General features: G+C 38.5%; 1 protein-coding gene across 1 annotated transcript; it reads left to right on the top strand.

Annotated features, from left to right (window-relative positions):
* The first annotated feature begins 34543 nt into the window (after positions 1–34543).
* Positions 34544–71576, top strand: syndig1l (synapse differentiation inducing 1-like). Its single transcript, XM_040017479.1, has 4 exons — positions 34544–35371; positions 42242–42882; positions 62137–62274; positions 70755–71576. The coding sequence occupies exons 2-4, from the start codon at positions 42373–42375 to the stop codon at positions 70911–70913; spliced, it is 807 nt and encodes a 268-aa protein (XP_039873413.1). The 5' UTR covers positions 34544–35371; positions 42242–42372; the 3' UTR covers positions 70914–71576.
* The last annotated feature ends 513 nt before the right edge of the window (positions 71577–72089 follow it).

Here is a 72089-nt window from a genome sequence, read left to right as displayed (position 1 = left end):
ATAGGTGATAATTAGAATCCAGTTACTTTTTTTAAATAAATGGACTCCATGACGACCTGTTTCATATGTTAGGCTATCCCCTCTCTATCCCCTCTCTAATTTTGGTAATTCCACGCATTGCCAGAAACCCAAACAATAAGAGGCTCTAATGTAAGCATCCTGTTAATGTTGATGGATGAGTGCATGAGCAGAAATGCATTACTTACTTAGAAATCCAGACACCACTTCACTTTTAAAGAAGAAGGGATGGGTGAAATCTGACTGTGCAATGCAAACCCTCGTTGCCAGCAACCAAGCTGCTCTCAGCTTCAAAAGACTCCACCTCCAACCTAAAGAAACATCTGGAAGTAAGTTGTTTAAAAAAAACTAAAGTTAGCCTACTGCAACTACCTTGTTTTATTTGTGGTAGCTACCTGGATTATGTGCCACTTCAGTATCTTCAATGTACTATTGCTGTGTGATTTATTACTATTACTGAATGCTGCATTAAAACCTGCTAGCTGCGAATAATCATGTACAGTTCTGAAAGCAGACAGAAAGAAAACATATTTCTGCTGCAGAAATAGTTTCCAATACGAGATCACTGCAAAAAGTGCAGCCTTACCTAATGTCCACCCACCTGTTACTCATTTTAGATTAAGATTTAAAAATCTAGTTTATATTGCTTTCAGAACTGCACATGATTATTTGCAGCTAGCAGGTTGTTAATGCTATCGATCAAGTCTAACAGTGTGCAGTCTATGAACTAACCTCAGCTAACGCCAGCTAACAATGTTAGCTCGGTGGCGAGTAGCCTTCAGTAATAGTAACACACAGCACATATAGTTGTAAAAAGCATGACAATATATCAAGTAATCCAAAGTTTTCAGAATACGTTACTCATATTGAGTAACTTAATGGAATACCTTACGAACTACATTTTGAAAACTACTCAAAGACAACTGAAGGTATGCAAGAGATTCCAATGTTTGGTCTGACTGCGGCAGCCATAACATAAATGTGAATGTGAATTATGCTGGACCTCGACCTAGATTTAAGAAAACCTAAATAAGAAAACACTCTTGTTTTAGTTTATCTTTAGTTTTCTTTTTTTGAATGACATGAAAATGTGATGCATTTCCCCTAGCATCTTTATATTGTATCTCTCAATTTCTTTCCCTGATTGCATCATTAGTTTAGGATGGAAGCATTTTTCCATTTAATTGCGCCCATCCCCCCCAACTCACTTTTTATATGATATTGTGTATCTATCAAGGATATCATTAAGCTCCTTTAAAGTGTGTGTGTTTCTGTGTGTGTCACTGGCTACCTGGCTGTGTTTGATAAACCTGCATAGCAACAACTGTAACTAATCTGAGCTATTCAGGGTCAGGTGCTCAGACCTCTGTGAATGTTCTTTTCCCACCATGCTGCAGCAAAATATTTCTATGGAGCCCATGAAAATAACATGACACCTAATAATTTGTCGTTTCAGGATAGTTGGATATGGTAATTTAACATATAAGGCTGATAAAAGCATCTAAATGTAGTCACTTGTAAAGTCTGCTCTTCTTAAATAGACTGATTTTTGTGACGTGTGCCTCAATTATAACTACCACAAGAACTTAACAGCAGTATCATAGAGATGAACAAAGTTGGAAAAGCTTGTCATGAAAGTGTTCACCAGTCCCAAATAAAAGAAATAAAACACAATAAGATGTTGCTTTTTCTTGTCTCCCCAGGAGTAGGTGCCCTGCAATGATCATCCCAAAAGCACAATTTTCAGTGTCTTGAAAGTGGTGAAAAAAATTCAAAGGTAACATAAAAGACTTGCCAACTGTCTACAACTTGATGAAATCTTTGGTTATGCCCACACTTCATGAAATACACTGAATAGGAATTGTGTGATGGTATGATATAAGTAAGGTAGTATGCACCAAGAGCAACCCTCATACCATCTGTTCATGGTTTCCGCATCCTGACTATGTTTATTGTGGTTTGGGGCTGCTTTGCTATCTCTGGGCTTGTATTCATTGAGGGAAGAACAAATTTAATAATAAAACAGGAGCATTGGGAAAATATTATGACTGCAGTCCATGACCTGGAGATGTCTGGGTGCAGTAAGGCAATTGCCCAAAGCACATAAGTCAATCACAGCAGAGTGATTGAAATAGAAAAAAATGCATGTGTTGGAATGGCCAAGTCACAATCCTGACCTTATATCAACTGATATGCTTTGGCATGATTTGAAGAGGGCTTTTCGGTCAAGACATGAGAAATACTAATGCTGAAATACTGATAAACGGATAGTTTTACATGGAGCAATGGTCTAAATTCACTCCCCATCATCTCATAAACAGCTGTAAGAAATGTCTGATTAAAGCTGGTGAGGCAAAAGTGACTGTTCAGTTTGGTCATTAAAGAAATGAGAAATACCAGGTCTGTGTGTGTGTGTGTGCAATTATTTTAATTCAGATTGTGTTTGTCTATTTTGACTTAAAATAAGTTTAATGAAGAAAAACATGCAGGAATCAGTGAAGAAATTATTGCAATAAAAGATTTCACAAGTGATTTCTCATAAATTTGTTACACTAGCAGTTTCACATACTGTTAATAGTTTCAAATTTGAGTGTAAAATTTTATGAAAATGGCAGTCCTTCTTCCACTTATGAAAGCAAAATGCAAGTAGGTTTAAGTTTATGTCGAGAAGAATCATAAAGTCTTCTTTTTTGGATTATGTTTTTTGCAGTCACAGCAGGTAGGAACTCATGGGAAGTTGTGTGTTACACGACAAGTGTAACATACAATACTACATAAACTTGTGCTCGTGCTACAATCACCTGATTTCAGTTTGTGTACCAAAGAAGGAAAATGGTGATATGGACATAACTTTTGTTTTTATTACGCAAAAAGACAAGAGCATGATGGTAAAGTGTAAACTACATTCAGAACAGAAACAACTGCATTTGCACTTTTGGTCTTTGCAGGCACCTGCACAGGCAGAATGCTAACGCTAAGCTAGCCAAGAACCCAGAGTGATGTTAAAGCTGAGTGAACGCAGACCCCAGCCCAACAGCCAGACCCAAAGACAATTTAAGCCTTACTTACTTAATGTGCTTAAACCTGTTCTTATTTTAAGATAGAAACTTAAAGTAATAGTAGAACTATTTGTGATGGTTTTCACCTTTTCTTTGTGCTGTTTGCAAATCACTTTTTACTGGGAGTAATTAAGTGTTCTGTGTAATGTGCGTAGGGCTGTGCGATATGACCAAATTCTCATATCCCGATATTAAGACATCTATCGTCCGATAACGATATAAATCACAAAAATTTAACATTTTCTATAAATTCTGTTAATCTCGGGCAGCTCGACTTGCGTGAAGTGTTTCCAGCTGGGCGTCGCGTACCTGGAGTCGAGTGTTTTAACTGATGCATGAAACTATACATTTTTAGACATAAGTTGTAACGCCTGCCGTTTTCTTTGTGAGTATTTATTACACAGCGTGCTGCAGGGAAAAGCCTGTTCTAACGTTTGAGTCTAAGGTTGTTGTTTTTTTAGCACCTGATGGCTCTTTTTTGCTTCTCATCCGTAAACACTCTGCATCTTTCACGTGATTCAGTTTATTTTGAAAAGTCTCAACAGGATCTCGAGCTATTTTGTGAAAGGTTTATGTGGAACAAGCGGACACGCGGTGGTTTTACTGTCGTTGTTGCTAACGACAACGCATAAAAACAAACGCTTGTCCTCTGTAGTGTGGTTATATAAAATATAAGAGAAAGAGAGAACTTTAAGAAATTAATATAACCACTACAGTGACCATCAAAATAATGAAAAAATATGGGCCATGAACAGGGTATGTTGAAAGCACACGAAACAAACGATAGCGTAAAATGAAACGATAGATGTTTTTATATTGTCATTCGATATATATGTTATATCGAACAGCCCTACATGTGTGTATAAATTGGTGCACTTCCTGTCATCTGAGAACAGGAAAGTGAGACACTGTTTCACTAGAATTGGACAATAGAAGAATGTAAAAACATTTGTTTGTTTTTATTGTCTCAATGAGTCTCCGAAGCAAGACGCAGATGGTAGAGTCATTTGAAAACCTAAAAGCTGTGTTACCGGAACCAGCCTAGGGATCTGACCGCACAAGCCACCAGCTACACTGCGTAGCCAAGTATGAGCAACGGGATAATAGGGAGGAACCGAAGTAGCGTCTGCTCGGCAATCTCATATTTGCATATACAATACAAATCACACTAGAGTTTTCACAGATTCACAAACAAAAATAAAGTTACAAAAAGCATTCTCTCAAAAGCAAAATAAATGCAAACTAATTCAAAATACATACACATGGGTCCAGGCTGCTAGCCATGGTGTAAAGTAGGGGTGGGTTTTCATAATCGATTTATCGATTAAAATCGATTCTGGCTTGGATAACGTGATATTGATTCATTAAAATCCTGAATCGATTTTTTTTTTTTTTTTTTTTTTGGCCTGTCCCGTTTGGCTCTTTTGCCATCAGAATTGTTGTCTAAAGGCAAAGAAAGATGCCCAACGGATTTACTTTACCAAACTGACCATCCCAGCCTTGCCGTAATGGTCCATTTGATTCACCTTTTATTGTTTATTTTATTTTCACTTACTGAATACGGGACAGACTTGACTGGGGGAAAGAAGGGGAGAAAGAAAGAGGGAAGAGAGAAACAGCTGAGAAGAGGGACGGGGGAGAAGGGCAAAAGACAAAAACCAACAGAATGGGCAGCAAAAAAATAAAAAAATAAAATAAAAATGCATATATCGATCACCTGGATCACCTGCTGAGAAAGAAAAAAGAAAGCAAGCAGAAGAGAACAAGAGTAATAGAATAAACAACATCACAATGATATATGGGAATATGACAGTACATACTAAATGTTAAACATTATTGTGCAGCACATAAGATCAACAGAACACAGTGTGCTTTGAGGTAGGAGCCAAAAAGGGTGTAGTTTGTGGGTGTGATCACCCGTGTGTACACCTGTGAGCATGGACGCGCTTGTTTTTTGTTTTTTTAAAAGGTTCCTTCATGTAATAATCTGCTAGAGGGTGTGGGGGGGCCACAGCCCTGTCCTCCAGGGCGTGAAGCAGGTGTGGAGGAGATCAAGACTCCAGACATCCAGAGGCCCCCAGAACACAAGAGACCAAGGAAGACCAACAGAGGGGCAGCTGCGCCACTGTCCCGGAAAGAGCTGAGGAGAGTCCCAGATGAGGGCTCACTCAGCAGCCGCGGAGCAGAAGCCAGGGGGAGTTGCAGTGACGCGCCCGTGAGCTCCGCCGGCAGCCAGCTGCGCCTGAGTGACCGAGCCCCAGGCCGAGAGGCCGGGGGCACCCCACCTCCGAAGTGGCCCGAGCGAGCCCCAGGCTCCAGGCCCCGATAAGCGGCCGCCAAGGAGTGAGCCACTGAATCGATTTTTTAATATAAATTTATTTTGCCCGAAATGCCAGAATCTCAGGTGAAACCTCACGAAATTTCAACAACCACCAAACAGCTAAAACAGTAAATGAGAGCAGGAACACGGCTTCTGCACAAAGACGTAAACACAAAGCGCGGACCCGCCGACGGATCAGAATCAGTGAGATGTCGCCTTTCTCACCCGACGGCACGGACACGGTCGGGGCTGAAAGCTGACAGCTCGCTGATTCTGATGTTTCGGCGGCTCCGCGCTTTGTGTTTACGTCGTTTTTTCACTGATTCTAAAGCTGTTAGTTTTATCTCTCTCCAAACAATATTGACCGAACCAGCAGCAAAAGAAGATCCAAACTACGCTTCACATAAACATCGTCATGAATTCACTCTGACTTTTGCTGTTTTGCTTCCACCACAATAAAATCACACTTCATGCACAGCTCTCTCTCTCTCTCTCTCTGTACTTCAAGAACAGTTTCCCGTCTATCCCCGAAATCTGTTTTCTGCATTATTTGCTTGCTTGTTACGCACAAGTCTACCGTTGTTTACAGCGCTGTCGGCCGATGTTTTTTTTTCCTTTTATTACTTCCGAAAAGAAAACCTAATTTCTGCCATTCAATAGGCTTTCTTTGAGCACTTTCATCTCCTTAAAACCAACTGAACAACATTCAGAAACCAAAGCCTACCCGAGTGTTGTTGCTGACCATGTTCATATCTTTATTACCACAGTGTATTTGTTAGTAGTTCATGATAATCTGGGGAAACAGAGGATGAAAACAATGGCACATTGTGTGAGGTAATAAAAAGATAATAGCAGGTTATTTCCAGGTTATCAGGTAAAAAGCATGTTAAGACAATAACATAAGCTGTCACATAAAGAATCAGTGCTTTATAGAGTAAGAATGGCAAGATAAAGGGTTAGAAAAGGCGATTTTGGAATAGGTAGCAGCAGGAATTGAAAGAACCTAAAATGGAAAAAAAGAAAAAGGAAAAAAAGAAAAACATGGTCACTTGCAATATCTTTTCAAAAAAAGAACAACCTGCTCAGAATCATTAAGCGAAAACTGATTACAAAAACTTTTTTCAAAGAAGTGAATTTCCTTCATACGCACCAAAAATGAATCAGTATTAGAGCTGAACAAAATGTCAGCCCTGAGGCTTTCATTTGCCTGAATTCAGTGTGGAAAAAAAACAAGGTAGTGTTGCAGGATTAGTCTTTTGAAAGCTGCAGACATTTCTTTTCACTCTTTTTCAAACAGATATAAGCTGTCTGAGGCAGCTCATTGAAATGCTTTATACTACTGGTATGGGCCACAGAGCCATGTGTGAAACTGACTTGTGGTCTTTGCTAACTCCTACACTATCACTAATAGACACAGACTGTAATAACGTAGCTCAAAAGCTTCCATTAAAAAAAGTACAATAACAGCAAGAGAATGGAAAATAAATTGTTGTTAATAATGAAGACTATCAGTATGAAAAAGAATACAAACATGCCAGTGGTGCTATTTTAATTTGAAATATCATTTGACGAGGCATAGAAGACATGGGAAGGTTTAAAAAGAGAATATTAACTTATAAACACAGCAAACTGTCAAATAAAATAAAGGAAATCAATGGGCTGTAATAGACACAATGGCTTTCAAGTTATTAATTACAGCATCTTCAGTTTTATTTAATAATGTGGAGAATTGTCATTAAGTGGAGAAAAATACACTTTGAGGTTCTGTGGACAATAGTATTCACTTAGCTTTTGCAGAAATATGATGATATTTAGAACTGAAAATGTCGACTGTGTGTAGGAAACTCAGTCCTGCACTATCATTCTGTATGCATTGCATATAAAAACCAGCAGTGGAGTGAAATTGCCATTTGACCTCCAATTTAATACTTCTAAGCAACTGGCTTTTAAACCCATCAAATACCTTGCTGAATAAAAATGCTGTCTGCTAATGAAAGTTCTAGTCTAAAGTTTAGTCTTATTGTAGCTATCCTCTGATCCTCAGAGAATTTAAACGTCAGCTGGTTTTTGTGAACTCCATTTTCTCCTCTAAAAGGACCAGCTCAGACCTCCTTCATTCCCTGAGGCATCAGCTTAAATTTGCACAGTGAGACAGCACAGAGAGGAAACAAATAATAGGGCTGACGAGGCTTCATCTAAACTGAGGGGAAGCAGCGAGACAGAAACGTGTTGACAGAAATCTGAACATTTTAAGTTTCTTGAAAAGATATATAAAGATACATCAGCATAGTTTGACAATTACAGTTATTATGTGACTGTTTTAATACTTAATTGATAGTAGGAAAGATGTAGCAACCCCACATTTTGTGAGGCTTTCTTTTCCAACTTAATTTAAAAAAAGAAAGATTGTGCAAAAGTCTTCAACTAACCCTGATTTCTTTATATTTTGCTTGGAAAATGGAAAAATATATTTGGTGTATATAAGACAAGAACAGAGTTTGTAGAATTCTAACAAGCTTGAAAGTCAATATTTGGTATGGCCACCTTTATTCAACACATCTGTCATCATGATCTCACACTGTTTCAGTTGAGGTCTGGGCTATGGGGAGGCCAAACTATGATTGATAGCGCTCTATTGTGTGTGTCTTTCTATCCAGATATCCTTTTACGGTGTCATGCTAAATTAAGTGGTGGATCAAAATCTGATCCACCACTTTTCTGCATTCATAAGTCCATCAATATTTGAGAAAATACCAAATACTACTGTCTGAAATCCAACCTGAAACCACGACTCCTCTGCTGTGTTTTACAGATGACTGCTGACACTCACTGTTGTAACTCTGATCTCCTCATAACAACCTTTACATACTAAAAATGTCAAATTTTGATTTATTACTCCATAAGATCTACTGGCACTGATTTTGAGGGCAGTTCTTGTGCAATTTGGCATATGTCATCCCTTTTTTCCTGTTTCCCTTCATTAAGAATTGGATTTCTTTACAGCCACCCTTCCTCTGAGACCATTTCTGATGAGGCTTCAATGAACAGTAGATGAATCAGCCAGACGCATCTCTCAGGTCCTGTGTCAGGCATTTGCTGGATTTTTTTTTTTTTTTTTTAAGGACAGGACTTTCTGATACTCTTCATCGGCTGTAGATGGCTTTTTATGCCTGCTACTTCTTCTTTTGTACTCCACTTTTCCAATTTCCTTTGATTTTTTGAAGAGAGACTGCAGACCATGCTGAGAAATGACAAGTTTATGGCTAATAGCTCTTTGGTAATTGCCTTGTTGATACAAAAATACTGTTTTATGTCTTTCAAGTTATGTTATCTTTGGCATTTTTCATAGATTTAACTTAAGAAATGGGAGCAAAGTATGTGTTGCTGTGACAGGCTGCTAGTAACAAAGTGACTAATGATACAGTTCAAGATTGGTTCTTTCTTAAATTGCTAAGTTGTAGGCAAAACACTGGTTCATCCCTGGAGTAACGTGTCTTTTTTATGCTTGAATGATTAATGGGTCAGAATTAGGTGATTTAAAAGAAAAATAGCAATAGCAATTTTTTAAAAACCTTTGCACATTACTGTATGTAGTTTGAGAAATTCAAAGGCACAGCGTGTTCATCAAGGTACGAGGTGATGAATAAAGCTCAAAACCGAGGCCACTGAAATCATTCAAATCGGTCTTTATAGTGCAGTAATAAAGACAGTTAAATGCATGACAGGACAGAATACACAATAGTAAACTTTATCAAAGGTTGAATGATGTGATAACAAACACAAGCAGGGAGGAAAATCATAATAAAATGGTGACGGCAAAGCCCAAGCCAGTAACACCATGGCTAACAGCCAGGAAACAACAATACACTGAAAATAGTCAAAATATGTTGTTTCAAAAAATGTCATGAAACTGGAACACACTTGTAAACAAAGGCACTGAAATTGGTCATACTTGACAAAAACAATAAGAAAACCATGAGAGAGAAACAGAATTAAACTGAGACTGGAAAGACATGAAAGTGACTATAACAGCTTTTTATTGACTAATATATCAGTGACCACATCCATTGTAAAATATGTGTAATAAATAGTAAACATTCTATAAATGTCCATGGACCGCTAAGGACAGCATAAAGCTGAGGGATATGATCAAAAGCAGAAAATGCATGTCCTTCATCAGAGCTACTGGTCTTTAAAATACAAACCAGGCTCTGTGTCTCTAATGAAGCTCAGCAAGCCCACAAAGAAAGCACAGACTATCAGCAGAAGACAAAAGACAGAGAGATCAGCTTTCTTTCCTCTGCATCAGCTCTTCTTTTTTTGCCCATGGGAGCAGATGATTTGGTGGCAGGGAGCTTTGGAGATGTTCTCTTGGTCTCTCTGTACCAAGAAGTGAAAGAAGACTTTAAAGACAGTGCGGTAGATGAGACATCAGGATATTTAAGCGCTGGCTCTCAAGGGAACGTTGAAAATAAAAATAAACATCATTTCTTAATTGCATCTTAATTTCTTAATTGAGCAGCACTGGTCACTGTGAAGTGGCTGTTATTAATTTAAAATACATCAACACCCTTCTGCTGCATACTGTTGATTTGTTTTCTTTGACTTTCACAAATTTTAGTTTTTAACTTGCAGCTTGTTTGACTTAATCGGTCTACAATTGTGAGACTGATTTGAAGTTCGTTTCTTTGTTTTGGATTTTAATCTTGTGTTTACCTTGATTAGGACATTAAAAACAGCAGATGCATTTGATATTTTACTGAATGTGTACAGCATAGAAATAGTCATCAAAAGATTGAACTTTTCTTCATTAATGGGTACATGATAATTAATGAACGTTTGTTCACTGCACAGACACTGTTGTCAAATTTGGCGTAATGTTTTCCTACTTTTCAATTATATTTCTTGCACAGTGTCATGTTTGCTCATTATAAGATAATAGCAACATTAATAGCTTATATTCACAGTTTTAATTGCAGAGGTTTTGTCACTGTTTTAAACTCTTCATGCATTTATCTTTCAAGGTTATTGAAACACGCTGAAAAGCAACTGAATGCCACTTACAACGTCAGCCAGATAAAAGTAAAGAGCCCCAGTGGCTCAATTTAGAGGCCCCTGTGAAAAGGAAAAAGTCCAAGTCAAAGGGAAAGAAAAACTTTTGATTTGCTGAGTGTTGCTTTGTATATCTTGATTCAAAATGTCACAATGCCCCTGGGTGCCGACATCATATTTCCCTCTCTGCACTGCATGTGGTCGCCAGAGAGGCTTTAGGACAACAATACAGCTACAATAGTGTGGATGTTTTTCAGGTCAGTCAAAGAACTAATAAATTGTGTTATACATTCATCAGTAGTGATGCTTTTTAGCCTCTGTTAGGATTTTCCGAGGTAAATAGAGCCAGCCAGAAATCCAGCTCTGAATGATGGTTATAGCTTCTTCCAGCTCTTAAAAGGAGATAATGACATTAGAGGGGGCTATTATTGTGCAATTACATTTACAATGCTTTCCTTACTTATTTTTTGTGATGTCTTGACAAAAAAGTTTTAATTGTATCTCGACCGAGAAGGAAATCTTTTCAGTTCTTTTTTTTTCTGTTTGCTGAAGTCGTCATATGGACACAGGTGTGGTGGAAAGTTAGACTTTTAATTCATTTTAAGACTGCATATATAAAAAACAGCAGAGTCTTTCCACTGAGACTATTAAACACCTATGGCTTCATATATGGGCTACCTATATCAGCAAGAATCCATATGGGCACCACCCAAAGTGACAGTGTTGCGCACATTTAGGCTAATTGATATTTAATTATGACGACTGGGTATACATTTTAAATTGCAGACTGCACACGATGAGCTGTCACACAGAGTCGGTGTTTTACAGTTTTACACAGCAGCTGTCCTCAAACTGAGTTTGTGTTTTACTGTTGGTAAAAATCTGATCTGTTCTTACTAGAACTGCATAAATCAGTTTAATACCACTCCATCTCCTGAAAATCAGATTTATTTTTTTTTTTGTGCATGTTATATTTCTATATTTCTTTTTCTTCTTTTTGTTGTTGGGTCCTGCTGGCAAAGTTGATACCTAAATGTTTTCTTGATTGAATTATTTAATTTTAGGTAACAGGCTTTGCTATAAAAGTCTTTCCTATGGCCTTTTTTACAGTTTTCAGCATGCAAATGAATAATAAAGAAGTTTCAGATATGATATAAAATGGCTGTGTCTAAAATATGTCCCTATACACTGCCTGAACATTAAATTGACTTCCAACTTTTCCAGAGACATATAATTCTGTTAGAAGTATAAAGAAATAGAGCATTCTCAAGACATTGTGTCACTGAGCTGTGAGGACTATTCATCAAAATAAGAAAAATTTATCACAAAAAAGGCCCAAGAAAAACAAAGCACATAAATACAGTAGCTGCTCTGATAAAGTTTTGAATTTGTTTTAGTGTAATGGTCTAATAAATCAAAAAAGGAATGCACACCAGCTTTGTCAGTTGTCTCTGCTCTGTCTTAAAACCATCATTTCATAACATACAAAGGGAAGTAACTGAGTCTGAGGGACAAAGGACCCCCTGATGATCAGTGTTGGGGAGTAACGGAATACATGTACCGCCGTTACGCATTTAAAATACAAAATATGAGTAACTGTATTCCGTAACAGTTACCGTTTAAAAAGGTGGTATTTAGAATACAGTTACACGGCGGTATTTTCCTGTTTCATGTTGTCGCGGGTCAGGATTGTTTGGGTTTTGTTTGACAGCTATGTTATGTTTTTTTGAGGATAGTCCTCCCCCAGCTGCTATCAGGGCAGAAGATGTTCACATCTATGTCCGAACTGCAAATGAATCGCGCATGAACGAAGCCGCTGCTCCCGCACTGTAACGCAGTCAATTCTTATTTCACTGTTATGCTGTTTTGTAGATCACGAGGTTTAAAACTACTTATAAACACACACACACACACACACACACACACACACACACACACAAAATAAGTCCACCAGAGTGCCTATTTCGAGTCACTTTTGCCGGTCCAAGCCCGGATAAAGGATCAAGGTTGGAATTGTGACATTAAGAAAAAACAATAATTGCTAAAAGAAATTTAATTTGTAGTTCTAAATAAACTCTAAATGCATTTAGGACGTTTTTTACTCACTTTATGTCTCTTCCACGATGTTATTTCTCTCTCCAACAACATAGGTTACAATTAGATTAGCATGACCAATTATGCAAATTAGGCGATGACATCATTTAGCGACTTCTAGCGACTTTTAGGACAGCCAATAGCGATTTTCCTTACTGAGGAGTTGGCAACACTGGGGAGAAAAAGGAGAGTGGAAAACTAGGAGTTGTCATCGAGCAGAAACGGGAGCTGGAAGCATGTAAATATAATAATAACCACTGCAGCCAAGAAGAGTGCCTGACGAGTAAGTAAGCTATTAAAACTCGACTGTACACAGTGTTCGTGTTTTCCTCCGAAACAATAAGTTCCGTTGGAGCAGCCTTTCAACGCCTCTCTCTGTCTCTCGCTAGCAAACTTGACCCAGACGACAAAGTAAAGCTATTTTTCGGCTACCAGCCCGACACGGAACCCGACGTATTAGCCAAAGGTCCTCCCTTTACTACGGTTCGGAGCCGCGGACCTTCAGTAATAGTAATAAATCACATTCATGTAGTTGTAAACAGCATGATAATATATTAACAGGGTTCATACGCCTTTTTCAGGGTCAAATTCAAGCACCCTTTAAGCACTTTCAAGGTCCCTTTTCAAGCTTCTCCAGCACATCTATTTAATTTATCATCTGTGATATTATTATGTACAATTCCAATGTATTTTGTTCATCTCCCTTAAATAAACAGGAAGCCTTAAAGTATGAAATATTCATATACAAATACACATATAAATGTGTGTACTGTCTGAGCGGCTGATTGTGCCCCACAGGTCTCAGTGTGAGCTTGAAGACATTTATGAGTTTTAAGTAGTTTAATGTGCAGGTACTGAAGATAAACACATTTTGAATGAAAGCTGGGGAACTTTGGTAGCACAGAAACAAGTGGCTATTCTTTGTAACCATATGGATCACTCATATTACCATTATTTCAAATACTCCAAAAAGCTGGAGTCCAGGTTATAATTGGCCGTTTTTGACTACTTTTGATTTGGCCTCTATATTTCACCTTTAAAAACGGTTTATCTGTTATTTACTCATTTTGACATACTGTATCAGCACAATTGATTTAAATTCAGACAAAATTTAAAATATGAGTAGAAAGTGATATTTTTGACTGTAAAAACCACAGGCATTTTCATAACTTGAAATGCAAAAAGAAATTGTACATTTTTTAAAAATATGCACAAGTTTTGCAAAGCTGTCAGACCTGCAAATCCTGCAGGTCTGACAGCAGCTGTGCCACTCAGCGTTTACACTGCAATCTGCCTTAGGTGGCTTTTTTGCAGCAACTGTCACATTCACTAGTAGAACTGACACACAAAACAAAACAACGACTACACTACACACTAACTACAAAAGACAACACACTAACTTGAGACTCCAAACACGGTAAACGTCACAAATTTCTCATGTATCAAAACCGTCTCTCTCTCTCTTTTGCTCACTCCTAAAACTTCCCTCTCTTCCCAAACAACCAAATGCCACATGTTGCCATATCATTTTTTTGATTGGTACATTTTTCCACCAATAGGGAAGGAGAGTTTTTCTTTTTTTCACCAATGACTGTTGTTTTTCACTCACAAGCAAAGCGTGTTTGCTAGCGCTCTCCTTAGAAAACGCCATTTTTACCGTTTCTTCCCGGAGTAAACGCCACTGTTTTATTAAAAACAAAAAACATCGGTTTTACGTGGCCTATCAACACAATTTAAACACTGGTATATAGTTTGAAGTCCGCACGTTCGACCCAAGTTGAAATGGAGACTCTAGGACGTCGACCCCAGAGGGTTAACCAGAAAGACTTAAGTTAGCTAGTTATGTATCAGGCTAATGTTTAAAGCTTTCACTTGAGCAAAGTAACTCATATCACTGCTAAGTAATGTTAGCCAAGTTCACAGCATATTCCATTATAGCGCTGCCATACTGCATCACACTCAGTGCATTTCAATCATGTCTCCAGCGAGTTTGATAGCTAGCAAAATAATAATCATAATTTTTTAAAACTAGCATGTGTAACGTACACGTACTGGAAAATTATTTACTAGGACTCACCTATCATGCGACTGGAGACTGGAGAGCTTCTTTCCAAGCTCCTTGGACTACGATGACCTGGATGACTGAGAACCTTCAAGACTTCTGTATATTTGTAATTGTCTTTTCCAACTGTTGCTGAAGAAGTTTGAGAAAGAATCCCACAACAATGGGTAAGCATTGTCTTTTGGTCTACAGGGTCATCTTTGTAAAAAGGGCAAATCCCCCCCCCCCCCCCCCCCCCCCCCCCCAAAAAAAACCCCAAAACAAAACAAAAAAACCCCACAAAACAATCAATAATCCTAACTGCACCTTCAACCTCCTAATATGGACTTTCACAGTCTTTAAAAGAAGACCCTAAGCTCACGTCAAACAACTTTGCCACTGCTACTTCATCAAGGCACGGACACCAAAAGAAACAGTCTTCTGTACTGTTGTGCCACTGTGACCTACCTCTTACAAGGAAGAAGTGCAAAGTGAACAACTCTTTTTTTAAAATCAAACTTTTCTATCTTGCTATTTCCTGGATCTTAGCATCACCATCCATAGGGCAAACAGACTCACTGAATGGTTCAGCTAAGAAAAATTGAATCATGTACTAAAGCCCCACAGTCACCAAGATCTCAACTAAATTTTACCCTTGTGAGAGATTTTGGACCAGCATGTCAGACAGCACTTTCCACCACTGCTTTCCAGAGACCTTCGAAGTGGACATCCAGCATTCATGCAACTTTAAAAAAGATTTCAGTGAGGCTGCATTTGTTTGGCTGAGATAGTGGTATGGTGGGTGTCACAGCTGTGAGCCCTGACTGCATGCTCTACCGTGGAGGTCAGACAGCAGCCGTAGAGTCCATTAGCACATTACACAGTCCTCTCAGCCAGGAGACGAGAAAAAGCCATTGAACATCCCATTCCACCCCGCCACCACACAGATTAGAGTGGTCCTAATGCAGCTACGATAGGTATGTTACTCATGAGAGAGGAGGAGAGGGAGCTGTGAACCAGAGGCTGAGGGTAACAGCAAACGAGCAAGTGAGGGGGAGAGGAAGACAACGAGAATATTAGAAAGAGAAACGAGGAAGTAAATGAAGTGTGCGCCACTGATGATCATTCTCTTTGATGGCGTATTGGCATAGCGTCCAATAGACCACACACTCATTAGAGACAGAGAACAGAGTGCAACTTTCCTCCATATGCTTGGTTAAAGCAGGCCAGAAATTAAGAACAAAACTTAATAAAACACACTTCACTAATTATCCTGCTGTATCAGCATAAATGTTGACACGTTTATTTATTTATAGTTCCTCTGAGCACAAACCTGTATGTATAAAAAAGTGTGCTACAGCACACCCCTTGGGAAAACGTGCACTGAGCATGTCCGGGTAATGTGTGAGTTGAATGGAAGGACATATGTTTTATCTGTCTAATACTTTCTGATGCTGTTTTAGGGTTTCTGTGGAAGTGCACTGTGTCAGTGCTTTTTTTTCTTTTGATGAATTACGCAGCTCTTTCCGGTTCTACAAATTGATGGTGAAGATTTAAACAAAAAGCACATTTTCCACGAACAACATGGAAGTTTAACATGACTTGAAAGCCTTTTATTCTCTTGGGGAAAACCACATATCTACACTAGCATCACCGAGTTATTTTCCTTGCTCTCTTTTGGTTGCCGGATTTCATTTGTCTCTTGATTTGTTTTCCTTTCACCACTTGTAATAAACATATGTTAGAGTACATGAAAGGGTATTTGAATTTCCTTTATCTCAAAAGCAGCGAGTGATAATGCAAACTGCCTCAGAGGCAAAAGAAACCAATCCATTTAATAAACTTTTTCTCCACAATCTGTTTATATGGGCCTGCCTGCCAATGGCACATCAAAGAATAAACTTACAAAGGTTTTAGAGTGTGTGGTGCCTTATTACAATTCGCTTGAAATTATTAAAAGAATACTGGGTGGGTGTTGTTGCTTCTGGTTCGTCTTTCATATCAGGTGGTTTTGATGAAGGAATGGTTGGTAGGGAGACTTGGAGGCAGCAGCACAAGGTGGTAAACAACTCATCTCTCTTGCATTTATTTTTTGAAAAGCATTATAAGTATAAGAGACTGAAAAAATGAAGGAGGTGGAAGGGAGGGGTGTGGGTGTACAGTGATTCATTAAAACTGATTTCCAAGCTCAGTCGATTTCCCTGCTATCGGTCTCTGCAGACATGGAATGCCTTTGGGTATGTTACAGACACAGCACAGAGTGAGATATATTGGAAGTCTTGTTCAATGGATGCATTGATGGACAAACAGATAGGCTCAGGAGCACCAACCATTTATAATCACTAATGTTATGCAACCACTTTTCCATGATATGAAAGCCTGGAGTACATGAGATATGACAATGTTTATTCTGGGGGAGCTTAGAAACATTAAACCAGGGGTGTCCCAGATGATCATCATTCTAACATTTGTTCACATAAATCAATAAATTCACCAATCTATCTATATACCCGCAGAACATATATAAATTTCTGTTCTCCCCCCTCCCCCCTCCCATTTTCCCATGCTTTAATCAGCATGGAAAAACCTTAACTGACATCTTTTATAGTCATTTCGAGCAGTTTGCCATGTTTGTTGTTGTCAAATTGTATGCTAGGCTTGCTCATTAGCTTACTGCTCCTTGTAGTGGTGTGGAAGAGCTGGGAGAAATTTGCATAGATGCAATAACCCAAGATTAATTTTCCTTTCTTCTAACATTAAAAGCAACATTTGAATGTCTGTTACAATGAACAGAAGCATATTTAGACATTCTGGGCCAGATTTGCGCTGTTGCACAGTAGTTCTGCGGGCTATCTACTTATAGTGCAGTAATCTATCAACAAAGACACAGCCAATTTATTTGTGTATTCACAAACACATTCCACAAAGAGAAGTGCACATTAGTGAGTAACAAATGAGCAGACCTAATGAAGGGGTAGAGGTATGTACCAAAAGGTTGTGGTTCTGTTTGAAATCAACATAGCATTTGACATAGATTAGAGACAGCTGAAGGAGAATCGATATGTTTTTGTTATACAGGTGAACTCCTGTTAGAAGTCACTGTGAATTGTGTGGTCCTATAGGTTGACACAACTGTCCCCTGGATGAAAATGACAGCTCAGGTCGAGTGCTAGACTTATCCAGCATCTGACTGACAATAGCTTCATTTTTCAGCCTGGCGATGATCCCAAACACCCTGCCACTGAAGTAAAAGCATACCTGGATAGACACACAATGAAAGATCTGTTGCAGATGGGACTCCCTGGAGCAGGGACCTTAATATTATTGAAGCAGCGTGGAATAATCTCATCAGAGAATGGAACAAAAGGCAGCCACCATCCAAAGAAGAGCTTTGAATGGCCTTTAAGAAGTATGAAGAACTATTTCTGAAGACTACTTAAAGAAATTTCAAGAAATCTTACCTAAGAGAGCTCAGGTTGTGTCCACACATTTCATTCGCAAAACTGAAATAACACCCCTTGGCTAGGTAATGATGACAGTCTTTTTTTAAAATACTAAAACAGAGTTTTGGGCTCGCACAAACTATTAATAAATCTGTCTGTTCATGTCAATATATGCTTAACAATATCTAGTGCTTACAGTAATGTAAAAAGCTCAGCATAATATGTTTTTGCAGCTCCCCCCCTTTTTTTAGCAGTAACAGCATGGCTTAATTTATTGATTAGAATTATAATCTTCTAAATCCACTGCATTTCATTTGTTGTTATCTAACAAGCTGTATAGACAAATAACTTGGTTTCCACTTCATCAAAATGGCAATTACTGTAGGCCTAATTGCAATAATCTTTAAAAAAAAATTCTATGCAGATATAAAAATCCTCCAAACACTTTAGGTATTTGTTTACATTGCTTTTAAAATTATTAAATTAAATTGATTTAGAGCCTTGTGATGCACTGGCAACCTATACAGAGTGTACGTTGCCTCTCAGCCTGACAGGTGGGAAGGGCTCCCCATCAACCTAGATTGGATAGACCTCTAAGAAAATGGATGGATTAAAAGTCCAAAAATAAAATTCCAAGTAAGACTCTGTTTTTCTTTCCAAAACACTGCCAGAAGACTCAAACATTGCAAAAATGCAGTGAAAGGTCGTTATTTCTTCTTCATCCTTAACCATTACCTTCAGCCTCACCTTCACATCTTGGGTGCATTTCAAATCTAGCACACAACAGAAATTGACATTTTCGCTCCTAAATTCATCTCTCTGTACAAAGACTCTTGCCTCTTGTTTCACACAGAACTGTTGAGGCTCATTCATTTCTGCAGAACTCTGTCAGTTCACACAACATGCCCCCTATGACTTAGCTGAAATACCATGCAATGAAAAAGGCATTGCAAAAAGCCCTTCCTCTTTCAATAAAACATAATATTATCCCTTTTATCCTATGTTCAGCAGGACTGTATAGCACTTTACAGACAACACATCTTTTAGACCTCAAAATCTACCTGTTTATGTGTTCATGTATGTGCAGTTTAGCAAATGAATCTGATAGAATTTCCTGTGAATGACTAAATCGTACTGAAAGTAAACATATCTCTTTTTATGGTGGAAATAAAAGTGGTGATTACAATGAATGCTGTTTCTTGTGAGATGACCGATTATATAAACTCAACAACAAATATCAGAGGAAGACATGTGACATCACTGTCAGGTGAATGACTATTTGAACACAATGCATCAGTAGCAATACCTCCGAGAAGTGTCTGCAATATAAAAAAAAAGGGGGGGGGGGGAGACAAGCGCTGCCAAGACAAAAAGACCCAGATGGCAGGGATAGACAAGAAAACAAAACATATCAAACTCTGATGCCAAAAACGCTGCCTCTCATAACATATTTGTATAACTAGGTTCTAACAGGCACTGTCAATCGTCGTCCCTCAGAAAAGCCAGAATTTATGTGTCTTCTCCTTGTTCTTGTGCTTATTTTGGTGAGATGAACAAACAGGGAGGAAGAGAGAGAGAGAGAGGTCATTTGAGGTACAGGTAAGCTGTTCTAAAATCCTGTGCATTTGCAGCACAGAAAGAGGACACAAAAAGATGATTTAAACAGGCAGTTTGATTCACACTGTTATTCTGTTTTAAAAATAGCATGTAATGCCATTTAAATGGCTTGGCTTGTTCTTGGCTTGTTCATTTAGCCTGTTTAGCTTCCTGCTGCATAATGGCATGAAAATGTTCAGGGATGAGGACTTTGGAAGGCAGGAGCAGAGTAGGGCATGTTGCCACAAACACAAACACAAACACATCATTTTAGGCATTATTTGTCTATGTAAATATATGTATTGACTTAAAACAAATTGAATGGAAAACAACATTTGAAAACTTAATTTAAAAAAATAATAATATTGTAAGTATGTAATACAATAATAACCTTGGCTGACTCTTTAACTCTTCTGTTCCCTTTTCTGTCCAGTTTTGTTTGTTTCATTAAGGAAATTTGTGACAACCCCGTCCTTTAGTGTCAGTTTTCCTTTGCATGTGTGTGAGGTAGAATTTTTTTCTCCCTTCCTGGCTGCTATGAGTCTTCTCAAGACTATTTTGTGTCCACTGGCATAGATATTTGCCTGCACAGAGCCTAGACAACCTAGACAAATGTGCCTGTGTGCAGTCTTCCAAAAAAACAGCAGGATGTAGCTCAACATGGATGATTCTATGTATAAGTTGAATCCTCATTGGTTGAAAGTGGGCTGGAACAGGAAAGGGAGCGATAGCAAAGTTCACCATGAACAAAGGAAGTGGAAAAAAACAGTGTCACAGCAAAGACAAAATCTCTATGTTACCGCTGAAGAACCAACAATAGCGTAAGAGCCCACAGAAGGGTGGTTTGGGACACTGACCCCATGGGAAGAGTGAAAAGATGCAACATGTAGAAGACTGTCTGCCAATCTGTCTGTAGGCTGCACATCGGAGTCATTATTTACATGCCTGATCAATTATAAGTTGTTTTAGATAAAACATCATATTTTCATTCAAACCAAAGGACATTTTCACCAGTGTTTTGAGTGATAGTGTATTTATAGCAGGGTGGTGCTGGAATACTGATAACCTCTGATTGTTATCAAATCAGAACAAAACAACACGGATGAATACATATCCCTTATGGCATGACTAATGGTTTGGCAGCTGAATTAATTAATCTTCATCTGGGAAATAAATGGCATATTTATAATATTCATGGCTTTTTTGTGTATATCTGTCTGTCTGTCGTTCGGTCTGTCTGTGTCTACTAAACCATATACACACACACACACACACACACACACACACACACACACACACACACACACATATATATATATATATATATATATATATATATATATATATATATATATATATATATATATATATATATATATATATATATACACACATATATATATGTATGTATATATATATGAGGTGTGCAGGAGTCACAGATGTGTTGGGACATGGGACGATGGATGTGGGATTAAGTCAGAGAACAGCATCTTCTTCAGGGATCGGCTGATGGACGAGGCGTTGCAGACGACATTAGGATCTGTAGTGAGAGTAGCAAGCAGGTAGAAGTAGGCCTGGAAAGGTGGAGGTACACACTGGAGAGAAAAGCAATAGAAAGTTAGTAAAAGCAAGACAGAAGACATATGTGTGAGAATGAGAAAGAGAGAGGGAAAGGTGATGATCCAAGGAGTAGAGAGGAGTGAGCTAAAATACACAGGGTGGAGTGGTTGGAGAGGGGTGTCAGATGATCAGGTGATTTATGACAGGAGGATATCAGCAAGGGTGAAAAAGGAGGTTTACAAGATAGTAGCGAGACCTGCTATGATGTATGGTTTGGAGAGGGTGAAACTGAGAAAAAGATGTGAAGCCAAGATAGAGCTGCCAGGTTGAAGAAAAAAAGGAAGCTCATTCATGCATTTAGTGAAGGAGGACATGCAGCAGCATGGTGTGATAGAATATGCTAGAAACAGGAAGTGATGGAGGCAGATGATGTGTTGTGGTGACCCATAAAGGAAACAGATGAAAGAAGAAAAAGAAGATCATTTGTTTGCATTTGGGACATCTAGATCATGGTTAAAGGAAGAGTCCATTAGATTTAAGTGACTATACTCAAACTCTAGCACCAATAAAGGGTCAAAGTTTGAGGTGTTTTGAACTTATGTCAGATTTTCTCAGTAGTGAAGAGGTACGGTTCGATTCCTTGATGAATTTCAATACATTATGCCCAAGAAATCTACTTTATAGTAACTCCACTAAACTGTGAGAAATAAATAAGTCTTTCTTTCACTCCCCTAACTGCTATCCTATATTTTTGAAAACCTGTTGCAACTGTTTTGTAGCAAAACCAATTTACTCAAAGAGCTACTGCTCGACTCACCAACCTTTCCACTCAATTTCTCTTCTCCTCTGTCTCAGAAAATGTATAATATACCTCAGTGTTATGCATGAACCAACACGGAGTTTGACATTTTAATTGAATTCACAGAAGAAGAAGAAAACTTGGCAGCCAGATTCTATGAGCATGTTATAGTAAGCCCAAGTTAGTTTTTTTTCCCTACTTCTTCCAAAATCCACCTCTAGCTGAGTCATTCACTCATAATCTCAGTAGCCTGAGGGTGTCATGACTTTCTTACATATATAAATCCCTTTGGTAGTCTACGTGTTTAACAAAATGATTTGACCGTATGAGATAGCTTAAATGAGGTTTTAAAGAAATTGGAGCTTTTACAAGACATGTGTCCACAACTGTATTGATTCCTGTTAAACCACATGCCACTGAGCTGTGAGTGTGTGCTGTGTTGCTGCATTGTAAACAGTGAGTACAGTATGTAGATGTGTATGTGACATTCACAGTCTATGCTTAGAGAACTGATTTTCACCAGAGCTGTTACTAACATGGCACTGGTTGGCCCAGTTGGTCTATATGAAGGTAAACAGTCAAGACAAACAAAACAAGCACATAAGCATTTTTTTAAATGAGCAAAATATCATCATTTTCACAAAATGTCTCTAAAGGTAGAGCTTAAATACATTTTGTGTTTTGTTTTTGTTTTGTGTTTTTTATTTCAAGATGTGCTGGGAGCTATAAAGTATATGAAATGGAGACAAATGAAAACTGTCCTGACTCTTTGCCCTTTTTTGTACAAATCCTGATCTCTCCAGGTGTGGGTGTCTAGCCCTGTGTTGCTGTCTTTTTATGTATTTGAAAACTCAGTTTTGGGTGGTGATTCAGCACTCAGCTCTGAATATTCCTTCTTCAGTGATTCATTGTGCATTCTGACTCATTTTTGAGATGTCTGCCCACAATGAAGATGACTCCAATAACCATCTTTCTGCACAAGCAAACCAGGTTTACACTGCTGGGGAATTCTTGCATTTTTCATGATTGTGTTTGTTAACAGTCCGAATGGCCCAGGGGAAGAAACTGTTTGTGAGTCTGGAGGTGTGGGACCTGACTGACCTGAGGTGCTGACCGAGGGCTGCGGATCAAACAAGTGGTGGGCAGGATGCGCGCAGTCACCTGTGAGGGCCCTGGTTTTCTTGAGACAACTGGCAGGATGTCTGGCAGGATCTGGCAATGACCTCCAGGGGTGGCAAAGAGAAACCAATGATTCTTTTGGGCTTTGTTAATTACCCTCTGCTCAGCCTTCCTGTTCTCCGTTGTAGGAACATGAGACCTCATTTTCACACTTGGACTGGCTACCACAGAGACCTTAACCCCTTAAAATCTTTGGGATATTAATGAGAAGACTTTAGCAGTCACAGTCTTCCATCATAAGTATCAGGAGATCGCCAGGTGGAAAAAAATAATGTGATTTTGCATAAACTTGTTCAGATGCCATGTTAAATAGTGCCATCATCAAAGCTAAAGATGGTCCAACAAAATATTATAATGTGTGATCCCTTTTCTGGTCTGGCGGGGTATATGGCAGAATACTGATAAATAGGGATAACTATCATCTGCATATGAGCAGAAATGTATGCTCAAAGCATGATTAAAAATGAATAAGGTGGGGAAAATACATTGTGAGTGGCTGTCTGTAATGGAAATATGCATGTGTTCCACTCCTGAAAAAGAAAAGAAAAGAAAAAGTAATGTCAACAGTAACTTGTATGATAAATATTGGGAGATCATCATTAACTACAATCATGCTATCATGGTGTGTTCAAAGGTGTTCTAGCCATCAACGCAGAGCAGACGACATCACCCCAGAGAAATACTATCTAAAAGTTTGAATTGATTATTCAGATTTTCCACAGGGAGCTGCATGAAATATCAAATGTGCCCTTTGACTGGCATTTCGACTGATTACCCAGGGTAGCCAAGACTGTATTCTGTGCTAATAGGGCAAAACTGACATGCTGTTCATTAGTGGGGCCTAGTAATCAAAGGTATGCAGGCCCTCATTAAACAGTTGCCAATCATTTATCCAGGATCTTCACAAGTCAGACTGAGCCACTGCAGGCTTGGCTGAGCATTTAGGGACAGTGAAATTAGGCCTGTCATTCTGCAAGGTGCAGTTATTTTAAAAGTGCCAACTGAAAAATATGAAAAAAAAAAATGGTTTGATTTTGATTTTATGCTCATTCCTTATCCCCAATAAAAGCTAATTTTGCACCCACATAAAAACGTGAAAACTTTCCTATATAAAAATTAGACGATACAACTAAAGAGAATACACTAAATTAACACAAGACTTAAAAGGTAATATAAAGATCTATGTATATGTACCATTTTTATAAAATATATTACAGTTATGATAATTTAATTAAAAGTTTGGTTATTTCCAAGAACACTGAGATGCTAGAGTCATAATGCACCTGGGAGCATTTGTTGGTGAGATTCAAACACTTGCCCAGACTCACTTGTTCAGTATGCACTGGTGGCGTGGTCCTGTGAGTGTGGAGAAGTCTGTAGGGATTCCTTTCACATGAAGCTGAGAGGACGGCTGGTTGGGGTTTGAAACAGTCGTGACCATGCACATCACAAACAAGAGCAGGTAGGTGGTGGAATCAAAGGGCCCTGAGAGGCACTTTATAAGAGACCCAAAGCATTGCAGCAGTGCACCAGAGATGTAGAGGTTCCTGATCAAAGAGGAGGAAGAGCTGAAGGCCGGGGTAGACTAAATAATATTTCAGAGTTGGAATCTGACTCCTCTCAGACCCCACCTGGCTGCCAACCAGACCGCAAATTTTCTTGGCCAACTCTGTGTTTTTCAGTATCAAAGCTCAAATTAGTTATAATACAAAGTCGATATATAATAGTATAATCTACATGACTTCTGTCTTATAGTCTTTTGGAGCCCCAAGTGACCATATTTTCTTGATCAAAGCCCATCTACAGGCTGTATGGGTATACTGCAGTCAGATACCTGCTAATCAATGCTAACTTTATCAGTAGGCTAATCAATCTATCCACTAATAAAATTATTGGGCACATAAGTTAGTACAAAAAAACATATTATTTGTAAGACAATGACACTTACAAAAACTAAAAAAGCTCCTCCACCATAACATGGCAAATATCTAATCAGTAATTGAAAAAAATAACCCCATACAGGAATTAGCTGAGACCAATGTTTTACAACTATGTTGTAATCTTCTTTCATTCTTGCATATAGTATATAGTAGGATAAAGTAACTCTGGCTATAGGCAAAGGTTGAAATTGCCTTAAAGAACTCGTCTGTGAGATGTGTTTCCAAAGAACTGCCATAATTGTCATGGTCCTGGGCCATGTTGGCCCAGCATTCTTAGTTTTCTTGTATTTTTGTATTTTGTTCCGTATGCCGTGGTTCCTAGGTTCTGTTAAAGATGTTCCTTATTTGATTACCCCCTGTGTGCCCCTCTGTGTATCTGTGAGCCCTCGTTTCCCCTCGTCTTTCATTTAATGTTTTCCCCAGCCCGTTATGTCTGTGCTCTCTCTCCTCCTGTCTGAACCTCTGTGTACTTCCTGTTTTACTTTGACAGTCTCTCGTCAGTATGCGTCATGTTGTGTTCACTCCTGCCCTGTCTCGTTATGATTATCTGTGTCAGCTGTGTTCCCCGTGTGCTCCCACTTCCCTCGTTAACCCTCTGTGTATTTATGTGCATGTCTCCCTCAGTTCAGTGTCGTGTCGTCAATGTCTCCTCCCCGAACCTGCGTGTCTTTCTGTGGTCCCTCGGTCTTCTGTTAGCATTCCCAGTTTAGTTCTGTTTCTTTGTGACGCCTGCAATAAAGCAGTGATTTTGAGTTCAGCTTTTTGTCTCCGTGAGTTTTGCGTTTGGGTCCTCTTCTGCCTCCACACAGCCAGTTCATGACAATAATATTATGTATTTTAAATGTGATGCAATGTATCCTCACTATAGGGTGCTGTTTTGCCTTAGAGTGACCATCAGTCATGAGATGTGCTTGTAATCCAGATTATGCCTTGACATACCACCTGGGGGAAATATTAGCCACCGAAAGATAACAGACTAGTTCCAGAGAAATGCTGTTTAACAAGGCTACTAGTTGTTAGGCATAAGACACTTTTAAGAAGCTTTGAGCAAAGGACCCAGCCTAACACTTTCACCTTTAGGCCAACACTAACATATTTTTTTCACAAAAGGGCTCTCTAGCATGCCAGTCTTTTACAGTCTGTTCACCTTCCATGCAGCATAATGACCACAATTAAAACTGACGAGCTACTTTACTCTCATCAGTCATAACGCTAATACCTGTCTAGTAAATTACACACTGGATAAGCTTATTCCCTCGGTAACTGAACAAATCTGTGATTTCTTAATTCTCTTATCTAAACTATTCATTTAAGCAAGTGACATTGAAAAATTACAATGCACAGTTGAACAGAGCACTCTGCTCACTTTATTCTGACAGGAGACCTTTTGATAAAGAATTAATGTTAGTGCCAGTAAGTCTTTATGCCTGGATTACCTTTTTTTCCCCTTTCAATTTTATTCGCCAGAATTAATTGATATTTTTCTTAATCCTTTCATTGTTTATTAAATTTTTTAACAAGTGACTGGTCTTAATCCATCTCATTGTGCCGTGTATGGTATTAACGATATCATTAAAATGGACCTGTAGTTTTTCTGTGCAAACAAAAAGGATGTAGGAGCTTTTTTTTTTTTTTTTTTTTTTTTTTTTACCTCTTTTTCTTATTTTTTTTTCCAAGTCTTATAAAAGGGAGGAATGATCTCTTGGGATAAATGATACATTGCTGCGTGAGATTTAAAGGTGGTAATTGAAAAAAGCGAAAACAAAAAACCGTCAGTCTTAACAAAAAAATGGAAAAACTATTAAAATGAAAGGCTTGATGGATTCCCAGTGAAGCTTATTAGTAGAAAGCTAGGAACCATAAACAGAAGGGTGCTTACAAGCATAAAAACAATTAATGTTTAACACGGGGGAGGGCAAGAAAATACATTTCATGAGCACTTTTGAAGATTTGCCTAAATTAAACTGTGGTCATAAAAGACATCGCTGAAGTGGAGAGATATGTCTAGACGCAGCCTTCTCCAATAATATGCTATGATTGCTCAATTCTTATTCAAACGAGAACAAAAGTCATGAAAGACCTCCAAAGCCCCTTCAGAACAGTGCGTGTGGAGGACCAAGGATGGGTCCACTTTGAGTTTGATTATTTTCAGACCGGTTTTGTTCTTTATTTTGTTTGGTGGTGAGAACACAAAACCCATTGTTTGAAAAGCTGCTGTGATCTGCTTTTATCCTGACTGTAAAATCCCATTAATGCGTAAACAAAGAGTAACCTTTAAAAAGAGTGGTATTTCATTTAAACTGCTGAAACAAGTGTCTCGGATTTAAACAGACACGTCAAAGGATGAAACAGCAATTAAAAAAATACTCTGTGCTTTCAGCTGGTTGTCTTTTTTGTACTCGGTTCAGAGGGATGACAGTGGTGTGTTGATAACATGCAGGCCGCAGTTTCTGTGTCTTCAAAGCATGAATTTTTCTTAAGACTTCTTTACACAGTTCAATTCGAAGCTGTCTGAGATGTGCGTTTGCAGTCGTTTGCAGAAAACACTGACTCCTAAATGTTTGTCCTAGATTGCACTGAGGCTTTTGCCCCTGATGGCTGAGTTTGGTCTTTGACAACCAGTATGAGTATATGAAAAACTGATTTGCTCTCCTGCTGAATTTGTAAGTTTGCTCACTTACAAAGAAATGTTAGTCTTTAATTTTTATGGTAGTTTTATTTTAATGAAGAGGGACAGAATGTCCAGTATTTCATTACAGTATTTCATCCCCAAGGAAAATATGACTTAGTACTTGATGAAGAATTCTGTTTTGTCCTGCACTCTTAGCAGAAAAACACTGTGGGCGTGGTTTTCTTTGAGTCATGCTCCGCATTTCTGTTCCTCCACACACAGTGGGTCGAGTTGATGCCAACAAGCTTGATTTTGGTTACATCTGACCACAGCATTTTCTCCCATGCCTTCTCTGAATCATTTAGATGTTCACTGGCAAACTTAAAGGTAACGCCTTCTTGAGCACAGTGACCTGTCGGGTGCTGCAAGATCATTAACAGCTCCTACCATGTAGTTTTGGCCTGATCCACCACGTTTCTCATGATCATCCTTACTCCATGAGGCAAGAGCAAATGATCGTCAGTTAAATATCTTCTATTTCTGTCACTGTCCTGGGTCGGTGTCCCAGTGTTTTGTCTGTTATTATTATTGTTCTATGATTTCTTTGCTGTAATTGACTTGTGTTCTGATTTGATGTTTGATTTTCATCATTGTTATCACTATTAGTGTTTAGGTTTCTTTCTCTGTATTTCTAGTGCTCTAGTTCTTTGTTCGGTGATTTCTAGTTCTTAGGTTTTGTTCATGCGTCCCTTTTGGTTCAGTGTCAAGTCTGTGTCTGTTGGGTGTTTCCTGTTATGCTTTGAAAGTCTGTTTCACGTGAGTGATTCTAATTTTGCTTCCCCTGTCTTGTTAGGTCTAATTTCTCCTGGCTGTGTTCCCACCTGTTCCTTGTTCCCTCATGTTCCTGCCTGTGTATTTATAGTGCGTGTCCTCCGGCGCTCTTTGTTGCATCATACTACTACAACTACTGCTATTACACTCGTTGTGCTGTCTCCTCTCGTCGTGTCCCGAGTGGTCTTAGTTCGGTTACCTGTTCCCCAGTGTAGGTTCTAGTTCAGCATTTGAAGTCTGTTTTATTTTGTCACGTTTTTTGTAAAGATGAGTTTTTCTACAGCGATAAAAGCTGCCTTTCTCAGTTTACGTCTTTCGTGGTTGGACTCCTGGATTTGGGTCCATCATCCTGCCTGCCTCTACACAGCCATGACAATTTCTAAATAATCACAGCATCATTTTTCACCTGCTCATTAATTTTTTTGCTGATGGTCTTGGAGCCCATTCCAGCCTTGTGCAGGTCTACAGCCTTGTCGCTGATGTCCTTTGACAGCTCTCCTTGAACAGGCGTGCTTCATACATGTAACGTGTTTCGATCAGGAGTATCTAGAACTGATTGGAATCTGTGTGTCACATGGGCACACAGCTAATCTGCGGGGGTCTGGGTTATAGGGGATCCAATACTTATTTCGCTCACTGACATGCTAATCAATTTATAACTTTTATATAATATTTGTTTATGTTCTGTGAATTTTTGGTTGATGCTCTCCATTAAAATGAAACTACCCTAAAAACAAGGGATTCTTCGTTTCATTGTAAGTGAGCACACTTAAAGATTCAGCAGGGGATCAAATCATCATTTCCCTTACTGTACAGGTCTGGCATGCAATAAACATACACTATCATTGTTCATGGTCCAGAGGTATCTTTTAAAAAATGCAGCAGCACTGTGTAGGCACTATGCTGTAGAGGAGTGTACGTGACTGATGTTCTTACCTACTGATCTTACCTTCAGAGGAAGGCTTTTAGAGATAAGCAGCCCACAACACCAGCTTTTTTGTTTACTTTGAGCTGGTTGTGTTTAGTATGCTGCATGCAAACCTTCAACCACATTAAACGTGAACAAAAAGGTTAGACTTTACCCACCTGGCAGCTGTTAACTTCCGACAAGAGTGTCAAAGTCACAAATATATTCAGGTGGAATTTAATCCAACTTTTCACAGACTCTCAGCAACTTCTCCTGTTTATAAACATTAATATTTTAACACAGCTGTGGCATCTGAAATTTTCCTCACACCTTTCAAACTCTGGAGGTATATATTATTATTATTATTATTATTATTATTATTATTATTATTATATACTGCATGTGTTAAAAGCTAGCTCATAGCACAACTGAACATTATTATTTGGTACTTTAATTTAACCTTGAAGCATGTGTGCTAATAAATAAATAAAGATAAATAAATAAGGAAGTAAAAAGACCGAAAATATCACAAGCATTGGGTCAGGATAAACATTACAAAAGAAACAATTGATAGAAGTAAGTGATAAGGTCAGTTACTTGTCCTGATAGGTCTGACTTCTTGAGGAAAACCAGTGCTTTCTCCAGGGCATCAAATGCTGCTGTCTTTTTGCTGGTGCCTTGACGCACTGACTGCAGAAATATTGAAGCAAGAGAGTCAAAGGAGGAAGAAGCAATGGAGGTGGTGTAAAAAAAAAAACCTTTTCAGCTTCGGTTATGTCCTGTTTTAGAGGTTTGTGATGTCTCGGTTAGTTTCATATGATAAGCATTCACACAATTAAGCTTGCATATTAAAAAATTAGGCTGGGATAGACATCCAGAGGTAAGAAGTCAGAGCTATTTGAGTCTTCTCACTACCAACTCAATTCAGTTTCTGCATTAACTGTTGGGGACCAATTCTTCGTATCAGAAACTTGAACCCTTTGAAGAAGGAGTTGGTTGAGACCTCCTGTACAGGAGTAACTAGCTGATCCAACAAAGGGTATAGAAAACATTTACCTGTGATGGCTAAGTGTCCTAAACAAAGAGTTGAGAGTATGATTCCCAGGAGGGCTCTCAGCGTTTTCTCAGCTGGCACATCATTACACTGTGGCCAAAGCACACCTTGTGCTTATCCAATTATATGGTAACTGAGAACATGGGTCAGGCGCTTCTCAGAGATGGGTAAGATTTGCCTTTTGATTATGCATCTGTCCTCTCTCTTGCCTTCTTATTCATACTGTTGTCCACTATTGTTCTTTCTTATGTTAGAAAATGACACCAAAACTTTTGTTATGATGAGAATATGCTCCTAACCCATCATCAGTGCATGAGTGTGTGATCACATGTGAGTGAGAATACATTGCTCATAATGAACAGGCTGGTACAAACCCATTAACAGGGAGGTAGAATGTCGTTTCTTTTTCAGCTGAGCCTTTTGTCCAACATTGAATGTGTATCTACATTAGATTTACCAACAAGTATCTCACTTGTTGAATTTAAGAAAAAATATTTAAAAGGATACATTTTAAAAGGAAATCAGTTTTTTAAGGGGCATATGTACAGACCTGAGAGTAGCATCAGTTGTTATCCAACTATTGTCAAGTAGGGAAAACCAGCTTCCTTAAAACTGTATCTAAAATGCAGAGAACCAAACAATTATGTATTATGTGCAGCCTTTCAACAGCCAAACAATCATGTACTGTAAGAAGCATAGTGAATGTTAATGATCAAGAACAGATGGTAGACTGCACCAGTTTTGCCAGCAGCAAATTTACATTATGACATGGAGTAAATGTATCATTTAATTACGTTCATGTACCATATTTCAACATCACTGCCTATGATTGCAATGAAAAAAAAATAAAATAAAATAAGACAGTGTAAGTAACCTTTCAATATCTAACACAAAAGCAAAGAAAAAATGTCTGTATGTATTAAAGTGTAGGCACAATAAGCTTAAACTTCAGCCTACATAATTTTAATAAATACTTTTTGTTATTCCCTTTGAATTGAATTCTTGATTGTCAACATTTATTTATTTAAATAAACTTTTGTTTTTTTTCTGTTTTGAAAAAGAAAATCCTAATAATGACTGAAATAAATAGCAGTATCAGTAAAACCAGTGAGGACCTGTACATATTGTCATCTAGCTGAGATCTGTATCAGGTTTTTGTCCCTCAAATACTTTGTTGCTCATTTGTATTCCCTCCAGTCGTTCCCCGTGAGTGTCTGTGGAGAATGACAGAGACTATAGATGTTGTAACTCTGAGCACGACACTAGAGATGAGCTCGCTTTCTTTTGCACTCATTTAGGAGAAGGTCGCTACAGGTGACAAATGAAACCATATGGGGAAAGCGGGAAAATGTTGGAGTGGAGAAGGGTTTATAAAGACAAGGCACTGCGGGTCTTAAAGAATTCTCTCCATGCATCTGCCATTATCCCAGATTGCCTGTCTTCTGTCTCGAAACAGACCTGTGAGCCAGTGAGCCCAGGGATATTAATTTGCAGCCCTAATGTTCTGTGGCAAAGGAATTCGAGTCATCTCCACACAAACAAATTGGATCTTACAGCTCATCTGCATTGCAAGACATGCATGCAGGTATGACAAGTAGACCACCTCCAAAAAGCAGAGGAGGATAGGGCTGATTTTTTCAGTGTGCCTACTATACAGTGGTCAAGCTGGGTTCAAAATAACAGAAGTGAAGGAAGGGAGAAAAGCTGTGTATGAGCTCTATGATTGAAAGGTCTCTGATGAGGTCCTGACTGCAGCTGACCGGTGAATCTGAATCAAGTTCTCAGAAATGATAGCAGGGATATTGAGTTGGGGGAAAAAAATAGAAAACAGTGGAGGACAATGTACAAAAAAACCCAAAACAAGTAAAAGAACAGAAATGTTGTGACAGTACAGAGTAAAAGCGGTGAAATGGAGGTATGAGCATTGTTTCAGAACACTCAGGCTATTACACAGCATCACCTCCCTTTGGACTTGCCCTCCTTTTTCTTCCCTGTTGTCCATGTCTTGGTCATCCTCGCTCATGATCTTGACTATTTTTGATTCTCAAACATTCTGGCTTTTTGTTGATCTTTTTTCTCCATCTTGCTTGGTAGTGCACTGGTCCAAATGTCAAGTGCACAACACACTATACATGAAAGGAAGGAAGTTTCAATTCCTAAAATCCCTGGCTGCAAACGCAAGAGTTTCTACTTTAAAGATCAAAATGACAAGATTGTGGTCAGGACTCCACTTACATGCTGTTAAAGACGATTTAGATGGATTTCCTTTGAAGTTCACTTACATTAAGCACTTGAAATTCACATTAACTCTATGAAGAATGCCTTGAACTTTAAATAAAGCCCTTCCTTTAACATAAGGAACAGATACATACCACTGACAGACCTACCTACCTACCTATATGATGGTCAGCAAAAATCTTGAAATACAACATAATTGTGATTCACCAGAATAAAATACAGTTTCTTTTTGAATGTGCAGTACACTGTTATTACCCTTGGCTAAAGAATGTCTGACACATTCAAAATAATACAGCTAGAAAATATTGATGTGTTAATGGGTGCGTGGATTAAATGTAGCAGGGATACTGAGAAATCATAATCTTATTATTTATAATTGGTTGGGAGATCAATCAAGGTTCAGCTTAATATAGGGAAAGACTGAATTATGCAGTAAATGATTATTGAGTAAACTTGCTGTTTCGTGTTAATGAAGCGTCCTAGTTCATGTAGCGGTTTGAGATTGCACAGTTAATGTGGTAGTTTAACTTAATGTTTAGGGGTTTTAAGCTAGTTAAGGTCTCAAAGAATGAGCGTCTCAAATTGTGATTAACAGACCAATTTTATAATGTGAGGAACTACTGTCATGTACTTTCATAATGAACTACTGACAGTTTTAACTAATTATTTACCAAATAATTTAACTGTGAGACGAAAACAGAAAGGATATATAAACTTAGCGCTTTATTAAATGACATCCAGCTATTATCAATATTATTAGCAAATTTAGAAATTTAGATATAGACAGACTGTAGCGACTTCCACAGTCGCTAGAGGCCGGGGATGGAGCCTGCTTCTTTGCCTGACGCGCTGTCAACTTTACGCAATAATGCGAGAGGTGGATTTGCTTACTTGTTTATTAAAGTGCTTTGAGAGTTTACAGAGTAATGTGATTGGCTCGCGATTCAGACTTTTAAAACATCACAGGCTCTAACGCAACAAGGGGAAACTCGTTGCGCAGCGGTCAACAAAAACTACGGCTACCCAGCCCTCCTCTCTGTCAGAATCAAACCAGTGAATGAAAGACTGACAGCGCCCTCTTGATGTCACTGCTAGCACCCACGTGACTGTCATTACACATCACCATAGCAACCAAACAAATGAAAACCCAGTGATCATCAAAATTCAATACATTTAATTATGGCTCCTACACAGACTGATCCCAATATCAATAGTATGGATAACAGCATTGGTATTGGTATTCGATTCGTACTAGTACAACATTATGAATTGATTGTTGCGGAAAGTAAAAATGAATACAGTGAATTGGTCATTAAATGTGTTCAGAACTAGCAAATTGTCGATGGTTTGTTACATAAGTCATGTCACACTGCTCTTTTCTACATAAGCTGCCTTTATAAAATCAGTATCTGATCAATACCAACATTTTTAGTATTGCACGCCATTAAAGGTGTGTGACATCACCTGTACTCAATTAAGCCACGCCCACATAAAAATAAACCTTCAAGTTTACACGAAAAACACAAAATCTCGCAGTACAAAATAATCTACAGCCTACTGCTGTGACTTTGACAATCATATTAGATGGAATCACTGAAAAGTTCATTCAATTCTGCTTTCAGGTCTTTCAAAGTCTATCATAGGAAAGTTGTGGCTCCCCGTGTACTTTGAAATGAAAGATTAAAGTCGCACAGATGTCACAGTGCCTTTACTGAGATCACCGAGTCCATTTTAGCTAATCAAATCAGCAGAGTCACAATAGACATCAGCTGTAGTCCAATCGCTCTAATTGTGGAGGCAGCTTGCGAAAGGTTTTGCTGTCTGCCGTGAAACACTTCGAGATACGACAGTCCACCGCAACTATTTTTTCACGAATAATCACAACAATTACAGAATTATTTTTCTTACTTTTTTTAATCTCTAGCAGAACATGTGTTGTAGTTATTTGCTCTTCCGTGACATAAGCGGCTGCTGTCTGAAATAACTGATTGAAATCATGGAGCGTCTAAATGATGGGCAATTGCCCACACTTCTCAGAGGTGGAGCTTTTAAAGCCTGCCTCTACCTCTTAATGATTTGCAAGAGGAAGAAAAAAAACACACACACACACACACACACATCATCTGTAAGACAAGATTAACCTCGCTACCGTTTTCAGTACTGTGAAAGTAAGATGCATGCAGACGGGCAGGGGTGGACGCTGCTCTGGGGGCTCTCGCTTTGCGCGCACTGCGAAGCGTGTACACTCCTCACCTCATCTCATCATCCGCGTCTCTAAACCTCCCTACACACTCTCCCGCTCTCTCTCTCTTTCTCGTTCACAGAAGCTATTTTAACTTTGCAAAGACGACAGAATTTCAGTGGCCAAATGGCTTATTGAAGAAAGCGACCTTCAAATTTATAGAGGAGAGAAATTACGATACTGTGGCAGGCGGCAGTGGGTTTCTTTTTTTTTTTTTTTTCCCTTTTTTTTTTTGCCCGAGCGATTGGCCATTTCTTCAAATGAGAAAGTCTGAGAAATGTCTTTTTCTGTGGGCGACACCATCAGCATCCGAGCCATAATGTACAGGCGAAAACAAGCCAGTCTTTGCGTCCTTCAAACAATATCTGGATTGACGAGAACTCAGAGGTAAGGAAAAAATATGTATAAATCGTTAAAGCGTAAAGAACATTCTTCGGTTATTTGTTAAAAACTGCCTTTTAATAGTGTGCGTTTTGATCTGTTTTTTAAGGTGTTTTTTTTTATTTTATTTAATTGTCTACAGTAAACTCTGTGTACCCAGACGGTGCTTTTACGTGAATACACATGTTCATGTTTAAGTTATAAATAGAAATAAGTAATGAATATGTCGCACTGCAATGTATTCTGTGATGGAGGATGTAGGATGATGCTGATGAAGAACTCTCCACACAGTTTCCACCTGCGATTGCTGGACCAAAAAAAAAAAAAAAAACCTTCCTTTTCTTTGTGTGTTTTTAAGTGAGAAGTGCTTTTGGCATGAAGTCATCAAGTCATTCTGTGACCTCCTACTGTAACAGCGCCTTTTGGTTCTTTTGTCCCTCTGCAAATAGACTAGAACACTTGGCCAAAGAATGCACCAGCGTCATTTTTACCTCATAAACATAAACAAAGGGAACCAAAGTGATGATTCTGTGTGCATTCAGGATATTTTGTTGTTGTTGTTGTTGTTGTTATTATTGTTGTTGTCATGCATGTAGTTAGTTATGGTTTGAGGTACTCTAGCAGCTCTTACACAGTTATAGTTATATCAGAGATTTAGTAGTGAGGGCAAAATAAGGGGGCATACAACAGGAGTGCAAGACCATGCACTCTAACCCACACACTTACACACTTGCACACTCAACACACCCGCACACAAAAACTACCATTACTTCAGATGACTTAAGCCTAACACACACCAACATTAAATCAAGTCATTATATGTGTGGTTTTGCTTTTTGCGGCAGGTCCCCAAAATGTGCCTGTGCAAACAGATTTATGGCCCCTCTATGAGTAACACACACACACACACACACACACACAGATAGAGAGACTGCCCCCTCCCTCTGATCTACCCCTGGTGCCTTTAATAATTGGGGTAGCACAAGCAAAGTCAGGCCTGATCTCTGCTTTAACTGCTTTAATAGATGGAACTGAGAAAAGTGGTACGTTTCAGCTTCCACCTTGTCTTGTTTTTATTGTTTGTTATTTTTTTGTATTTTTTAAAAGGAGATGATTCTCATTCTGTTACTGTACATTCATTCATCTGTCTATCTGCAGAATAACGAGCACGTTTAGAAATGAGTGCTACAGACTAGAAACAACCTAAATGTTGCTATCATCTGCTAATGGAGATGGTGATCAATAGGCAACAACAAAGGCAACTTAGCCAGAGCCTGCATCTCATAAACAACAAAACACTCCAGCAGAGGCATACATGGCTGCTTTTTGCAACACCCAACCAGTGAATTATTCAAACACGTAACAGAGATGGTGGATTAACATACTGAAGAACACTTTAAATCAACCAACAAAGGTGTGGAAGACAGTAAGCCAGATGATGAGCTCAGGGGCTTCAGAGGAGCCCCGACTTCTATGTTAAAGGGTACTTGCTAAGGGTTTAATGCTTTATCAGCTCACAGATAGACATGTAGACAGAAGGGACAGCAGTGGCTGCTGTAACAGGAATAGGCTTCAGATTAATTTCAAGTGGATTATGACATTTTACACAGTCTCCTTTGAAGATAATAGTTCATAAAAGGATCAGTCAACATGGTGTTAAGTCAGTTACTTCACTTCGTCATTTTCTGTCTCCTAATCTGTCAGTGGACCTTCACGTGCTGAGGCCGGGAGTAAGATTCACTGACAAATGTAGCCTATGTTGGTATTTGCATTTTCAGCAATAAGATCTCGTGCATTATCCCGATTTGTGATCATCAATAACTGCCGGGCGCTACCTTATTATGCATATTATATGCCAGCCGCTGCCTCTAAATGAAATTACAGGAAGATGAAGTTGTTGTTGTCGGGTGCAGCGAGCAGATCTCTACATGCGGTGCACAGGAAAAGCTGTGAGAGACGCAGTCTGGATGGAACGGATTGGTAAACGTGGCCGACGGATGAGACACATTGGTATTCAGCTGCTCTTCGCCGCCGGCTGAAAATGCCCACGCTTGGCTTCAGGGTCAGAGGTCCAAGGTTGATTGGCATTGGGCTGACATGGGAAAATTGATTGTGCTGACTGGAGTCTAATGGGGTTGGAGCGCACAGACGTATCAGCGCGTCTGACATGTTAGCAGTGCCACAGCCTCATTCTTACCCTCACGCACCTGTATTCTTACAGGTTGTTCTCTAATCTTTTAACCCCTTGTCAGACACCTCTGAGATGTCTTACACGGCAGCACTGCAGCACACAGGCCCCCTCTTGTGCTGTCGCTCTCATGCTGAACTGTTTCCCTTGCAACAACGATTGCTCTGCCTCATTCGCTTTCAGCCATACCTCCCAGCTCCTTACGACTCCATAACCTCTGCTGCCCGCCAACATGCCCAAATGCACTCGACCGGAGAATCGCACAAAAGTGTGATCTCTCTCTCTCGCTTTCTCCCACCCATCTTCTCTCCGTGTCTCTTTGCTACTCTACCTTCCTTTCCCAACACCTCCACCCACTCATACACACGTTTATTTACTCACAGCCGCGCACGCACAATACACATCCTCCAACAAACAAATGTGCGCACATAAATAAACACACAAATCTGTGGTTATTTCTTCAGCATTTATCATCACCCATACTGAGTTGTCTTCGGCTTGCACTAAAATACTGTATTCACACTTTAATTCCTGTTTGCAGCCAAATAACCCTTGCTCTGCACCAGCATTGTGGCAGAAATGTATTTGCAAGGATGACAGCACCAAAAAGATTACTCAGAGCATCCCTAAGTAATGACACGAAAAGTAATCCGCTGTCAGCTCGTAGCTTTGTGCAGAGTGGGAGTTTTTACAGAAGCAAAAGCTGGGAAGTTTAGAGGAAATGTTTTTTTGGGCTGTGTGCATCACAACCCATCGTATCTCGTTCCTTAGCCCACGTCAGAGTGAATTATTTAGCATTTATTTTTGCATTAGCTGATGCACTGGTGTGTTTGGACACAAAAGAAAGCAAAATGTTAATTTGTGTATTAGACTCCACCATCTGTCACAAAATCTTGTGTACCTTTTTGGAAGATGAAAATCCCATTTAGCCGTTGTCGGAGCAAATTCACTCAGTGACGCTAACTTTGCGTTTTTTAACAAAAGAATAGCTGTAGTTTTGAAGCTAGCTGCTAATTGTTTTTGGTAAATACGACAGATTTTTGTCTGTCCAAGCTGATTTTTGGTAATGTTACTTTTAACGGGGGAAAATGATCCCGTCTGCCGCTGTGATTGCTGGTCTGATTAAATTTACATTTGCTAAAATTTTAGTTAGAGTTAGTTCCAAACGAATTAACAGCAAATTCAATTGTCTTTTTTATGTTACTCTAGCTTTTAATGGACTCTGTTCAATTCTATTTCATTTATAGAGCGTCAAATCACAACAACAGTCACCTCAAGCTGCTTCCTCCAGGACATATAGGGAGGTTGCCCCTTCCTTCCTATAACTTGCCTCCCACCCCCAATAAATAATGATTAAATGCAGAGTGGTGTATAAACACATAGTGAGTAATGAAAGGGGAATGAAGAAGAAATACACAGTGCATCGCGGGAAGCCTAACCCTAAAAGTAAAGAGGGTGTTTGTCTCCTGAATCCCAAACTGGGAGCCTGTTCGACAGAAGAGGAGCCTGAAAGCTGAAGGCTCTGCCTCCTACTCTACTTTTAAATATCCTAGAAACCACAGATAAGCCAGCAGTCTGAAAGTGAAGTGTTCTGTTGGGGTAATGTGTTCTATGAGGTAGAGTGCACTCCAGTTCATCTGGCAGATTTAGTAAATGTAGCGATGACATAACCCCAATAACCACCTCCCACCACCACCATAAGTTGTATACCCAACCAGTCACTGGTTGAAGGGTACATACAATTTCACTCAGCTGAGGTTTCATTCAACTTTGCCTTGAACAGAGCCTACTTACTACTATCCCATTGAAGCTCTCAGGCTTGGTGGCTGTCCCACATGATTATGGTAATCGCAGCTGTACTTTAGTATTAATGCAGTCGTGATTTATTGATGTTAAAATGCTATTTGTGGCCCCTTTAAGTCTTGATCCTTTGATGTCCTTTGACATTTTGAAAACACTTGGACATGGGGTGTGTTATGTAACGTTTATCACTCACTCCCTGTTGGAACCAATTAATATAAAGCAGTACAAATACTAAAATATAAATTAACTTTGTGTCCACAAAATCTGCATGGATTATTCATTAACCCCACCAGGGAGATTACAGCTGATTTTCAGCAATGCTTGTAGCTGTCAGGGCTGCTGGCTGTAGATTTTTGACACTTAAGCACACATGGGTCAGAGAGCATCCTGCTGCTTAAACAACAGCACGTAACACACACAACATCGGCATCTAAAGTATTTGGCAATCCCAGGGCCGGCTCATCTTTTTTTACAAGGTACTCACACTTTTATCTGACGAACTGAAGAAGTATGTGATCCCCAGGGCTATGCGCGGACCAAAAGGAGCACTGGCATGGAACAACAATGTCAGCATATTCAGACGCAGGAGGTCCAACAGGGAGGAACCATGAAAACTTTGCTGGCTGTCCAGTGCTTACAGAGCTTCAGGAAATCTGGGAGCATGGGGCTTGTGTTTTATTCATGGCGCAGAAAACATAAAAAGGATAGCTAACAAAAATCCTACATCGAGGTAATTTGAGGAAGCGAAAGAAAGAAAACTGCAACATATAAAGTAAATAAGGGAAGGGGAGTCGGGGAATCTGAGAAGGAAGTGATGAATATGCAGCAAATTAAAGAGTGTACAGAGTATAATGAGGGAGCTGTTACATACAAAGCATGGATGGAGGAATAAAGAGAAGAAATGTTAATAGAAAGAGTCTTTAGGTGATTCTAAATCAGTTTCCCCTCCAGGAACCTGAGTATGTTGGACTTTTATAGGGGCTTTTGTTCTTTTGTTCTAGAGTTTATTCCAAAACAACTGCCTGTTTTAAGATGAATTATTTGTCAAAATAAAACAAAAACAAAGCCTAAATATTTTCACAACTTCTCCTGATCATCTCTCATCTTCCTCTAAGGGAGGAATAAATGTATGGCACAGGTCACAAAAGCCTACACCGTATGAAGAATTAAACGTTATTCTAATATGATCACCAGTGCTTTACAACCACAATCAATCTACAAAGAAAGTACACGAATCTTCCGTGACATTATTAACCTATGAACTGACAGACTATTATCCTTATCCCATCACCATAATGCCAGTTTGCATTTTGTGTAATCTTGTTGTCTTCAATTGGAAATACATTACCTTCAAGCATTTAGAAATACGCCAGCAAGCCAGATATACATGATTGGGGTCAGGACCCCCCAGAAATAATCTGCTCTTGGCATTTCTATTTTAAACGCAGATTAATCAGACAAGAGTTCAGGGTGCCGACTGGGAGGCAGAAAACTCTGGACTATTTTTGGAGTATGGAAATAACTGGGAGGGGGGGAAGTTTGTAATTTGGTTTGGATTGCTTTTTAGGGCTGACTGAGGCCTATAAGTCTGGTGTTAAGTATTTGGTCCATCCTCTGAAGCTCACACTTTTCTTAGCTTTGCACTGCATGATTGGCATCAATATTATACATGTTTATAATGCTAATAATCAATGTTGGCTTCAGTATTACAAGCCTGTAGCTATTTAAGGCTGCACATCTGCAGTATACATTCATGGCAGAATCCCAGATTATTAAACAGATATAACAACTATATTTATATACATAGTTCCCACTCCTAAAATATAGATATATGGAAGCCAATTACAAATGTAATTTATGTCTGGATATAAACTTATGAGAAACTGTTTATTAAAGTATAATATTTAAGAATGTTAAATTCAAAACCCACTTCTAAACTGCAGGTTTATACACAATCAAAATAAGAATTATTTTAAAATCTGCATTTACATGTATCCAACTTGGAGTCTACTCAAACACCAGGTAACTCCTGTTAACACGGGATCATTAGTTGCTCCCTAACTAATGAGGCCATTTAAGTCTTTGGGAACGTTCTGCATGTTCCCTTATTTCTCAAAGGGTCTCTACAGTGAATGTATCCACATGTTTGATTTGGCACAGATTTTATACCATATTTTCTCAGGGGGGGTTGTGACCCCCAGAAGCAGTAATTCGTGTGTTCGAGTGTAAGATGAATGTGTGAACCACTATCATGAATCATCACAATACAGTTACAGAATACTAGCAAGTCATTTTTAATGCTCTAGCCCGCTGTGTTATGTCCATCGTCAACCTATTTTATTTATCATACATTTCATAGCCGATGTGTAACTGATTTTAGTATAATGAGTCATAAATTTATACATACATGGGAACCTTCTGAGCTTTATATGGGTAGGAGGCCTCGGCTTATCAGGATCAGACTGTGACAGTAATGACACCCCAATGATCTCTATAAACAATGTAGTGATAAAAATCAAATTAGGTGGACAGAGAACACATGGACACTGATGGTGGAGGTTGATATTTTTAGTATATGGAAATTTCTATGATGTACTGCTGTTAATACTCCAGTGTGTGTGTGTGTGTGTTCATGTTACTTTATGTGTCTAGAGCAAGGAAGCAAATTAAACTTAATTGAGTCGTCTGCAGGGTGCACCTCTCGACAAGCAGAATGTAGTAAAATTTGTTTCTGCTGAGGAAACGACAGCTAAACTTTGATCTGATGCGAGCGAGATTTGAGTAACTGCTACCTGCTGGTACATGACAAATAAAATTCTCCTTCCAAGTTTTCCACTGACTCTAAAAACGCTCCCCGTCTCTATTGCTGTTTCTTTTTCCTCTAGGTCTCAGAGTGCTTAATGCCATTAACTCCTTCACTGACATAAACCAGTCACCGAGGAGCCTCTTTCACATCACTCTTTCATCTCCCTGCTGTCACCGAGAAGCTCCTTCCACTTTTTTACCCCTGCTGATTATGGAGAATCTCAGTGAACTCCAAAATCCTTTGCTGGACAAAAACAGTAAACACATGATCAATGGTTACGGAGGAGAATTCCCCAACAATCATTACCAGGAAAACATTATAAACTACTTCGCTGGAGGAGGAGGTGGAGGAGGTGAAGGTGGAGGAGGAGGAAAAGTGAGTAATGGCAATGCAGTGAGCGGAAGTTACAATACCAACGGGAAGGTGAAATCCCAGCAGTTTTTGGATGCCACCTCGCTACATCTGGCAGTAGAAGCCTTCTACAGACCCAATTTCATCCTATACAAGGAGGACAGTGGCAGCATTAAGGCTAAGGAATACAGAAATGAGTGCTGTGAGACCACCTTCACTGAGAAAAAGGCAAAGGAGGTGTCCAACACAACAGGGGCAGACACGCCCAGCACGGAAGAACCCCAGACGAAGCTGCTGGAGGACGGCGAACACATCAAGATCCAAACGGTTTCCTATGAGGTGGAGGAGGAGGAGTATGTGGAATATGAGGTAAGGGCAAAAAATGCATTCAGCATGGAAAGACAATGCATGATAGAAAGCTTGCATTATTTTAGATACTTTTTAAAATTTGCTCTGTTCTTAACAAAAAGCACGTAGAACTAAAATTAAAATAGAAGAATCCAAAAGTAATAAAAAAATGAACTTGTTTAGCGCCTTTCAAGAAACCCAAGGATGCTTTACATGCTTTACAAAAGTATATAAGTAAACAAAAAGGCTGGAGGGTGAACGCTTTGTTGAAGAGATTCTTTTTGAGAGGTTCCTTAAGAGTTCAGTGTGGAGTGTTTCAAAGTTCAGATTGCAGAGAGTTCCAGAGGGTGGGGCCTGCCACACTGAAGGCTCTGTCCCCAGAGGTGTGGAGGGTGGTGCGTGGGACAAAAGCAGGCCCATTGCATTAGAGACTGTTTGTATAGGGTGCAGCAGGTCAGATAGGTACCGAAGGACCAGAATGTTGAGGGATTTGTAAGTGAATTGTACCGAATAGTACCATATATATAATATTTTAATATACATATAAATTTCAGTTCAGTCATTCATAGACGCATGTGCAGTTTCGTAGGAAAAACCCAAAGCAGGCAGCTAATGTGGGTGTGCATGTGTTTCTGTTAATTGACAGCAAGCTTGCTTGTATTCCTGTGGTAGATCTGCATTTATATCATCACACCAAAGGATTGAGCTTAGCTCCTGGATCAGTCTGCCATTTTTGCTAAACACAAATCCATTTGATCCACTGACCTTGGCCTCAATTCCCAACTCTTGTAAAATTCATCGTTAGATAATAATAAATCACCCATGTCTGCCTCACACAGGAATATTAGGTACCACAGTTTTAGCCACAGTATTTTCACTCTCAACCGACATGACCAATAGCACAAAGCACTCCAAAGGATTTAGGGGATTGGACTGGTGGAATAGGGTGTTAAGAGTCGACCAGTGTCCTGCAACGCTTAATGGACTGGCTGCCACACACCTGAGTCCACTAGAATGAACCTGGACTGCAGTGATAAACATGCAGCTGCAGAAATGCTACGTGAAATGGGTATATATAGCTCATAGAAATAGAAGCTGGGGAAGGGAGGAATGTAAATGATTAACTGAGCTCATCCTGGCAGGATGAGCTGAGGAAAAAATTTGATGTGCAAATGTCAAGAGCAAATAAAATCCAGATTTTCTGATGTGAAGGTTTATTCCATTGTAGTTGTAGATTTGCACACAAAATAAGAGCGAATACATGAGTTACAATTCTTACTGAATTCACACAAAGTCTCTATTCATAGACTTCTAGAGGTTCCTTTTAACCCACTCAAAGGTTAAGCGAACACATTACCATATAGTTCATATTTTTCCACACACTTCCTGTTTAAAAATGAACAAGTGCTTAAAAAAGCATCATCAGGCCCCACAGCCAGATTTGAGATGTAAAAGAGGCAAATACACAGTGGGACTCATTATGTAGCCTCCCAACAGGAGATCATTGACACCACAAAGTGTGTGGTGTCTCTACCACCAGGCCCACAGTCTGACACAATGTGCAGAAGGAAGACTAGAAAGCCCCTACACTGACATGCAAAAACTCGTCTGTGTCTACCATTCGAAACACTGCCATACAGGATGTATTTGCAATGTAACTAGCAAACAGCTACCAATCAATAGCATATTGATTTGTTCTCTCATGCAAAAAAAATACACATCAGTAACTTGCACAGAATGCAAGTTACTAGTTTTTGTATTCTTCACTGCCTTTGCTAGCACTCTGCTATAGTTTTTATGTATTACTATTCCAAACAGTAACCTGAAAGTAACAGCAGGACTGTGGCTATGGACAATAAAAAACACATGGATTTAGCTTATAGGTTGTAAAAATAGATCCAATATCAAAGTGCCTTATAACTTAATTCTGTCTAAAGGCCTTAAAATGGGAATGGGTCTATGGAACGTATATAGGAAAACCGCTTTTTGACTTGACCTTTATATAAACACTCTCTCTCTAAATTTCTTACTTACTTTATTGGCTTAGTCAAATTTGGGTCACACTGAATTAAAACAAATTGAGCCTATTTTGCAAGTCTCGGCCTTAGTGTGTTTCAAAATGAACGACTATCTGTGGTAGGAAATTGTATGCTTATTGGCTAACAACTTGCCAGTACCAAGTTGTTAGCTCGTGAGCATGCAGTTTTCAGTCAGACTAGGGCCTCCTCGTCATGTAATTTATTTTCATTGTTTCCAACCAAGATGATGATGGCAGAAACTCCCATATTGAGGCTCCAAAACCGATGGGTAATATCACAGCACCTATACCCACCTTTTATACGGTCTATGATTTTGACTCCCATATAACAACCCATATAAATCCCATATAAAAGTTTGTTCTTTAGAGATCGTAGCAGAAACTCAACAGGGTGCCTTTAATGACCCACCTGAAACTGAAAATCCTAAATCCTAAATGTGAAGAGGTACTAGATAATTTTGTGTAGCACATGTGGACTTTTAAGGCATATTGTGAAATATGAAAAATACAGTTTGCCTAATGTAACACAATTTTATTTGTTTAAAGCATAACATGGGTGCCAATTTGTGTGACACTCTGCAAGCGCTGCCATATATTAGCATCCTTTGTTTTAGGCACTAGGTCCTACATGACCAATGCTCAACTGATCCAAAATCCAGCCTCGTTTCCTTTCACAATGTAATTACAAAGAAGAAGAAGAAGTTTTCCTTTTCCTTTTTTTTTTTTTGTTTACTCCACATTGACTTTTTGAAGTTTTTAATCCTTTTATCTAGTCTGCTTCTCTTTATTTGCAGCTCCTCCTTAGTGAGTTGTATTGATTTAATAAAGGGATCAGTAAGGTGTAATGGTTTTTGCCTGACTCAGCTGAATAGAGCAATGAGAAAAGAGTTTTTCTCTATGGTTTCTTTCTTTCTTTTAGAACCATTGGTATTGCTTAACCAAAACTACTTCTTTTGCGATGTCTAATCCATAATCATCATTATTCCTGTGACCAGGAATGATACCACCAGTGTAAAAAGCATATTATCTGTAAAGTTTCTGAATTACTAAAACTAATAACTAGAAAGCTAATCAACCGAACTCAGCAACAAAAAAATTTGCAGGCTTATAGAACAGCAAACATTGAAGTGCAGTGCTTCCGACTACATAATGTGATCTATGTCTGCTTGAAGCATGATTCTGGTGATTAGTTATGGTATTTTTGTCAGCTTGGTTAAGATTTGGACAAAAGCCTTTTTACTGGTGCGCTGGACCTTAATACTACTGTATGTGCCGGTTTTATATAAAGACAGAAATATGAATGCAAATTCTTTAGATCAAATATATAAAGCCCATTCGCTTAGAATCACTTATAAACAGACCTTTGCAGCGTTTCAGGCAGGCACAGTGTTAGCATTAGTCACAAACCCCATTCCTGGCCAGTTGGGCCCATCCAAAAACATGCTTTATAAATCAGGCAGTCTTCATTTACACAAAAAGCTGTTGGGGTCATAATTTGTGTCATTCTCTCTGCTGCCATTTTAATATCACCACCTGCCGTTTCTCTTCATTTCTCTTAATTGGATGCCATTTTGAAAAGGCTGTCAACCTGATCCGCCCAATCCCAAAAGAACTAGTATAGCAGCTGATATCCTCATAGATCTTCTCACCTTTTTGGCATCATTTACATTAGTATGAATTTTATCTGGACTGCTAGTCGTTTCCTTCACTTCCCATTTCAATCAAATGAGTTGAGATTTGCTCTTGTTGGACTTTTTTTTTTATTAACCAATATAAAATGATCCAATTTGGCAGTCCAGCTATGGGTTATTCTTAACAATTAGAAACTTACTTGTTCACTGTCATCTAATAATCATAATGGGTTTAAAAAATATATAAAGAAACTCAAAGTTCCTGGTCTCAAAATTGAAGCTGATGTGAAAGTGTAATAAACCAGCTTTTTGATTCCTATTGTAATAGACTACAAAAAAGTAACCATGTGAGTTAATGGTCATTTTCAATTGTGTATGATATTTATTTTGTAAACTGTTTCCATTTTTAAAATAGACAGCAGACTACCGTGTGTATGTTCACTGTCTGCTAAGGTTCTACCTTGGAACCATAACTCACTCATGATGTGCAATTTCAAGACATGTGATGATGTGATGATGTGATGTTACCTTGGCTATATCCTTTTCTTAACACACAGTGTTTATATACATTAGGTTTGAAGTATATAGAATCACAAAATACATTTAAAAAGTCTAAATTTTGATATATTTTTTTAATCATATAATCCGTATCTGCATTGTGAATCGATACATCACTCATGCTAAATACAATTATCCCTTAATTGAGTGATAAACTCATTTATAGGGTTCTCTTACGTTCCCCATAGTAAACCCCAGATTGTCATGAAAGGTATTTGCCTTACCCATTACACTACACAGCCAGCTGTCTTTGCCCGCATCGCCCTAATTAAAAGCCTGGTGCCATCACATGTTTTAAACGTCTGGCGCTGCTTATAGTATTAAACGCCTGGCACCAATTACAATGGAATTTAAAATGGCAGGTGGCATTAGTACTGTAGTTTTATTCTGCTTGTTCTCTGCTTACCACATTGCCCCTACATTGGTAGCAGTTTGGCAGCTTTGGTTAATTCACTTTGTGTTCCTGACCTCGTGTTGTTGTGACGCACAGTAATGCAGACAGGGAGCATTCTTTTTTCAGCGTGGATATTGCTGTTTTTGATGGTTGCAAACAATTTCATGGTCCATTACCACAATCACCTGAACTGGATTTGGCGTAGAATGGGATTTTTCATAACAACTATATATCTGTATTAAATTTGGTCTTTTCCAAAATGTATATAGCCCTCCATCCCACACTCCCTCAATTTAGTTCTCTCTTCTATGTGAGTGTTGAGTGGTTAAGGATGACTTGTGTTGTGAAGTCACACAAGTCATGACGAACTGAACCTCAGGTTGTTTAAATATCTTCAGTTCAGCTTTTGTACACTTAAGTGAATATTGCTGCTGATGGATGCTTGCATGAATTCAAACAGTGCACTTTCCACTACAGCTAACTTAACTCTCATATTCCCTCCGTCAGTGTGTAGTCATGTTAGATCTGATATATTGCCTACCTTAAATGGTAGTTCAGTCACAAGATGTTAGTCACAAGCTCCTTTCTATCCAACCATTTAAGGCTCGAAGCTGTCTCACCCAATTAACACACTTTATACCTGAGGTGGCATTCATACTGCCTGAGCTGTGCTCACCAAATTGTTCTTATATTGTCCCACTTCAGATCTGTAAGTTCCCGAATTCCTTAGTCTTTTCTTGCAATAACAAAAGTTTCTTTGTTCATAATATATACATTTAACTGTGTAAGTCTCTTATGGTCCCAGGGACAGTGCGTGCCATGCCTACTCAGATTGCTCCAGAGAAAAACTCCAAGTCATAGCCAAATTCAAATGTGTGCTGTAGTAAATCTGTCTCCTGCCTGACTTCTCAGTCCTTGTCGAACTGTGTGCACATGCCAGAGCTTCATTTCCACTCCATCAGTTATCCACTGGATATAGAAACGCCCTAAAACATTCAATTAATACTTGTGCCTGCTTCACCTCTCATTAAACCTGTCAGTGAGAAGAAGTACAGTTTAACTAATTGTATGTCATTGCTGAGCGTCTACAACAGCAGAACGGCTGTCTTTATACACTACCGCTACACAGATGTGGTTACTTATAAGGCTTCTACCACAAATGTATCACATTACTCCAGCAGTATTTGAATCTTGATTATTAAACACAGAAGGGTAATGAAATAGTTTTTTATACCTCTCATATTGTAACAAATTCCACAGAATATAGTGCATTAAAATGAATAAAATACAAATAAATAATATTAGGGTTTAAATCGGAAGAAGTTCATCGCTCATTAAAAGCAGAATTAAGTGAGCCTTGAGTTGAGGAATAATTAAAAGTCTAAATTAGTGTTTTCCCAAACCTTTGGAGCCACGGCATATATTTCACATCAGAAAAATCACGCGGCACACCACCAAACAAAAATGTCACAAAAAGCATATTGATCATTTTTCCCCGTGCCCCAGGTATAGCGGGATTGGCTCGGTTGGTCCGTAGTATACATTTTTTGCTTTCTTCTGACCACTACTCATGCTAGGGCCTTCATCTGTGTCAGAATTTTCTCCAGGACATAATAATGGATTGGATTTATATAGCGCTTTTCAAGGCACCCAAAGCGCTTTACAATGCCACTATTCATTCACTCTCACATTCACACACTGGCAAGCTACGGTTGTAGCCACAGCTGCCCTGGGGCAGACTGACAGAAGCGAGGCTGCCATATCGCGCCATCGGCCCATCACCAGTAGGCGGTAGGGTAAAGGGTCTTGCCCAAGGACACAACGACCAGGACAGAGAGCCCGGGGATCGAACCGGCAACCTTCCGATTACAGATGCGCTTCCCAACCCCCTGAGCCACGGTCGCCCCGACATATCTTCCTTTAATTTTTAATTCCCAATATACTATATATCATGAAATCTATCAGGGCTATGCAAACACATATATATTTTCATAAATTATAATATGCATAGGGTGGCTCCACTCAAGTTGGTTGGATTCCTTTCTTGGACATTTCAAGATCACATTACTGAGAAAATCTTTTAATCAGGTTTCAGGTTTTAATCAGGTTTACCCCCTTTTTTTTTTTTAACTTAATGAATGAACAGCTTAGCCAGTACAGTATGCTCATGTTACTTTTCCTTTATTTTGCTGATTATGTGTGTATATGTGTGTGTTTAAATTACAAAAAAGATAGATAAAAAGAGAGAACTACTGCAGTGGAAAGAAGTATTTTATTTTTAAAAGGGTGCGCCTGAAAGGAGTTATTATATAAAGCACAAACTCTCCAATGATCAAAGTGCATGAGTAAATTGCAGATAGCCTCTGAGGAGAATCAGTAAAGTAGAATAGCAATTTCTTCAAGTACGAAATTAGAAGTAAAGCAGCTCTTAATGATATTACTGGAGAAACTGAAATCTCAGTATGATTCAAAGTACCATTTGTCTTTTTTAAACACTTTTAGAGCTCAGTAACATCTCAAGTGTAAAAAAAAAAAACCCCAATAATTTATTCAAAACACTAAAACATCAAATGATTAACTTTTGTTTACTAACATTTACATTCCTTTTTACAAAACGCATCCTCTGTCCAAAAGCCCCTTTTAAGTCTTACATCTCCCATTAGAGTACTTTATTAGTTTTTCCCCTTTATTAGTTTTATTTTATTTTGAGTGAAATATTAAAAAGCAGAGCAGTTTGTAAGCAGAACATTTGCTGAATAGAAGCAGCATAATGGCATGCACCAGAATTATTGAATCGGTCCCAGCTGCAAGGTCACAGTTCTGCATTGTGACCTCCATGTAGAACGTGAAAGGTGAGAGTTTTGCCTTCAGAAAACACTTTACGTGTTCGAGGTGTCTGTGCCAGACAACTGAGGCAACCTCACCCGCCTTCTCTTATCAGCGTCAATCACAGGAGGTCTACCAAATGAAGCCCTCTTTCTCTGCCTTGCTCCTGGTCTCACTTTTGTGAGGTGGGAACATACAGTCAGCTTGATTTGAAAGAGCTCCTGTGTTTTAGGCACTGATTTTTCCAAAATTATGCAAAAGGTATGCCTGCTCAGATCCCAGCTGTAGTCACTAATCTTGAATGCCAATAAAGTATGTCACACGAGAGGTAAACTATTTATCTATTTGTTTATTCTTTTTTAATTTATGCTGTTAGACGATGTCATTATCATGTCACGGTGACTGATACAGGCCGTCAAGATGCCAGTGCTCATATTACAACAGTTGGCAAGTTACTGCTCTGCTTTATTATTTAGTTGTGTGACAATATAATCAAGTTAAAGGTGACGGTTTTGGTGTGCAGAGTCTGAGTAGGGGGACAGTGTAACTGATGTTTTTCTAACTGAAACCAAAAAAAAGAGGGAAGGAAATGCATTTAGAGCATTTTTTTCACTGCAAGTCAGGGTTGAGAGAGAATCCTCTGCAAAAAAAATAAATAAACACATTTGAGTGGGAAGTGCAACCTTTGAATTTGGTGGTGAAAGATGTTTTTTCAGGTAAGCTCTACACAGGGGCAGGTAGAGACCTGGTGGATAGGTCTTGAAGAGAGTGCATCAATCAAATAAGTACTTGCAGGAAGCATGATGTGGCAGGACAAAATACACCAAGGCCACGGTACTACCTGAAATCACTCATCCCGTGATAGTGGTGGTGGTATCAAATTGAAAAGACGGGTGGAGTTAATGAACCAGCAGAAACTGATTTGCCTTGATCATAACCCGTTCCCATTACTTACCATTTCACACATCAGTATCTGGGTTTTTAGATGGCAAATTCTTCAGTATAATGAAATGACACTTAATCATAACATGATTGCTAAACATTGTAGTAGGGTGATTTAGTAGGTATTATGGCTGTGGTTTAATTTCATTTTTGACTGGGCCCCAGAGGTCTGTAAGTGTCCAACTGACCACTTACAGGCCAAATAATTGGGGCAGTTTTTTGGGGCACTTGTACATTAAAACTGTTCTTATACTTAAGCTGCAAACACTAATTTAGCTTTGTACAAGTCAGTTTATACTGTTGGCTGAGTTAAAACTAAAGAAGTTTAAAATTAAAAGAGAAGAATTAAAATATGTTGTCTTATTACCGTTTTGTTTCTTCAGCTGTCATCCTCCCATATCCCATCGTCTCTCTTTCACTGTCCACAAAGCATCAGCAGCTCTGCACAGAAGTACAGAGAGCTGCAATGTCAATGTTCAACTGTCCTGTTAATACCCCTCCCCCCAAGGTCCTAAATTTCACGCTAAAACCCTGATACTAGTGTAACGATTATGTGTGTACTATACATATATAGAATCAGGGATGTTACTGGCGTTGACATACTGGAATATGGGTGTTCTTTAAATCATGTGAGTTGGGAATGCTGCTGTCACAGCAGCAGCATTATGCTAGTGTATGCTGTTTGTAGTTATATCACATATTGTTAATTTGAGAAAAACCTCTGACCCTCGCTGGTAAACATACTTACATGGTGTTAATGATATGAACAGTTCCATTATAAGTGCTATATTTATGACTCCCTTAAAGCATGGAATGTGCTTTGAGAAGCTACATATTCAGAAATGTAACAGGAAAAGAAAAACGCCTGGTGGTCTTTCCTAGAATGGGAGGACTTCACCAGCACAGTGTTAATGGAAGAGGAGAATAAATGACAGCAACGAATACTACCAAAACTTGAGTTTGAAAATGGCTGCACCATCTGTTGCATGTTCTTCAGCGTACAGAATTTGCATTCATCAGTGCATATCATATTCAGTGGCAACATTTCATTAAATCATTAAATCAATTCTGTCTAAATCTGTGGGAATATTAGTGCCTATGGCTTAATTAAATCCAAAATGTAGTCATTCTTCAGTTCACTGCACGCACATTGTTCTTCCTCTGAAAGGTCTAACCATTATGACAATGTTTCATGTATTCTAGTAAAATCTTTCAGACATTTCTTTGTGGCAGAAAATGACTGACCAATCTCTTGAGTCATTCCCAATTCAGCAAAATTAAAGTGTTCTCTTTTCAAACTAAAGATATTTATTTCTCAGCTTGGAAAATCTTTCTGATCTATCGAAATCTTCTGGTTCCAAAAACTTGATTGAACATTGTAACTTTCCAGAGTCTGTGAGTCACTGCTTCCATTGGCCGAGAATAACTCAAAAATGTGGTCATGATAAGCAGAAACCTTATCCTTCATTAAAGATTGTTTTTTTTTCTCCTTTGATGTTATATTCATTTGGAATATCAGTAATTTACGCTAATTCCATATTAAGTTTTTCTTCAATGTTAATTTATAAAAAGATTCAGGAATGCTCATTTATGTGTATTTATTAAGTCGCTCTGCTCTTGGCTGCCTTTTTACATCATTTAAAGAATGAATCAAATCTCGTGCCAAAACTACTTTTGAAATAGTAGCTCAGAATTTCTCCTTAAAATTGCAAAAGAGTTCTGACAGATTGCCACTTTGTGTGTGATAACATGCATGATTAGTATATTTGAAGTTGTAAAGAGTCCAGATAGATATGAAAGGCACCACTGCAAAGGCAGCGGATTTTTCCATTCTATTTAATAGGACACTAAAATCCTCCTCCAACCACATGGACACATTTTGTTGGAGGAGTATTAACAGCAACATCATAAGTCCTTGGGTGATTATTAAACGGAAAAGTATGGCAGTGATGTTCTGTCTAATGCAATACTAAGTCACACACAAAGAAAACATGCCAACCAAACTCTGTTTGCATTCTGACAATCTTTGCTTCCTGGGATCGTGTGGTATTAAAATGGGATATCAGTTTGAGTCACTGCATTTCATTAATTGTTTGGCATGGCCTTGCTCTCTTCCACTCAGCATGCATTAATACATGGCCCTATATATCATACAAATGATCACTTGGAAAGCCACAGGGTTAGTTCCACAGGAATTATAAAATTAAGCAAACTTGGCCTTGAGGGGGTGTGAATAATGACATATTTTTAAAGTTGCAGAATTTTATATAAGGAATTATTTTTTATAGATCTTTTAATTACATAAACCTTTGTTTTTCTATTAGCGTTTTCCTACCTGATGATTATGGAAAACATTTCCACTGCACTTTGAGCTAATACAACTTAGAAACCAACTTTAATGAACTGTGTGACTACAGGTTTGTTTGTGCCTCCTCCACCTGAATTATCTCCTAATATGACAGTGTTTTACCAAAACCCTGAGTCTGCCTCGAACCTAATCATAAATACGTCAAATGAGGTTGTTGTAGAGACACAAACAGCCTTTTTAGTTGTTTATTTAATCTTAAAGATCATTTTTCTTTTTTATTTACCCATAGCCACTGTTTAGACAAAGGAGCACACCAATTTGGGTTCTAAGAATAGGCAGAGGAAAAAGCATTAATGATGGTCATCATAGTGATTCAAGTGCATGTTTGCACAGTCTCTACCCAGAACAGGAGTGGGAGTCAGTAAGCAGCAGCAGGCATAATTGGTCATCCTAAATGAGGATAATATGATATGTGGCTTTCACTGTTAATTACAGAATAAGGAGTAAAAGACTCTCCTTATTTTTGGTTCTGAATAAGATTCCTGAAAGAGAAACGAAGTAGCACAGATTTTCTCTCTGCCAGACGTCACTGTTGCAACTTTAATCCTTGCCTGAATAGCAGTTCAGAGTATTAAAACGTGAATAATGAGAAAGATGCTTTTGCAATGAGTTTCGAGTAATATCAGCCCTTCGGGAGTGATTACATGTTGCAATCCTGAGCAGTTTTTCCCTCTTTCTTTCTTTCTTTCTTTCATTTATTTATTTATTTATTTATTTTTATGGGCAGACATGTAATGATTAGTCTGTTGGATTTAGGGTTTTTTTTCCTCACAAAATAAGCAATATGTAGAATTTGTGGCTAGTTATAATACCAAGAGGGTGTTCTGATTTATATCCCATCTGTCCCTCTCCATTACTGTGGCAGGTCTGACTTGACACCTTTTCAATGGATGTGAATATGTAATACAGTCATGCCAAATCACGTATTACACAGCTAAAGGCACCAGCGAATCAATTACCTGCTAAATTATAGATGCAAGCTTTTTTTACTGTTAATGCAGCTACCGTCTCAGTTGGGGTGACGGTGCTCTCATCCCAACTTGCAGGAAGGTGTTTTGGATGTTCTATATTCTGAAGCTACTTAGATTAGTTAAGACAGCCCCATTCTTTGAGTTTTTTCAGGAGTTTCTTTCATTTGCATAATGTAGGAACACAGTGTGCTCCTGTTTGCTGAAATATTATTAGTTGCAACTTTGTATAAACCATATAAGTTGCATTAGTATTGCAACTTATATGGTTCATACAAAGTTCATGATCCATGATTCTGTATGGGTTTTTTTAATTTGTTTGTTTTTTTTATTTTGATCCTTTTACCTTGTCATACAGTTTTTTTCATTTTTCTTTATGCTATGTATGCCTTTTTTTTTCATAGTGGAGAAGTGATGGGAATGAATGGTAGTACTATATGGGGAGCAACACACAGCAAAAGTCCTTGGATTGACCAGTCAGATTCATGATTCATGAAACCCTGTAGGCTACAACTGCACCTTTAAAAAGTGTTTCAAAAAAGATAAAATCCAACTTGTACTGGGGTCCCACAAAACAAGAATTTGTTATTTTTGTCAGATTTAATCACCAATTTCTGTGCTCAACAGCACAGTTTTGCTTATGCATTTCAACCTGTTTACACAACCTGATGTGAATGCTAAGCATGATGTGTAGTGTTTCCCTCTTGCAGCCTCATTACACGATCCTAAATTGCACACCTGTCAACAAGAAGCAACGGGGCAACGAAAAGGAAAAATAACAAATATTTTGTTCATTAATCCAACACTGCAAGTACATCCCCTTATAACTGCAATACATGTTTGGGAGAACGACATCATGAAAAGCTCTTAATACTGAATATCCCTCTCACATACAGGAGTGTCGTCGACCCAGAGTTTGTGCACTCAGGTACTGTGTAAATCTTACTAATCATATGGTAAAGATTATATTATTTTTTACTTGGTGTTTCTTCTGTTATTCCTCTGAAACCCCTAAAACCACACATCTAGGGCATCTTTTTTTACTAGCTAAATGGGGATCTGACTGTGAGAACAAGGGATGGTGAGCACTCATGGTAGCAAATTGTATCTGCACCCTAAATCATACTTTTTTTCACTCTAAATGGAACCACAAGTTACAGAATAAACATTGTGCTGTATTGATAGACTATAAACTAACATCTGAGAAAATATGGTTATTAGGAACATTTTTACTGAGGTCATATATTGAATGTGATGAGGCTTTTTTTTTTTTTTAAATAACCAGAGCAGTGTTGCTCTGTTAGTTAGAAGAAAATGCAAATTTAGACATTACATTAAATTAAATTTGATACTTTATACCCTTTTCAGAAGCATAGGAGTGAAAAAATGATTGTGATTAGAACAGTGCAAACAATAACCCCAATGACAACACTATTTTTTTAGGATGTCTGATGTGGTGCAAAATAAAGCAAAATACAGTTGCGGAACTGTAAGGTGTTTGTATGCCAGATATTTGATTTGATAAGGAGTTGGTAATGTAGGCTAGCATTCTTTCTGTCTAGTTGCTGGGACGTTAAGAGAAACATAACTGTTTTTGGTGTTATCCTGTTAAATTAACACTGCGGATGGACCTGCATGGTTGAACTGGCACAGATTTTATGTCTGATGCCCTTCCTAACGCATTGCATTTATCTTGATACCAGCATTAGCTGTATGCTAGCTTATGACGCGCTGAGGCTGGGTTTGTTATCCATCTGGGAATTTCTGATAGTTAAATGGTTAATGGTAATGGGTACACTGGCCAGGTTAATAGTTACATTAAATATTTAATATGCCAATGCTGCTGAAATGAGTGCTTAACTGACCTTGAAGTTCATTGTTCTATTGTTGCTGTTTGTGTTCAGCTGCTAGCGAGGTGAGGGGCTGTGTGCCTACCTGACTGTAAAGTTGAGTGTCAGCTAGAGGTGAAGACACAACAGAGTACCACCAAATGTGCATGTGGTTGTTATGGCAATACCCCATAATGTCATTTCTATGTGATACCTGCTAGTCAGTCTGTGGCTCTTTTGTCAAACTCCAAGACCAGAGTATTGTTTCTGTGCAGCCACTCCCCTCATAGTTTCATAAATGGTTGTTTTGATTTCTGTGAAGAAGATGCTTTCATAAATCATTGAGTGATGCCACTGACTAGCCAATCCGTGGCATGCAGTCTGCTGATGTCACATTTTTGGATCGCCTCAGATATCTTGAAACCCCGGTCGAGTAGGTATTAAAAAAAAAAAAACCTGGTACCAGGTACTATGACCTAATGGAAATCCCTAAAAACCATTTTGAGCTGTGCCGAGGTGACCCGAGTAGGTACTAATGGAAAAAGGCCATTAGTGTCGATGCGGTTGTTAATGTAATACAATAGTGCTTTTTTGTGTCGATTAGTACTGAATCGCTAGTGGCTACAGACTTCTGCTTGTTGCTTTAACGTTCTTTGTTTTCTTGCACGATTTCTTTTCATTTCTACCTGAATTCATATTCACCACCCGAAATATAAATATTCTGAATGTAATCTATTTTTTTAATCAGGTAAATAATTCAGTGCCCTGTGGCTGTTAAGTAGTTTCTTTCTACATTCAGACCATCCTGTAGTACTTTACCTTTGCGTAGCCTCACACAATTAATTTCTGTTATTTAAACTGCTGGCTTTTGCTTTTAAAGTAGTTGAAGATATAACTTTCATTTTCTTGTATTGCACTGTTTTGGATATTAGTGGAAAATGATGTATTTAATTTTTGTTCACAAAATAAAGGCAGAAGTGCATACTAAACTATCGGGTAGACACACACACACAATGGGTTATTTTATGAAATAATACATGTAATGTGTAATAAAATAAAATGCTTCGGTACCCAAATTTGTGAAAATCCTCCCTATGATTTTTGCAAAGATTAAAAATGATCTTGCTGTTGTCATCAGGAATTGTGACATTTAGATGACATCAGATCTGATGAAAATAAATCAATAAATAAAACATTTAATTAAATTCTACAGGTTGGGGGGCACATTTCCTGTAGTGCAAATTACACAAGCTTTTGTTTAAGCTGTCACAGCAGAATGGTGAAATCATCAGTTAGCTGTTCATTAACTGTCAGCCAGTTACCGCTTGTTGACAGGATTTACACCTCATAGGAGATATCTGAGCACAGATAGCATCATCTGCATACACAAGTCATTAGTCCTTTCTGCTACTGGAGAGATAAACATTTCATAACAAACCCACATGCGCATTTGCTCATTTAAAGTTTGGCAAAAAACTACAAAGCTGTTTAAACTGAAGGTATAATCTACAGCATCTTCCAGATAAATATGTCTATAATAAATAATATAAAGGTTTTCTTACTTAAGCATCTCCTATTACAAACTAAAAGCGTGTGGTGGTGTATTTATCTGGAACTCTTGTGGTCTGGGTGTCTATTTAACTTAGCTGAGCTTAACAGAGACACAGAGCAGAGAGGTTAAAGCAGCACGGTTTGCAGGGTGTGTTTTTAGAAGCAATCATTGTGAAATAAATGATGATAAATAATGAAATGTTTCTATTTCTATATATTTCTCCAGTTTTTTATTTATTGCTGCTGCCTTGCTATTTACATTTTATTCCTACACAGTTGAAGTGGATCAACCATGATTTCATTGTACATGTACAATAACAATAAAGGGCTATTCTATTCTATTCTATTCTATTCTGTGATTCGCTGTGTTGTTCTAGGTAACGCGGTCCTTTGTCATCATTCACTTTCCAGTTCTAATAACCATTATATTCTAATAACAATAATAAGCTTTTGTTGGGCCAGGAAGCAGGGGCCAAGTTCAAATGTTGTGGTCACAAACAGTATCCAACAGTTTTTGTTGATGGGTTTTTCTGTAAACCCGGTAAAGAAGTTTGCGACCCGTAACGTCATTCAGCTCTTGATTTGATTTCATACCCATCATTAATTTTGAGAAAAATGCTGTAAAAGATAAAGTAATTTCACTGACAACTGAGACAGTCTTCCAGACGGGTTAGTGGCCTGTTTTACTTTGAAGGTTTGTGATTAATGACCTTCCTTCCTTAAACACAGACTTATCTGCAGGTCTGCACTGATTTCAGACAACCTAAATCTTCACCTGCCTGCCTCCCCTGCTTCCTGAACTTTTCTCCCCACAGTAATCTAAGCCAATAGAATCCCTGGATGATGTGTGTTTTGATTCTCCAAACAGCCAGAAGGCTGTGCAGATATTGTCAGGGAGCTCTAAGGCACAGCACACAGCAGGGCTGGCTCTGCAGAGATTGCACCATAGTGCTTGCTTAAGGCCACAACAGCAGACTGACATTATGCACTCTTTAAGCTGCATTATGTTCATGTGTTGCAACCTTCTGGTGTCCACATGTCATTATAAAGAGCATGAAAATATATTGACCACCTAGACAGGGGCCCGTTTTTGCAGCTTTTAACGGCTTTGTAGGCAAAGCTTTTCACACAGCGTGGCATTGTCTGAGTGCACAGAGAAATTAGAAATGTTCTTCTGCGGCTCAATTACTTTCTCTAATACGGTTGCATTCAAAGGGTGTATTTTTGGAGACGATTAAACCAGTATTTCCCCCTCCATCAGTGGGCAGGGCCCCCATACATCTCAACCACCCACCTGCTAATCCTCATCATCAATCAGGCAACATTGTTACAAGGAGGGTGTGTTATTGAAATTAATTAAAAACTGTTTTGCCCTCAAAGCAAATGTATTTCCAATACTCTAACATGTTTACAGAAGCGTAACTTTCAATATAATGCTAATGTCACTGTTCTGCACTCTTGTTCACCGATATGAAACACAAAAATAAACATCAGAAATGCATTTTTAAGTAAAAACTGTACACTCTTCTATCAAGCCAGCCATGTTCTAGGATTGGTTCTTGATAGAATATACAATATCTGGAATCAACGTGTGAGCGATAAGAAAGGTGGTAACTTCTAAAAGTACTTTTATTGCACCATGTTCATTCACTCATGAGCTTCTGTAACATGAATCAAATGGCTGAACTGCCACCTCAGCATACAGTCAAGTTCTGTAGTCTTCTTAATGACCTACTAATTTTATTCAGGTGTGCTGCAGCAGGGACACATTAAAAAGTTTCAGGACACTGGCCCTCCGGGACTGGAGTTTGACACCCCTGCCTTAACCAGAACTTGTATAAAAAAAGAATAAAATTGTCACTATAGCTATCTTAAAAAATAATAATTATTATTATCTGGTCAGATCATATATCATAACGATTCTCACGTATTCTGCCTTCCTTCCCTGACCTTTTGCCTGACATCCAACATCTGTGCAGACATCATCTCTCTTATTGAAATGTTGAGCAAAAGTGACGTCTATTTATTTGACACAATAGTCACCCACAATTTGTTAGCCTTGATTGTATTTTTCATTTATTTTCCATGTTCCACCCTCATGCTGGATCATCCTTCAAACAGGATAATGTGGGAAGGATGCAGCTTAATGTCTCATATAGAAACTGTGGCCTCAATCTGAGACTTCTTTTCATCCCTGGAAAATAAATCTCTGTACTTGGTCTTGGCTTCGTCGAAGAATCCAACAACAAAGCCGCAAGAGGAACGTGTTTGTGTACGTGCATGCTAGAGGATGACGTAGTCAGAACGTCCTGTACCGACTTGTGAATTGTAACACATACTGATCTTTTCAGCTCTGGATCAGGACTCTGAATTTGCATCATCCTAAACTGTATGCAGATGTATGAGCATCTATTCTCTTTTGCTGCAGTTTCTTGTGAGAAATGTTGCATGGAGCGTGAAATAGTTTCATAAAGCTTTAGGGAGGAGGTGTGTTTGATTCATAACTATTTCACATCTGAAATGGGGTGTACTTTCAACCGTAGCTATTTTTTTCATGCCATCTGTTGTTTAGATGCCAAAATGTAGGAATCTGCATATCTCAAAACTAATGAGAAACTAATGGGCCATCACCAAAAGTCTATAAATGTGAGCTGTGACATTATGTGGAAGCAAATGATCCTGCATACGCTGGTATGTTTTGTTTCCCATTACACAAATGCCTTTTTCTTTCTCAATAAGTGGAGATTCTTTTCCCACCCACTCAACTTGAAAACCAACTCTACCTGTACAAAGACTGCTGTACCATATAAATGAAGTCTTACTCATATGTATTTTAAAGTAAATCCTGTTTTTATCTGCATGTTTGTTGGCAAATTTCATCATCCAGTGACAGACAGAAAATTTACAGAAGTTCCACATGGTTGGACTTAGGCGCCCAAAAATACACAGGATGAGGTGTCTTGGTGATATTACTTGTATTACCTGTATTGCTATGAGTTTGCTATGAGAAATTTCCATCTCAGTAGTTAGAAACTGTTCAACGGTTAATAATGCTTGTGCTTTCACTGAGGATTAGAGGATATTGAATCTGATTTAAGAGTGATACCAATATCTAAAACTGAGATATTTCAATATAATGGCTGATTATTTTTTTATTTCTCACAAACCTAATATAAACAGATATTGCTAATATCTGTTTTGTTTGGTTATTTATTTTGGTTTGGATCAGCTGGTTGCTATCTTTTTAAATGTTCATTTTTGGGCTATTATGTATGCCGATACCAAAAGACGAATGGCTAATATCTAACCTAAGTTGGTCAGGTTTTAACTTTAGTCTTCAACCAAAAACTGGTTAGCACATAAAACAGAGTTCTGTCAAATAGAATCAAAGTTTGCCTACTTACCATAGAAGCTTTATTCTGGCACTAAAAAAGCAAACAAACATTTTTTTCTCATTTACAAGTCAACACAAATTCCAACTTGGTAGCTTGAAATTTCAAGTTATTTTCTCCATTTGGAGTGGTTTTTTTTGTTTTTTAGCTTTTTAAATTTTTTCTTTGCATTTCAAAATTTTGAGATCTTAACTCAAAAATTTCAGATGCAGCAAAAACTTTTAGCAACAAAAAATTTTGTCTTGTGGGTTGAAAAAAATGACCTAAGAAAATGAAGTAACAAAAAGATCCACTCCACTTTCAACAACAGAAAAATGTGATTGGAACCTAGCTTATCTCAATCATCCATGCCACAACTGATACCTCTGACTCCACATACTTCATGTTTATCATTTTTACTTTTATTTTTACTATTGTAAACAAAGTCACAATTGGCATAACAACCCATCTTGTCATTGGCTATGAGTTGTGACAAAAATATAGCTTTTCAGTTAATGAAGTGCTTGTGGCCTTTTGTGCAGGGGTAGATTAGCTGTTAGTCTCTACAGTTCTCCAGGCTGTATACTAACTGATTGTTGTCAATAGCCTTAAATTTTGCAAAGCATAAGAGTGGCATCAGTCTTTGTCTGCATCAAAAATCAAAAGGAATCAATTCCAGTGTTTTCTCAAACCACCTGTTTACTGCTACATCTCCACTGAAACTATACAGTCTGCCCATATACATCATGAAATTTTAAATGGCTATATGTTTTAACATTAACTGCTGTTTTCTGTGCAGACAGACTGTTCTACCGACAGCGAGAGTGAAGACAACTTCATAGTTGTCCCTCCACGAGATCATCTCGGCCTGGCCATATTCTCCATGCTCTGCTGTTTCTGGCCTTTGGGGATTGCAGCATTTTACTTCTCACAAGGGGTGAGGCCACACATACACATATTAACACAGGCATGCAATGCATACCCTTTCAAAGTTGTGGTCTGTCACACATGAATGATGCAGCATCTGTTTGTCAAGGTCTAGCATGCCCCCACCCCACTCCCCCCAATCACCCATACACATGCTTCTATAAATTCCTAGAGATGGGAACACACAAACATGTAAACACACACATCTATCCGTCTTTATGTATGACTCATTACCAAAAGATTAAGAGCCTTCACTCTTAAAAAAGGACTGACAGCTGACTCGCTTACTGCAAGGCCAATTTTTACTGAGCTATGCATCAATAACTCAAGGCCAATCTGTAATGGCTGCTTGATGCTCTGTAAACAGGCTGAGAGCCTCCTTTAGGAAGAGTCTATAAATCACTTTCAAGGTTCTATCTGTAAATGCCAAGAAAGGTTGTATTCAAAATAATAAGATGAGAGAGGATCTCTGAACGTGTAGACTTTTCAAGAGGACTGAAGATGAACCCAATTAAAGGCGGGCTGATGTATTAAAGATGGTGAGCCCTTGGGAACGATGAGCCGTAATTATTTTGCAGACACACTGGCATTCTTTTGACTGATGCGCTAAAAACGAATGTTTTATTGCAGTCCAGCATAAAAAATACTAAAAATGACCCTAAACAACGTAATCTGAAGCGAGAAGCTTTACCAATATTTTCTTTTCAGTAACGTCTGCAATCACAACATAATAGGTATCTAATAGATTCCAGCCAGACTTCCTCCCTCTTTTCAGTTCTCTTTGAAATGACTCTGATGATGTTATGTCAACCAAAGAGCACAGGGAGTGCCTCTTGTCTTGCCGCTAATCAAGTCTGTCCTGTGAATCATCAGCATAATAAAGACAACACATTAAAAGGCTATCAGCACAAGCGTACATGCACACACACACAGTATGTCCGAAAATGCATGTAAACACACGCACTGCACACACAAACACACAAACGTGCTAGAGACAGACAAGCTTTTCATTAAATTGCCCTGCGTCTGACCACAAATTCTTATCAAAAGCTCAAGCATTTAGCTGCCTTATCTTGGGCGCAAGTAGTCTAAGCCCGTCAGTGAATTATCTTGTCAGGAGCTAATTTGATTCTTCCTGGGTAATTATGGGGAAGTGATGGCTGTGTTTAGGGATGGATGATTTTTCTGCCAATCTCCCCCCTTTAGAAGGTGCTTTCCTGAAGAGCTGTCAGGATTTCAAAGATATGGAGGAAGTTTGGGATCGCTTAATTTTATAGTTCAATAACCCACTTCACTGGTCTTCGTTTCATGCCGTTATTCAGAAGGACCAACCTGAAAGTGGTGATTCTATAGGAGCTAGCAGAGCACATGTCTGAGTATGCTTACTTTGCATTTTGGACTTTGCAGTATGCATTTGCACTGCACTGGCGGCCAATAATGGCAATATCAACTCAGCATGTAGGTAAAATCAGAATCTTTATCAGCTTTTACTTCATAAAAATATTATGGCTGAGGAATATATGACTCATTAAAAGAAGCCAACACAAACCATAACTAGCTGTAGCTGAGTCAATTTCCTTTTTTGGATTGGATGTTATCTAATATAACTAAAGGATAATTTTGATTTTCTGTGTTTTTGTTTTAGACATGGGTGCAAATAGCAAGATTAGCAACTGGTCCTCCTAAGCTGCGCAATCATCGCACAATCAATAGTATCATTCTGACTTTGTTAATCTTAGAATCCTATCCTTAGTGATACCAACATCCCAATCCTGCGAGCAGTCAAGCGAACCCTGTTTCAATTTCCAAACCTAACCAAACAGCGGTGCAAGCGAAGCAAAGAGCAAAGCAAAGTCCCTAAATTCAAAGCCATGTTCTTCTGGCTGATTATTCCACTGCCACTCCAAATGAGTACTTTGTAGATCTCAAAAATAAGACAGCTATTTTTCCAAATCTAATATTTCCATGGCACGCACCCTGTGTGCATCTCTGCCTGCGTCATTTGCCGGAACAGCAGTAAGTGATGCCCTGGGATGAGAATGTGCTGTCCAGAACTGATGAGAGAAAACAATAAACAGATGTTGCATTGTTGCCTAAGGTAATCTGTCTGTCACAATGATGTTTGGGGGTAAAAATCAGACAAATGGAGCTTTCAGATACAACAAAGCATGCGTTTCGCTCGCTGCTGGGTTGAGGGCATTGTTTTGGAAGAGGCGTGGACCACATAGCAAAATCAGTTAAGTTTTTGAAATTTCCAATCAGTGCATCAAGAAAATTCTGTATATGAAAACTATATTAATTTACCCTTTACTTCAATCAGAAAGCTTCAATAGATCTACTGAGAGAGAATGCTTAAGCAACCCTAAGCCATGCTTATAAATATTGCCTACCTACAACAAGCTACCTGACCGAGGCTGGGCAATTAATTGTCTCAAGGGGCCGCTTGAGAAACTGGGACTGTTGTAGAAGGCCGTACCTTCCACAACAGTCCCAGGTTCTCATGTGGCCCCCTGGGAAAATGAATATTCCACTCCTGTACCCGACTGTTAAAACACACCTAACATGCAAACTGAGATGGAAATCAATTTTCTAAGATAGGGATTTACCTCTGTCGCAGGTTCCTTTCACATATACACACCCTGCTCAATTCATTGCTTTGGCAGAGCTTTCTGTCTTTGTAGAACACTGTAGATGTGACAAGGGCAAAGAAATTTATTTATTTATATTTTATAAATGATAGCACATCAGCTTCACCACTTACTCTAAGGACATTTAAAAACAAACACGTTAGCGACTGTAATAGACTCTGTGGATGGCAGATCAATAGTGTTTTTGTTCCACTGGAAGGTCAGGCCTAGTCAAATACAGCGCCGCTGCTTTGCCAAGGAGATGAGTGAGTGAAGGCGTCAGCAAACACCTTAACACAAAAACAGACATGCATTCATATGCTGCTGTAACGCTGTTCGCCAAAGACAACGGCTTTTATTGTGCATAATGTCTTTATGGTAACTTGTGGTGCACAATTTTGAGATTCAGTGTTAACCTCCCCCCACAAATGCACGCATCAGCTGATAATAACTGGAATACCATAAATATCTGAGGGAAATTAGCTTTGAGCATTTGATTGGGAAGCGGAATTGAGTTTCAATTATTGCCGCTAATTGGGTGAGTGTTTTGTTTTGGAGATGCTGATAAATTCGTCACTTAGCTCTGAGACATCTGCACTGGAAAGTGCAGGGCTGAGGAGCAGCAACAATCTATTTCACGATCTTGCAAATAAGACTCCCCTGAAGTTATCGTATGGCGTACGAGCCATAATAAAGAATGAAAATGAATGAGCTCGTTATAGTGAAACTGTTTCTCTATTTGTGCCTGTCTGTGCGAGGGAGGCGGAGACACAGACACAGAGAAGGGGGCGTCGAGTGTTGTTTGTTTGGAAGAAAAACCTGTTAAGGGTGCCGAGTCTCCATGCAGCCGAGTCTCAGATGTTATCTTTTTTCTATGACACCACATTTCAATCATTTTGTCAAGGTGGTGGAGATAAAGCCTTAAATGCTTCTAACCATTTTGCTCTCAAGGGTATTCAAGGAAAAATACAATGATTGACAGTGTTAAAAGTTAAGCTGCGATATTTTCATCACTCTCAGTCCACATTACAGCATTATTTCAGTTTGTCACAAAATGCCTTGATTTCATTTTAACTGACAAACATTGCGTATCATATTTGACAAATGCACCAGAGAAACTGACCCTCGAGTGAGTGCCCTTTGAATAGCCTCTGTAGAAAAAAAACCCTCTTCAGTCTGAATCTCAAAACAAGTCAGAACTATTTTAGTGTCCCCAAAGACCTCTGTGGGGTTGTGCTAATATATTGTCAGAGGGAGAATGTGCTTTGTGTCATTTTGAAAGCAAATTAAAGCCTAATTTCCCATAAACCCCTCATAATGGTGCTTCTGTTCCAGTGATTACTGTATTGATGTGGAAGCTGAAGGCTGCCTCGAATGCACATATTTCGTCTGGATTTTCTTCCTGACCTTTCGAGGCATTTGTCTAAAGAGCCTCTCTCGTTGGCTCTAATCTAGCTGTCTTTGTCTTGGACTATTAACTTTGTCTTCAAAAATCTGCTCAGCCTTAGAGAAACAGAGCAAAGTAGAAATACCCTGTGCTGTTTTTTTTTTTTATTAAGTTCAAACAATCAAAGTGATACAAGACCCTTCCTAATGGCCACTCTGCGTGCATTCTGCAAAACTACAGAAGGTTCTGACAGATGCGTTGTGTCTGAGCCAGGGCTACATCCACAAAAGTCAGGAATTCAAACAAGTGATTGGTTTTTCAGTGATCTGCAGTGAAACATCTTCTTCACTTGCTGTGGGCGCTCGCAGAAACATACTGAAAGTTTTAGGCATCTGATTTTGTTTAAATGCTTCGTAATTGTCTCCGTACCCTAAAAAACAACCCCAACACAAAGTTTTCCGTCCAGTAAGCATCAAAAAATCCTCTTGAGCTCTGAGCTCATGGCAATTAACAATGCTTCCTTAAAAGCAGAAAACAACTGATTATTAATCCTGTCTGCATTTATGTTCTTAACAATATATTGAAATGACTACATAAACAATGTCTGTCTTTCTGTTCTAATATAATTGGCTAAAGCCAGACTAAATATGCAAAATTCATTTATATCTGCTTCACTGGAGTTATTTTACCCTGGTGAGAAACTGCAGAGAATGAGATCCAGAATTTCGAGCTAAATGGAGGAAGGCATGAGTAACTAGAGGTCATATTCTGGTACAGCTGCTTTGTCGCTGTTTGCATGACTGTAGTGCAAATTGGCAGAGACTATGAATAATACAATATTTTTGTCAGGAGAGAGCGATAAAGCAAGACACTTAAAGAGTAATTAAAATAATGTATTCGACTTAATATGCACAAAAGGGAAAAGAAATGTGCCATTAGCCTTTGGTGAGTAGACCCCATTGTGATGTCATTATTTTAACGGGTTAGTCATTTTATGGAGTCTAGACCCTGGTGGTGGACGAGCAGTGATGACATGAGAACTGGACGGATGTGAAGAACCCACCAGTAAGGTTGAAGAGAATTGCATTAATTCCACACTAAAATAACACCTGGCAGTGGGAGAGAAAGCACAATCTGATTGGTCTGACAGAGAATAAATGACCTCAGGAAAAAATGATGAGTTTGAAGTGGGGAAATGGGAGAGAGGGATGTGCGGTAATCTAAACAGAGCTAGCATCAAGACAATCTTCCTGATAGAAATTTCAATATATATTTTACATTAGCTTTATCGCACACTGCACTCATTTTTTGTTATCACTGTTTCTGTAAACTGTACTGTAATGTGCGAAAGAGTTGAGCCTTCCGATATTTCCTCATATTTTGCTGGTAGAACAGGAAGTAGGTGCAATTCTACAAAAGCAACTCATATGCAAGACTTTCAAAGTCGAAGGTCAAACCAAGTATAGCTCTTTTTTTTTTTTTTTAATGGAGACTTTGTGTTTAGGGTTCCACTCCCTGCCTCTGCCAGATGCAAACTATCTGACTACTGAGAGAGCTGCACCTGAGTAGCAGTGCAATCCCTGTTAACCTTGATTTTTTAGTAAGAAATGTTACCTCATGTACTTGGTGCTGTGGCTCACCTCCAAAATGAAAGTGGCAGAGTGAGCTAGTGTGACCCTAAGGCCAACTTCATCATACTCACATGCCACACATCATTATTAAATTGGATACAAGAATAATGAAGGCCATTTCATGCATCCACATCGTGCATTTCAAAATTCTGTTAGCACAGGTTCACACCCATCTGACTGTGTTGTGTTGTTGGCACATTGAATTATGGTTGTAATTTATAAACATGTTGAACACTGGAGACTGCTGAATCTTTGCAACTGCTGTGAAAAAAAAAAGTAGTAAATACAGTAAGGCATTGTAATAAAAAAACTGAATTTATTTTAATTTAGTGGAAGAAAAATGAAACAAGAAACTTAAAAAGCCAATACAAAGGCCAGAAAACGCCAATGTAACAGTTTATGCTCTGTAATTTCTGCTTCAGGGATAACCTCCACTCAGTGAACTAAATGAAAAAGAGAAATCAAAATAGTCTATTTCCCTTCCTTTCCCTTCTGGCGAGGAAATCCATTTGAACAAGAAGATAGCTAAAGGTTACATAGCACAGCAGCCACAAGTCTTTATACCTGCTCCTGCTTTAGAGAGGAGATTCTCTATTTACCATTATTAACTAGCAAATCCCCCGCCCTATGTGTGGGAGATAGGAAACATACATGCATGCATATATTACAATCATTATAGTGTGATGATAAATGCTAAAAAAATGTATGTTTTGATGTAGATTCCAAATACTACATCCAAACACTGCACAACTCTGCAGCTCCCTGCTTTATAATCATTTTCAGCTCAGCGTTTTGGAGCCCAGACTTCACATTACAATCACCACAAAATTAGGATGAATTTTTCGCCTACATGATTACATTTAGATGTGTTTAAATACAACCAACATGTTTAATATACATCTACAGTGACTAATGAGGCAGGAAATGGACCACTTCAAAACATAACCAAGTTTCAGTCTGTTTATTTCTGAAGTTATTACGTATCAAATAATTGTTATTTCTGAGAATGTAAGTACTGCCCATTGTTAATCTCACAGTGTTCATTTAGTTTCTTCTTTTACCATAGACTCTTCTAATACACTTCCAAAAATACACTATATTAATGCTCAAGCTTATATTCATTACGCTGAATCATGCAACATAATCGCTTCAGTGTTTGCACTGTAAAACACAAAGTCAGTAGTTTCCTGGAAACAGACAGATTAAATATACAAATCAAATTTAGTCAAATGGCAAATCATATATACATGATTATATTGTAAATGTATACATACATATATTTTTTTTTTCTTTTTGTCAATTGGTTTTCCAGTTGGCATATATACTTAGAAAAAAAGGCTGCAGTACCTCCATGCGTGTCATCATTCATGTCTGTAAACACAGAAAAGCTCAAAGAGTTTTGAATTACTTCTGATAAAACTTTGTATGTGTGTAGAGTTGGGTAATGTTAACAATTCATTAAAACTTGGCTTTCATCCTACAAGGTCTTAAAGGTCAGCTTAATGATTAATGGATTTAAAAACTGACAAAAGCCTTATAACTTCACCTATAAACTATGATTCTTAGTATTGAAAGTACAGTACAGTATAACGATATAAAATATCATTCCCCATTTGACCTTTGACCTTTCCTTTAATGTTAATAGGTTGATCTGAAAGTCAAAGTGATAGTAATGCTGTAGGTATTTAAAAATATGTTTATCACTGCCATTGTTTGTATTGACAACGTATGGGAAAACAGTGAATAAATATTATATTTATTATAATATTATTAATATTTTATTTTGATGTTGTTATATACATTACAGTAAAAGGCTAAGTGTTTAAATACATAACAATTTGAATACATGCTCATGAACAAGTATGATTTTATTTGGAAAACAAAACTATCAAACAAAAAATCAATAGAAACTTTTTCGCTTGACATTTATCACTAAACATTTAAAATTAAGTTTAGTAAGTAAAGTAAAACATAATTGTACTGAAAAACATGCCAAGTATATTAAAATGGGTTTCAACAGAGAAAAAAGAAAAGCCTGAAATTACTTTTTATTGTACAACATGCTTCTTAAAGAATGAATAAAAAGAACAAAGAAAGCAAAATGAATGCATAAAGATCTCAATGCCATTTCCTTGAAAGCAAATGCTGCCCAGACAATGAGAAGCCTTGGCGGAGGTTTGTGCTCTCAGAGTGGTTTTTGTTATAAAAGCAGATTGTTTGAAAAATAAATGTATGTCACAGGACAAAATATAACACCAATTTTAGGATTCTTATTTGATTGAAAACAAAAACTAGTATTTACTGCGGTTTAACGGCTGCTTTTTCTAGCTACACTAACAGGGGCTCGTGAAGAGGATCTATATGTGCCTGTTGTAAATGGGTCATGTCAGTGGGAGTCACTCTTTGGAGGGGAAAAAAGCAGTGTGGGCACACAAAGAACCAGCTTTACACTCTGTGACTTGAAAGCATGGATTAACTGTGTGATATATAAATATGAAAAGAATTATTATTTTTTTAGTTCAATGATAAATTATGAATCTTGTTTCCCCCCCATACGATTTTTGTCATTCAGTGATAGCAGCTGAGGTGACCATAACCTCCTGTCCTTCACATTTTCACACTGATTGCGATTTCTTAGTCCTGCAGTGCATTTTTTATTCAGTTCATGTATTTATTTGCACAGGTCAGTCAGTTGGTCTCTCCATTTCCATGACTTGAGGTTTTACATTGCAATAGAAACGATAAACAAAATATTTTTCAGTGGCTCACCATTTCTCCTGAAGTCGTTGCAAATGATATCAGCCTCTGACTTTCTTCTTCTTCTTCTTTGTTTTCTCTTTTACAGACCACTAAGGCAGTGAACAAAGGTGACTTCCCGCTGGCCAACATCGCCTCCCGAAGGGCTTTGTTCTTAGCTGCCCTCTCCATCACTATAGGCACCGGTGTGTATGTAGGGGTAGTGGTAGCGCTCATTGCCTACCTTTCTAAACCAGGGCACATATAGCAGTCACACCTTCTTTCCAAACACCTCCAGGGAGCCCAGGAAGAGAACACCGTCCTCTGGGGAATGTCACTGCGCCTGCAGACTTTGAGGAAAGTTTTTCCAGGATGTACAATTTTTCCCCCCCTCCACCTTCCTTTTGTTCCAGACTTCTCTCCCTGCAGGCCCTCTGTCAGCCAAGATTTGCCACAGTGACTGGAGAGAGGTCAAGCAAGAGGGCAAGAAGAGGGAGGACTGTGGATTGAGAGAGACTGCTGAGACAGAGGGTTTGAGTAAAGGAAGCATTCCATGTTGGAGCCCAGTTTGCATTGCAATGGCTTAAATCCATGTTTGCTTCATCCTCTCCTGACGGATTTTTAGGTTCCACAAGCCCTAAAGAAACTTTGAAGAGAGAAGCTCATACAGTAACCTATTGAACTTAACCAATTATTAACAAGCAGAGGTTTAGGAAGGTTCAGATCAACACAGTGTAACTTATTCACCTAAACCAATACTATACTGTTGTTGTTTGAGCTGCTGTTAAAATTGGAGCTGCCCTGTGGAGTCTTGCCCTGTATCATCTCAGTTTGCCACCTAGGATTGTCTTTAATATACTATAATCTGCCCCCATCAGCTCAAAAATGCATTTGTCTCTGGGCTGACTGCCTCACACCGCAAGATTTAAATTAAAAAAAAAAAAAGAAGATGTGAGAATATTTACAGTTTCTTAAACCATGACAAAGGACTTATTTCCAGAGGGACATAAGAAAAAAATATAGAGCGTTCATCAATAAAGGATCAAACTCTTGAAAATCAAAATAATAATAATTATAATAGGGATCACGGTTCCCTTCTCATTAAAACAAATGCACTGGCATGAATCAGAAAAATCTCAATGGAGCCACAGGCCTGCATTTTTCCTCAGTAAAGCTAGCCATCTGTCAAATCCCTAGTACTCCTAAAATCTGCTCATGCAGATATGTTTGCCTACATACATACAAATGTGCTTTGTTTTGTTTGTTTTTTTTAATGTTTGTCCTTTTGTGTTCTCTACTGTTTAAAAAGTGTCTTCATTAATACTGCTTAAACTAATGTTCATTTAAGGCCTTTGAAGTAAAGCACAGATGTGAGATGGCCAGATATTCAGGGCAAATGGTGTCCAGTGTTTCTACAAGTGACACATCTGATAACACAGCATGA

Source organism: Simochromis diagramma, unplaced genomic scaffold (genome assembly GCF_900408965.1).
Source record: "Simochromis diagramma unplaced genomic scaffold, fSimDia1.1 OVJJ01000802.1, whole genome shotgun sequence".
In the NCBI taxonomy this organism is placed as follows: domain Eukaryota; kingdom Metazoa; phylum Chordata; class Actinopteri; order Cichliformes; family Cichlidae; genus Simochromis; species Simochromis diagramma.
This window is presented reverse-complemented; position numbering and strand designations above follow the sequence as displayed.

What these genes read in the sequence shown, in the direction of transcription:
- syndig1l (XM_040017479.1), top strand. Translation starts at nt 42,373, where the DNA reads ATGGAGAATCTCAGTGAACTCCAAAATCCTTTGCTGGACAAAAACAGT. An exon ending in AGGAGTATGTGGAATATGAG is followed by an intron (nt 42,883 to 62,136) that starts GTAAGGGCAAAA and finishes TTTTCTGTGCAG; the next exon opens with ACAGACTGTTCTACCGACAG. An exon ending in CATTTTACTTCTCACAAGGG is followed by an intron (nt 62,275 to 70,754) that starts GTGAGGCCACAC and finishes TCTCTTTTACAG; the next exon opens with ACCACTAAGGCAGTGAACAA.